The sequence below is a fragment of the Puma concolor genome, chromosome D3 (assembly GCF_028749965.1).
Source record: "Puma concolor isolate L17-30 chromosome D3, mPumCon1.1.hap2, whole genome shotgun sequence".
In the NCBI taxonomy this organism is placed as follows: domain Eukaryota; kingdom Metazoa; phylum Chordata; class Mammalia; order Carnivora; family Felidae; genus Puma; species Puma concolor.
Window position 1 is genome coordinate 30,068,086 of NC_141678.1, and position 70,895 is coordinate 30,138,980.

At 48.3% G+C, this 70,895-nt stretch overlaps 2 protein-coding genes across 3 annotated transcripts; both read left to right on the top strand.

The window, feature by feature from the left end:
• The first annotated feature begins 587 nt into the window (after positions 1-587).
• Positions 588-21,497, top strand: SLC2A11 (solute carrier family 2 member 11). Its single transcript, XM_086682382.1, is given in 13 exon segments — positions 588-1,913; positions 1,916-1,959; positions 4,790-4,888; positions 7,535-7,695; positions 14,790-14,914; positions 15,940-16,066; positions 16,619-16,770; positions 19,515-19,708; positions 19,710-19,907; positions 20,463-20,564; positions 20,647-20,722; positions 20,958-21,085; positions 21,297-21,497. Coding segments are annotated over 13 exon segments (1,866 nt in total). The 5' UTR covers positions 588-1,654.
• Positions 21,498-37,801: 16,304 nt separating this feature from the next.
• Positions 37,802-38,666, top strand: MIF (macrophage migration inhibitory factor). 2 transcript variants are annotated; one of them, XM_025933300.2, is made up of 3 exons: positions 37,802-38,027; positions 38,206-38,378; positions 38,484-38,666. In XM_025933300.2, the coding sequence occupies exons 1-3, from the start codon at positions 37,920-37,922 to the stop codon at positions 38,548-38,550; spliced, it is 348 nt and encodes a 115-aa protein (XP_025789085.1). In that variant the 5' UTR covers positions 37,802-37,919; the 3' UTR covers positions 38,551-38,666. The 2 variants fall into 2 exon arrangements, with proteins under 2 accessions (XP_025789085.1, XP_086538509.1); XM_086682383.1 differs by having other exon boundaries at positions 37,914-38,055.
• The last annotated feature ends 32,229 nt before the right edge of the window (positions 38,667-70,895 follow it).

The following is a 70,895-nucleotide window of genomic DNA, read 5'->3' on the forward strand; positions in this document are numbered from 1 at the left end:
CACCCAGAATGATTTGTTATGTATAGGGTTAGAGGTCCAATTTCATTTTTCCCCATATAATCAACTGTTCCAGGACTATTAGCCCATTGTTTTCCCACTGATTGAGGGGGAGAATAGTTTTTTTTTTTTTAAATAAATCTAAATAAAATGTTAGCAACTGAAACCAACAACATGTTAATAACAATTACAACACTACGAGCAAGTTGTGTTTATCCCAAGAAATCAAGGATGAATTACCTTTAGAAACTATTGATGTAACTGAGCTCATAAACAGAGCAAAGCAGAAAACCCGTATGATCTCAACAGACACAGAAAAAGCATGCAACGGCTAGTATTTTATTTATTGTGTTTTTCCTTAAAAAAACGCATGGTGTGGGGCGCCTGAGTGGCTGGTCAGTTGGGCATCCGACTTCGGCTCAGGTCATGGTCTCACAGTCCATGAGTTCTAGCCCCACGTTGGGCTCTGTGCTGACAGCTCAGAGACTGGAGCCTGCTTCAGATTCTGTCTCCCTCTCTCTCTGACCCTCCCCCGTTAAAAAAAAAACCAAAAAACAAAAAAACGCATGGTGTTTTTAGAAATTTATTAAAAGTTCAGGGCCGCCAAAACCAAACAAAAACCAGGCAGGAGCAGGAGAGATACTGCAGTCTCCATTCCGGTGTAAGTCCTATCACAGCCTTTGCTCTGATGGCTTCCTAAGGCCACTTTCAGGTATGTGTTTCTATGACCACAAATAGCATCTTTGGCAAGTCGGGTTTCGGTTTGGCCTTTATCCAACTCCTGGATTCCATGCAGGGCCTGAGAAGCTGTGAGAAATAAAAAATTAATCAGGCCCGGTGGACCCTGTGGTTCTCCACCTCCAAAAGGGCCAGCCTCTCACGCAATCAACCGGAGACCGGTTCTCTTCTCACCCCGAATCACTGACTGCCAAGATTGACAGATGAGATCGCTCCAGAGACTGGTTGGGTCTGCCCTTCGGTCCCTCCTAATTCTGCCCCTCCTCTGGGGAAAGAGTGGGGACGTCGGTGTGGAATCAAAGGTTGTGCGTGGTGACACGGGCCTCCCCGGGACTGGGGGCTCCCCGGCCACGGTGGTAGGCAGGGGGGCCCGAAAGGGGCAAAAGGAAGGAGGGCCCCGGTGGGTGGGCAGGGGGGCCTGAAAGGGGTAAAATGAAGCGTGACAGAGGGGCCAAGCGGGCCAGCGGCGAAGGTCGGAGGGGGAACGAGGCAGGAACCGGCAGAGATTCACTCCGCGGGAGGCCGCGGGCGAGAGGACGAGAGGCCAGGGCCAGGATCGCGAGAGAATCTGGAGCGCTCCGGTGACCTCGGACCAGAGCTCCCTTCTGGTTTGTGGAGATGAGCCCCAGGCTTGGCCGACCAAGGAGTGTGTGGTTTTTCCGCCTCAAAGCTACGGAAATGGAGGGAGGGAGTATGAACCGGAGCGGCGCTTACGGCCTCAGAGCCAGGTGACCTGCAGGAAACACCTCACACTCCTTAACCTCCCTGTGCGCCTACGCAGGTGTCTCGGGCGCGCGCCTCGGACAGAGGTACACTTTGCGCCAGCCTTCCGCTTACCAGGGCGCCCTCAACGCCCACTGCGCTTGCGCATCCGCTTCTGCCTCGAAGATAGCACACGCTGCTTCAACGCCTAAGGCGCATGCGCCATGGCTTTGTGCTCTCCTTCCGAGAGCCTGCTGAAATGACTGCACCGCCCTCCTCTCGGCGGGCGTGAGCTTCCACTCCGCTCGCCTGTGGCAGCGGCCGTCCTGAGCCGAGAAGCTGGCTAGCTCAGGCCCCTGTTGCTGCGAATGCTGGAGAGATGTGTACGTGCTTGATGCCCGCCTGAGATTGGGAAAGATCTGAATTCCGAAACACGCCCGGCCCAGGTATTTCAGACCAGGGATTGCAGACCTGCGTGAATGCACAGACGCAGCCACTCTGGAAGGCTTAACGGAGGTGTCAGTGTACAAAAATAGCTGGTGCTTATTTGTCAGTGGAGTTAGGTGCTGGACTCAGACGAACAGGAGGTCGCTCGCAGGGATGGCCTGGGGGTCAGTGCAAGGTTGCATGGGGTCATGTGTCTACAGGACCTGTGGCCCCGCAGGATCCCACCCTAGCAGCCCTCCCCATGCCCGTGCTGTTCTGGAGTCTTTGGGCGGGTCAGCTCTTGAGTATTGCAGCCCTGGCCGCTTTGCCGGCTTCTGCGACTGTTTACCATTCTCGCCTCATTCCCCAGCCTTCACATCCTCCATGCTCCCTCTAAACCCTGTCCTGATGTCCTTCACAGAGAAATGGGAGCAGCCAGAAGAGAATGACTATACCATTCAACCTCCCATCTCTGAGTGCCTCTTCCCCTTCCCCCAATCCCTCTGCCAGCCTGCGCTGATTTCCTTCAGATATCTGCATGGCACATTCCCCTGTCTCTTTCAAGTCTTTGCGCAGATGTCACCTTCTCAGGGCCTATTTCCTGACCACCCTCTCCAAACACTCCCTCTCACCCTTCCTTGCTTCATGTCTCTATAACACCAGCTGACAGACTATGTATTTTCCTTGTTCATTTGGTTATTGCCCATCTTCCCCAGCTGCAAGGATAGCTCTGTGAGGTCACAGATTTTTGTCTCCTGTTCTGCTGGTTATATCCATAGCAACTAGAAGAGTTGATTTATTGCCCACATTAGGGAGGCAAGAGATGTTTGTTCACTGAATTGATAATCACCACCATAGCTAATGTCTGAATGTTTTTCATGATCAGGCACAGGACTAGGCAATCTCCATGCATGATCTTAGTGAATTAAATAATTTCCTGCTATCTTGGAGACCTGCCAGCATATCCTGCCTGCCACATGGACTCAATTGTTATCAGGCTCTGTGTCTCATTTATTTATTTGTTTGTTTGTTTATTTAATTTTAGAGAGAGAGCGTGATCCAGGGAGAGGGGCAGAGGGAAAAAGAGAGAGAGAGAGAGAGAGAGAGAATCCCAAGTAGGCTCCACACCCAGCACAGAACCTGGTGCAGGGCTTGATCCCACAGCCCTGGGATCACAACCTGAGCTGAAATCAAGAGTTGCATGCTCAACCAATTGAGCCACCCAGGTGCCCCTGCCCAACCTCTTTTTTTTTTTTTTTTTTTTTAAGTAATCTCTGCACTCAACACGGGGATCAAACCCATGACCCCAAGATCAAGAGTCACATACTCTTCTGACTGAGCCAGCCAGGGGCTCCAGGCTCTGGGTCTCTTGCTGCTTTCTGCAGATCTTCTGTCTCAGTGGAACGCTCACCTCCATGCAGCCCACATGGAGCTTTGATGTGACTCCAATGAGACCAGAGTCCTGGGTCCTTACCTGGTTTCCTCCTGTGGCTTTCAGCTTGGAAGGAAGTTACTTAGGACTTATTATAGGAACTTTTGGCAGGCCCTGTGATGGACCTGTCTCCAGAACTGTGGCGAGATCCTTGGCAGGATCCTGCCCCCCAGAGCCTCTTTCTCAGCCTGCCCAGTGCCAGCACAATATCTCACCAAATGGAGAATGCACATCAGTCTTTTGCCCAGCTGTATCTGCCCCCCCCCCCCCCCCCAGCATAATTTCTAGCTGGGACAGGCACTTGGTATTTGACAAAATGAATAGTCTTCAGGTTCAGGAAATTCTTCATAAAATCTTCAGCCAGACATCCTTCCACTATGAACTTGTGTGTAAGTATTTTAAAAACCATAAATTTGACTCACAGGACTTCAGGTTTGCAGGATGATTTGCTAGAACAAGAAAGGCAGTATGATAGTTACTGGGAAAAGACCAACACTTTGATTTTTGTGTAGTCAGCTACTTTGTGAACACCCAGGAAAGTATCTGAGAGGAGCAATTCAATGCTCTGCCTTTGGGTCAGTGGAGAACATTCAGCATATACTGAATTTTCAGAAAATTTAACAAGCATGTTATTTTGTAATTAAAAATTATAACAGGGAAAATATTAAGATTATGAGTCCCTAAAAAATATACTGACCTAACGTGATGGGACCTCAGGGCACTGAGTTCTTGTGGCTGGGTACTTTGGAGAGTTCTCTCTCCATCTCTAAGGGTATTGCACAGGGATGAAAACTGTTCTTTATTGTACCAAGTATGTGTGGCGCACATATACCCTGGCTGTCCCCCAACCTGGAGGTAGGCATTATCATCTCCAGGTCCAGTAAAGAAGTGACTCAGGACAAGGGAGTAAGGGCAGAACTGGCATTGGGACCCAAGCACTGTCACTGGCTGCAGCCACTCTCTACTTCTTCCTGTGCCTCCCAAGTCCCCACATGTGTAGGTCCATGTGACCCCTTCTGTTAGCTTTATTGTGGAACTGGCTGGCAGGTAAGAGAAGAAGGCCCAGCCACTCTGTTGGAGTTTTGCTGGGGCTCAGGGGCTCCAGTCCTGTTTGGTGCAGAGCTTCACTGTCCTGGGGCCCCAGCTCAGGGCACTGTGCTCCTGAACCACAGCAGGCCTGCCCAGGGACAGCCTGGCAGGGAGGACCAGAGAAATGTTGTCCATTTGGGGAAAATGCTCATGGGGGAGAGGGTGGAGGGTGAGGTGCCAGCAAGGACCTGGACTCAGAACAGAAGGCTGGGCTTCCTGTGCTGCCTGCCAGCAATGTGACCTAGGTAACTCCTCTCCTCCTCTGTGCCTCAGTTGCCTCATCTGTAAAGTGGAAGCATTGCTGCCTGGTTCAAATAGATTGCAATGCTGTGATTGGTAGGTTCCAGTCCTGGGAGGAGATGGAGGCTGCCAAAGGTCACTCTGTGTCCTCCCCTCTCTCCTCAGATTCAGGGCAGTGTCCTGCTCCTGACCATCTGTGCGGCTGGCATTGGTGGGACTTTTCAATTTGGCTACAACCTCTCCATCATCAGTGCCCCGATGTTGGTATGTATCCTCTGTGCTCACCGTCACCGTCCCAGTGGGTGCTGGGTGAGGGCTAACAGCTGCCCACTGTGGGGCTTCGGGCCAGCATCCACTTGGTGGCACTTTCTCCCATGTGTCCACTTTCACTGGGATGTCCCATTGGTCCTGTGGATTCAAATTCAAACCCACCTCTACATCCTCTCTTGAACCTGCACGTCCTCCTGGGTCCCTGATGTCAGCAGATAACTCTACTGTCTGCCCAGTGACTGGGGGTCAGCCTTGACTCTTGCCCCCTCCCCCTCAAACACTGAGTCCTTGCTCATTACCTCTAGCTAGCCATTTCTCCCCGTGTCTCTGCCATGACTCCAGTTCAGATCCCATCTTTCCTGCCTGGATTGCTGGCTTAGCCTCCTCATTGGCATCTCTGCCTTCAGCCTCTCAAGTTTGATCAAGCCACTTCCCTGCCCAGAAACATTCTGTGCCTATAGGAATCAGGACAGACTCATCCACCTGAAGTTCAAGGCCTCCTTGATCAGAACCTGCCCGCCTGTCTTCCACCTTTATTCCCTGAACCCCACTAGCAAAGCAGGTTAAATGCTGTTCCTCAAATGCACACAGCCCCCTCTTTAAGCCTCCTTTGTTTGGGAAGCCCTCTCCACTGCATCTGCAGAAGCCCCACAAGAACCATCCAAACATCCTGCCTTCCTTCAATAGTCTCTGGCTGGAAGTCACCCCTCCATCCCCAGCCCTTTGTGCTGACTGTCACCACTCAGGTTGCATGTCAGCTGTTTGCAACCTCCTGCTGGTTTGCTCTGAGTGAAGCACCTGATGCTGACCTGACCAATGTTGATGTTCAGTGGTGCCCATGGAAAAGGTGAATCTTCCAGCCCATTGATAAAAACTGGCCTGTAACTTAAATCAGAAGGGTGAGTGTCCTGTCCCATAGCTGGGAAGGTTGTGGGGCTGCACACTGTAGGTGCAGGGGAAAGAGCTGCAGGAAGCAGGTCCCAGGACAGAAGTGCAGCTGTCTTCTCCCTGCCTGTCCTGTTCCCTCTACCCTCCTCATTCAGTGACAAGAGGGCAACTGTACCAGACTGACTTCCTGCCAGTTGGAAACCCCCAAAGGAAAGTCCTCCCTAGTAGTTCCAGCTGAAAGGTCTGGGAAGAGTCCGATTGGCTGATTTGGATCATATTCAGGCCAGCCAATCATGTGATCAAGAGGTGGAGCCCTCCCATTGGCCAGTCTGAATCAGGTGACCACCTTTGGACAGGACAGGCTGTAACTGGGGATGGGAGAGAAGTCCCCAAAGGAAGAGAGGATAGCCTAGCAGAAGCCAGGGTGGGACCACATTCTGGGCAGAAACAGTGATAGCAGCCCAATGCCTTAAAGAAAGGATGAAATGCAGGGCTTAGAAAGGGAGGTCCGAGCTAGCTGTATTTGCTTGTTTATTTGTTCATTCAACACACATGTGAGTGCCCACTTCACAGTACACTTACAGGCTGGAGAAGGATCCACCTGCAACAGGCACTCTTGGGCTTTATCTCCCATGGGCCATCCCCAGCCTCCCAAAATAGGACTTTCTTGGCCTCAGAGGCTCCTCCTAATCCCCTGGATGGTCATTCTTGAGGAGTTTCCGCCAAGGGACAGGGAGGCTTGCCCTGGTCCTATCTCCCCTGGACAGTCTTTCCCCCAGAGGGAGCTGGTGGGTGCTAGGCTTGACAGCCATTACCCTGAGCTGGCCTGAGCAGAGGAGAGCTGGCCCGACCCTTAAACTCACTGTCCTCCTCAGGTCCTCCCTCACATCCTGTTGGGAGGCCTGAGATCAGCCAGACACTGACATTTCATCTCTAAGCAAGTGAAGTATGCCCGGGTCTTGCCCAAGTGCAATCCTTCCTAACCATTTGGCCTCCATTCACTTCCCTGAAACTGCAGCTCTGGGGGTGGGGCCCTGGGGTGTCCTAACTACCTGGCTTCAGCCCTGACCTGTGGCTGAGGCCGTGGGCAAGTCCTTCCACTTTCCCAGGCCTAGTGCCAGTCTAAACAGTGAACACAGTAATGTGTATCTAACAGAGTACTTCTAAGGGCTGTGAAAATTGGGGTCCCAAGGAAATGAGTGGCACACTCCAGATAAACCAAGCAGGTTTAGATACCACAAGGGATGATTTACAAAGGTTGAGTGGGGCAGAGACAACACACAAGACCAGGGAGAGCCCAGTAATGCCAGAGTCATTACTACTCCTACCCCCAAAGGGACTCGTGGAAGGAGTCTGGAAACTGGAAAGAAAGAGCCATATGGAGTAGGACCCCTTGAGAGGAGCAGTGACCTTTGGTTGAGTGTCACAGCCAGCCTGGGGTGACCTGGGAACAAACACCCCTTCTGCCTCTCTCTGATGCCCTGCTGGTGCTCACCATTGGCCAAGTCCAAGTCCAACAGAAAGCCAGTCAGCAAGGAGCCCACGGATGCAGGTGGATTCTTGGACCAAAAGCAGGAGGACAAGGGGTGAAGTGGACTCTGAAGGGCAAACAGAGACTGTTCCTGCCCCCTGGCTGGGGAGCAGTATTGCTCACAACTTGGTGCCTGCTCTGCAGAGGCAGAGCCCTGTGGAGGGGAAGGCCTATTGTATCCAGCCTGTCCCTGGGAAGTTGACCGGTATCTCTGTCCACAGCCCATCCAGGAATTCATCAATGAGACATGGCAGGTGCGTACTGGCCAGCCACTGCCCGACCACCTAGTTCTGCTTGTGTGGTCCCTCATCGTGTCTCTGTACCCCCTGGGGGGCCTCTTTGGAGCACTGCTTGCTGGGCCCCTGGCCATCATATTGGGAAGGTAAGGGCTTTCTGGGTACACCCCAAATGCCCTTTGATGATTGGTACCCCAGTCTGTAAGCTGAGGAATGTGGGAGAAGGAAGATGCCCTGTAGGCCCAGGCCTAGGTCAGCTCCCCAGCCTCCTACCCTACCTGTAGTTTCACCACAAGAGTCACATTTCCAAGTGGATTTGGTAGAGGGAAGAGCCCTGTGTCCTGAGGGAGGGAGGACTCCTTGTTTCCAGTTCCATTTCTCCAGCAAGTGATATTGGACCGGAAACAAGTATTTCCTCTTCAGGCCTCATTCCCCTCTCTGTATCCAACTGATGCAGTCTTGCATCAAGTTGCAAGACGGGTGCAAACAAGACGGGCTCATAATGAATGAATAAATTAATGGAAGAAAGAAAGAAAGAAAGAAAGAAAGAAAGAAAGAAAGAAAGAAAGAAAGAAAGAAAGAAAGGAAAAAGAGGTGCCTGGCTGACTCAGTTGGTAGAGCATGCGACTCTTGATCTCAGGGTTGTGAGTTTGAGCCCCACATTGGGTGTGGAGCCTACTTAAAAAAATTTGTTTAGGGCTCCCTGGGTGGCTCAGTCAGTTAAGAGTCTGACTTCAGCTCAGGTCATGATCTCACGGTTTGTGAGTTTGAGCCCTACATCAGGCTTCTCTGCCATCAGTGCAGAGCCCACTTTGGATCCTCTGTCTCCCTCTCTATGCCCCTCCCCTGCTTGCACTTTCTCTCTCATTCTCTCCCTCTCACTCAAAAATAAATAAACATTAAAAAAAATTTTTTTAAGTTTTTATTTATTTAAGCAATCTTTATACCCAGTGTGGGACTTGAACTCACGACCCTGAGATCAAGAGTTACACGCTTTTCTGACTGAGCCAGCCAGGTGCCCCTTGAATAAAAAAATTTTTAGAGGGAGACAAACCATAAGAGACTCTCAAATACAAAGAACAAACTGAGCATTGCTGGAGGGTAGGGTAGGAGGATGGGCTAAATGGGTGATGGGCATTAAGGAGGACACTTGTTGGGATGAGCACTGGGTGTTATACATAAGTGATGAATCACTAAATTCTACTCCTGAAACCATTATTTTTATTTTATTTTATTAATCTTTTTTAAATGTTTATTCATTTTAGAGGGAGAGAGAGAGAGAACATGAGCAGGGAAGGGGCAGAGGGAGAGGGAGACATAGAATCCGAAGCAGGCTCCAGGCTCTGAGCTGTCGGCACAGAGCCGGATGTGGGGCTTGAACTCACAAACAGCGAGATCATGACCTGAGCTAAAGTCAGATGCTTAACTGACTGAGCCACCAGGAGCCTCTCCTGAAATCATTATTTACACTATATAACTATATATTAACTACATATATAACTGTATATATTAACTATATATATAGTTATTAACTATTATATATATAGTAACTGTATATATAATATATATACTAACTATATATATATAACTATATATATTAACTATATAACTATATATTAACTAACTTGGATTTAAATAAAATAAAAATAAATGAAAATTTTTAGAAGTCTACTTAGAGAGAGAGAGAGAGAGAGAGAGAGAGAGAGAGAGAGAGGCTTGGACTGACTTGATGAAAAATTGTAATAACTGGAAAGATACTGGAGTAGCTCATAGAATGAAAGGAAACACTCAGAAGCCAGGTCTTAAGAAGAACAGGACCTGAGATGGTGCTGAGGATCTCAACAGCCAGAGCATTGGACCATCCTTCTGGGAAAGATGCCTTCAGTGCATTAGCTCCAATGACATACACATTCTGTCTCCACTGTCTTCATTCAAGATTCAAATCCAGAAAGACAGATTATTATTGACCCACCGTGGGTCACATATCTACACCAGTGAAGCAGTGGGAGAGAAGCATTGTGGGGCAGAAAAAAACAAATGGCTACCAGAGTCCACCAGTTTGCTGGCCGCCCCGCATGTATAGACCCCTTTGTCCCCTGTATTCAGCTCCATGCGTGCCCTCCTAATGTTCCTCACCCATCTCATCATGTACACCAGCAAATGTATTCACCTCTCCCTGAGTGAGACCACTTAGAGCCTTGTCTTGTCACACCACAAGGGCCAGTATCAGGAAAGCATTCTTTCTGAGTCCAGGATTTCCACGTAATGACCATTCTGCCAGCCCTGCCATTACTTCTCAATGTTCTGCAATCTACACAATTCATGGCAAATTAACCTGTCATCAAGATATCCCACAGAAGGAGGAAAGGATAAAGAGTAGGGGAAACACTTATTAAGGAACAAAAAAGTAGTGGGTGAGTTTATTTTGAAGCACATGATGCAGAAAGCCTGGTAGTGCAGGTAGAATTCTACTCTGTGGTTTTGGAACTGGTTCCAGGCTTTGCTTGCATTGGTGACTTCATCCTCCAGTTTTCTACTCTTGTCTTGAGCCAGTACGTCCACTGGTTGAGGCTCTTTGCCTGTCAGGGTGACCCAAATCTTTATTCTTGAGTGGGCTTGGTGGTCCTAACAGCGTGGAATGTCCAGCAGGTTATTACCCTAAGAGGTCATCTGCTTCTGGATGGTGGGACTCACAATGCAGTAATGAGTTCCATGGCACCAGCCCTTCTTCTTTCATTGATGTAACTACCTTTCTTGGATGCAGATTACATCCATGTTTGTGTATTTAACAGGTGTATCTGTTAGGATGCCTTCAACTGCAAGTAACAGAAAATCAGGACTTAGTTGGCTGAAACAATAGGAGGTCCTTTGTCTCACACAAGAAGTGTATAGGTGGGTGACTTCAGCGCTACCTCAGTGCCCTGGATGTGCTCCTCTGAGAGCACTTTGTCTGCCGGCTCCACTGTGTGTTGGCTTTGTCCTCGGGCTTACAGCTAGAAAACTACAAGTGCCTCTCTCAGAGGCAACATTATCTAGCAGAAAGGGGATTTCTGCCTAGCTGAAGTTTTTTTTTTTTAATTTTTTTTAACATTTATTTTATTTTTGAGACAGAGAGAGACAGAGCATGAACGGGGGAGGGTCAGAGAGAGGGGGACACAGAATCTGAAACAGGCTCCAGGCTCTGAGCTGTCAGCACAGAGCCCGACTCAGGGCTTGAACTCACGGACCGCGAGATCATGACCTGAGCTGAAGTCGGCCGCTTAACCAACTGAGCCACCCAGGCACCCCTGTCTAGCTGATGTTTTAAATCCAGAAGAGAAAAAGCTTTTCTTTTTTTTTAAAAAATTTTTTAAGTGTTTTTATTTTTGAGAGAGAGAGAGAGAGAGAGAGAGCGCGAGCACGAGCAGGGGAAGGACAGAGAGAGAGGGAGACACAGAATCCAAAGCAGGTTCCAGGCTCCAAGCTGGCAGCACAGAGCCTGACATGGGGCTTGAGCCCACGAGCCGTGAGATCATGACCTGAGCCAAAGTTGGATGCTTAACTGACTGAGTCACCCAGGTGCCCCAGAAAAAACTTTTCAAAAAAGGTGCCATGTCTCATTGCCCAGTACCAGGCCACTAGCACAGAGAACAAGATCACCAAGGCTAGGTTAGATTGTTGAGTTCACACCTGAACCTTAAAGGGTAGGGGCACATTCCCAAACAAATTTAGGCTCTTCCTGCAAAATAGAAGAAATTAGCTATTATCTGATCATTGTTGCCCAAATATCTAATGATACTTGGTACAGTGTCCTTATGTGATGGCACTGGCAGAAGCTTGAAGGGAAGGAATTAAAAATTCAAATTCAGCACACGTACCTGTTTCATTTATAACAACTTGCTGTCCTATCCCCAGGGCAAGGATCCAGTGCAGTTCATCTTCCACCCAGTGGCAGACTGAAGTCCTGACATGTGTTGCCATTTCTGGGAGTCAGGGTTGGGTGTGTAGGGTGGCAAGGTGGTTAGTCTGGAGATAGGAGACCCCTATCATTGAGTCCATATGCATTTTCCTTTTTTTTTTAAGTTTATTCATTTATTTTGAGAGAGAGAAAGAGAGAGAGAGAATGAGCATGGAGGGGCAGAGAGAGAGAAAGGGGGAGAGAGAATCCCAAGCAGGCTTCATGCTCTCTGTGCAGAGCCTGACACGGGGCTTGAATCCATGAAACGTGAGATCATAACCTGAGCCGAAATCGAGAGTTGGATGCTTAACCAACTCAGCCACCTAGGTGTCCACCATGTGCATTTTCTATCCTTGTGACTCTACCTGATTTATGAGGCAATGGAGTGACCACTGGGTGGGCTGAGGAAGGCTGCTGCATGCTATCCCAGAGGGGTTCATTCTGTCTGCTTGGTTTTTAAGAGCCTTTTCTTCAGTGGAAGGGAGATTCTGGTGAGTGGAAACAGGGACATGTATAGGTTCAAGTTTGGGGCTAATTCTGAGAGATCCATCTGTTTAACCTTCCAACACCTTCTTGAAACCAGTCCTCAAATCCTGCTTCATCTAAGACTTTGACTATCTGACCAAATGCTTTGGAAAAGGGGACAAAATTCCGTGCTCAAGATTCTGTCTACAGGAAGGGCTTCACTTTTCCAGTATCTTTTAGGGCCACATCTGAGAGTGCTTTAATGCCATAGCCCTACATTTCTGGTTAGAACTAATGCGCAGAGCCATCTACAAACCAGGGTTAAGCTTTGTTTTGTTTGTTTCAAACTGAAGACAAGAGGGGCACCTGGGTGACTCAGTCAGTGGAGTGTTTGACTCTTGATATTGGCTCAGGTCATGATCTCATGGTAGGGGAATCAAACTCCACGTTGGGCTCTACACTGAACGTGGAGCCAGCTTGAGATTCTCTATCCCCCTCTCTCTGCCCCTACCCTGCTCTCTGTCAAAAATAAAAAAACTTTATTTGTGTGTGTGTGTGTGTCCCAATAAAACTTTATTTGGAAAAACGGGGCAAGCTGGATTTGATCCGTTGGCTATAGCTTGCCACCCTCTATTTTTGGGGATAGAAATATTTATTTATTTATTTATTTATTTATTTATTTATTTAATTTATTTTTTTTTCAATATATGAAGTTTATTGTCAAATTGGTTTCCATACAACACCCAGTGCTCATCCCAAAAGGTGCCCTCCTCAATACCCATCACCCACCCTCCCCTCCCTCCCACCCCCATCAACCCTCAGTTTGTTCTCAGTTTTTAAGAGTCTCTTATGGTTTGGCTCCCTCCCTCTCTTTTTTTTTCTTCCTTCCCCTCCCCCATGGTCTTCTGTTAAGTTTCTCAGGATCCACATAAGAGAAAAATAAACTTTAAAACAAAAAAAACTGAAGAAAAGAAAGAGGCCCTGGTGTGCCTTGGGAGAAGGGTGGCAGTGTGGTCGTGTAGGCGTGCTGACATGAGTAACCTGCTCATCAGAACCTTTGGGGCCACATGGGGCATCACTTAAATAGCAATTGAATGCTACTGGGCACACTCAACGTTAGCATAGGTGTGTCATATGGCACCCAGTGCATGATGGGTACATGGCCACTAGGGGTCCTACAGCCTTGTGTTTATTCCCCGCTAAGGCCTACTGACAAGGCCAGAGTTATTTCTAATTAAGAGGATGGCAATTCACTGAAGTAGAGTGGCTGTACTCCAAAACTCTAGGTCTTGCATTGTGATTGTTCTTTTAGACAACTGCCACAGTCACATGGAGAATTACAGGGTCTCCTAGGTCTAAAGGGGCGAGTGGCAGAGCTCTATGCACTTAGTTTGGACTCCCTAGAGAATATTCTTCTTGCTTAGCTCTGCTGGAAGCTGCTAGGTTTTCAAATCAACTGATAATATGTGCTAAATCACAACAGCCTGTGTGGTGCAGGCTCCCTCCAAAATGGGAAGAAATCCTCTGAGATTTGCCCATCCTTAGAGGGAGGGCAGAGAGTTCTCATGCACTTTGGAGGAAATATAATGACATATCTTAGCCTGTTGAACCTCAGCAGTTCATTGATGCAGCGGCCCCTTCGTTTTTCAGTTTCTACTCTTTGTCATGCTTGTACCTTACAAGACCTCTAGTGTACTATTATAGTGCCTTTCTCCATGTCCTTTCGGTATAAAGTCGTCAAAGAAGTGGGCCAGCAGGGTGCCCTGTGGGATGTGTAGCTCCCGGTGGAAGGGATTCTGGCCCAGAGCTGGAGAGCTGCTCTAGCCTCAGGCAGGTCAGCAAAGGTATATTACTGCCCCTACTAGGTGAAAGCTGCATGTTTCTGGTGCTGTCTGTGTATTGAAATGGAGCAAAATGCATTTACTAAGTAAATACCCCACAGTTGAAGTACTTTATTAATTCACACCACCGAAGAAGCCACCATATATGGTTTTCTTTTCTTTTCTTTTTTTTCATATATGGTTTTCAACTGGAGTTACTGCTGGATCAGGTTTGTTATAATGGATGTCATTCTCCATTCTCTTGACTCAGCAGATCTATGCTTTAACATTCACATTCTGTCACCAGTGTGCTTTTGACTTTGGGCAGAATACTGGCCTCCACTAGGTTCCAGTTTCCCTGTCGGTATAGTAAGCTGTATGATCTACAGTGAGCTTAAGTCACTGTGTGACAGCACTTCCATGCTCAATATCAGGAATCTCAGAGCCGATGCCTCCTCACTGACATTTCTATTGCCTGCTCCCTGGTTTGCAGTCTGTCCCACTGAGTGAGGCCTGGGCCATCAAGCCATCCTAAAAGTTCTTTTCAGAACTTTATGACTCTATAATACATGGAAGAAAATGTGAGGGGACTGTACTTGGCTTTCCATGCATCCCTTCCCTTACTCTGAAAGTCCCTGCTCTTCTTCTCTATGGTTTAATTGTGTCTAAGAAATCAGATGTTAGGCCCCTCATTTTACAAAGGAGTAGGAAGAAAGCAATGCTTAATCTGAAGAGATAAAGCCGTAAGATGCAAATTTTGCACACTGTGGTGCAGGCAGAAAGGAGAGGGACTTCAGGTATCTTGGGAGATGGGTGTGACAATATGCCCCAGGTAGTCTGTAGGCACAATGGCTAATGGACATTTCCCTTCATGTAGCTTAGACTCCTTGACACGGCTCACACATGGTCACACACAGGTCTGATCAGGGCTGGCTGGGGCTGCAAAGAGGGATCCCCAGGGAGAGTTCTGCTAGACTGAACATGAGCCTCTCTTACCTGTATTCTACTTTCCCCCCAGGAAGAAGTCCCTCCTGTTGAATAATATCTTTGTGGTGGCCACAGTGACCCTGTTTGGCTTCAGCCACAGACCAGGCTCCTTTGAGATGGTCATGCTGGGAAGGCTGCTCTTGGGAGTCAGTGCAGGTATGGGGGGAGGGCAGCCCATCCTGCCTCTCTCTTCCTGCTCATTCGTGTATTCCATTTATTCATTCATCTGTTCTCTTTATTTCTTTCATCCATTCATGTATTCTCTTTCTTCACATTTTTTTCAACATTTATGTATTTTTTGGGACAGAGAGAGACAGAGCATGAACGGGGGAGGGGCAGAGAGAGAGGGAGACACAGAATCGGAAACAGGCTCCAGGCTCTGAGCCATCAGCCCAGAGCCCGACGCGGGGCTCGAACTCACGGACCGCGAGATCGTGACCTGGCTGAAGTCGGACGCTTAACCGACTGCGCCACCCAGGCGCCCCCTTCACATTTTTTTAAATGTTTATTTATTTTTGAGAGAGAGAGAAACAGAGAGACAGAGCACAAGCAGGGGAGGAGCAGAGAGAGAGGGAGACACCGAATCCGAAGCAGGCTCCAGGCTCTGAGCTGTCAGTACAGAGCCCAATGTGGGGCTCAAACTCACGAGCTATGAGATCATGACCTGAGTCGAAGTTAGATGCTTAACTGACTGAGCCACCCAGGCTCCCCATTCACATTTTTCATTCAAGCCCACCTCTTCTTTTGCAAAATGATTAAATATGGTTTCTCTTAAAAAGGCTCATATAAGTAGACACTTAAAGTGGATATAGAAACATGAAAAAGTTTCTAAAACTCACACAGGGTGTGAGTACAAACATACCCAAACCTATGCTGACAGAGTTCCCATATTTGAGCCATACTTTAAGCCATGAGCTTCCTGGCAGCCAAGGTACAAAGGATGCATTCTTGGGTTTTCATTACAGAGGCAGAGTAGGCTGTTAGGGACTCCTCAGTTTCTGGGGTTTGTCATGTGAGGAAGCAGAGTTTTGAGCACATCCACCTGGGTGTTTAGGGATACCCATCAACAAATCCCCTCTTGACTCAATACTGTTTATATGGCCAGGTGTCTATGTCTATATTAGTTATCTATTCCTATGAAAGAAAATACTCTGAAACTTACTGGTTGTGCACACATCTAGGTGTGAGCATGAATGTCCAGCCCATGTACCTAGGGGAAAGCGCCCCCAAGGAGCTCCGAGGAGCTGTGGCCATGACCTCAGTCATCTTCACTGCCCTAGGGATTGTGATAGGCCAGGTGGTTGGACTCAGATAAGCAACCTGCCTCCATGTGCACTGAGTGGTTTGAGGGGTGCCAGTAAAAGCCCTTCGCCTAACTTTCTCCTCTATCCATTAAGTATTAAGGCATTGCTTCTTTGTATTAAGAAATCTTTGTATTGAAATCCTGTCTACACCTATCTGGCCAATACATAAAACAGGTGTTAGTCAACCACACTTCAGTGTAAATCACCATTTTGCATCCTCTCCAGATCAGGGAGCAAAGAACAGATCTTAAAAAGGGAGAGGGTGAAGATTTGGGCTTTTAAAGGGGAACGTGTCCTGGTCATCCCAGAAAAGAGGGGAGAGGGCAGATCCCAGAGCCCTGGGAAGAGGAGTTGCTACAGATAAGGTGGAGCCAACACCTGGAGGGAGGGATCTTGGTGTCCAGACCCAGAACTGGTTTGAGGAAACAGAGAGCAATGCAGATCCTCTGCCTTCAGGAGGGCAAGCAGGGGCCAGGTGGGTGGGTCTGGGGAGTAGGGGGCAAGTGGCCAGGGCTCTGGCAAGAAAGTACCTGGCCCAGCCTCTCTTTTGCCTCCCCAGGGAACTCCTGGGGGACCCACAGGCCTGGCACCTGCTGCTGGCCAGCTGCCTGGTGCCTGGGGTGCTCCAGCTTGCCTTCCTCCCTCTGCTCCCTGAGAGCTTGCGCTACCTCCTCATTGACCGTGGAGACATGGAGGCCTGCCTGGCAGGTGAGTCCTTGTGTTCCCAGACCACCCTTGACAAATGGGCACATCTGTCCAGAGCATGTGAGTCTCCATTTCTTGGGTTTCATTTATCAGGAAAAAGCTGTCCCTCCTTTTTTGACAACCATTCATCTCTTCAAAACTATTTACCAAGGGGTTGTCCTGAGTGCCAAGGCAGTGGGATAGAGCAGACCTGAACCCTGCCATCCAGGAACTGTAGGATGGTGCCAATAAAGATCCCCCCGCCCCCGCCCCGCCATATATGTAAGATGAAACATGTTAAGACCTCACAGACCCAAGGCCAACTGGGTGCTGATGGGCTTATTCATTAGCTATGGCCATGATAGTGATGCCCAAGGAACAATACCAAATCTCTGGCTTAAAACAATAATCATTTACTGCATCCTCCACCCACTTACTTGCTGGGCTGGCTGCATGACTGCTGATCTCAGCTGGGCCAGCTCATGGTGTCTGGGAATCAGCTGGAGGTCAGCCAGTCCAGGCTGGTCTGGGCTGGAGTAGTTTAGCTCTGCTGCACATGACTTTCCTCTCACTCTTAGTACCAACAAGCTAGCCCAGGAATGTTCTTATTACAGCGACAGCAGAGGCACAAGAAAGCAGATCCAATTGCACAAACACTTTTCAAACCCATGGTCCACCCCCCACCCCATGCGCATTAACATCCCATTGGCCAAAGAGAGTCCTGTCCCTGAACCCAAAGTCAAGGGATGGGAAAATCAATGGCATATCCTCTCCCATGGCAAGGGGTATAGATTTGGAGAAGGGTGAAGACCAGGGCCCACTCAGGCACCCTCTCAGCTTGCCGTTGTGGCCACAGCTATTATTGATATCCCTCCCCTGTGCAAAACATGCTCAATGTCATCCAGGACCCCACAGTCTCATCCAATCATGGTGTCAGTCTTGAAGTCCAGGATCTTAAGATCACATCAAATCTATATGTGCCTTCTCTTGATCCAGACACCTAGGCACTAAAAACACAAGTCTGCCCCTCTGAACTCAGCACACAATATGAAAGTAGGACAGTGTAACCAGAACTAACCCTCATTCCAAAGACAAGAAGTCAAGGAAGCAGGATGCAGTCACCAATCCTTAATGCCGATGCGCTCTTAAGAAAACGCTGCCAGATCTCCCTGCTTTGGGGGTAGGGAATGTTTCATGATCAAGTCCTGGCTCTGGCCCCTAGGAGGGGCTCCCCAGGTCATGGTTTCCCCAGGTTCTTGCTTCTTCCCTCTCAGATATACTTCCTAGTCACCTTCTGAAGAGGGCATTGCAAATGTACCCACAGGAAGTTGGGCACATTCAATTTGTCTTGGTCCCTTTCTCTCCAGGCTGGCAGAGCGTTTGTAAATATAATTTTCTTGAAACCGATGTGATTTTTCTATGTATTTGATCGATGTGCCAAAAAGCCATACCCACAAGTCTTTCTGAGGCATGCTTCTCTCTTGAGACTCACTTACTGGAATTTGGGGCATGTCGGGAGGCTGGGGACCAACATCCTTAAGCCTTCTAAATGCCTCTTTTTCCATTGCAGTGAGTCACTGCATTAAGCCACACCCTTAATTTGATTGTTGCCCTGCGTCCATGACTCACTGGCAGTGCTCTGGATTTGATCTTTGCTTTCAGGCTGTCACTTAATGTGAGCCTCTTTTTGCTAACTGGAGAGGCTGGAGATAAGCAACAGGTTTATTTTGTTTGTTTGTTTTTTTATTAAACCAACCTAGTGAGTTCTGGAACTAAATCTTTTTCCCTCTGAAGGTTTTTTGAGCTCATGTTTCAATATAGTAAGCTTAGAATACTCAGCTAACAGCAACCAGTTCATGTTTTCAACATATAGAGGTTTCTTCACTCCAGTCCAGAAGTTCATTAGGTCTGTTTGTTTGTGTTTCTTTATTTTCTTCCACACTACTGCCCTGAATACCCAGGCTTCCATTTTTCCAGCCTCCTCACCATCTTCTGCCTGGTCTTGGAATCGATGCCATAGATCACAGGTCTAGTATGGTAGCACCTACTCCTGGTACCAGTTAATTCATTAGTTTTGTATTGCTGCCTAATAATCACATTCATGGCAAACCAAAGAAGCAATTACTTAGCTCAAGTGTCTGTGAGTTCTCTGGGGTTGGCTGATATAGGCTGTGCCTAGCTGGTGGCTCTGCTGGTCTTCGTCACTCATTCAGGTCAGCTGGGCACTGGCAAAGTTAGGACAGTCTCAGCTGGGCCATTTCTGCTCCTCCTGGGACCAGTGGGCTAGCCCCATCTCATGTCTTTATGGTGATGGGAGAAAAGCAAGTAGAAATGAGCAAGGTCTCTTAAGGCTTGGGCAGAAATTTGCATATCCTCCTTACAACCTCATTCTATTGGCCAGAGTGAGTCACATGGCACAGCGCAGTGCCAAGGAGCAGGATGCATACTTGCCCCTTTTGTGGGGGCAGCTACAAAAATCACCTAGCAGAGAGCATAGATACAGGGAAGCGTGGAGAACTGGGGACATTGCATAATTGTCATCTGCCACAATTGTGTCCCCTCTGATGTATCCACAGAACCCCCAGCTCCTAAAGCCTTTTCTGGTTCTTGATGCCCTGAAATGACAGGGACAGGAAGATCATCCCCATCTGATCAGGGGGACCCAGAGAGAGAGTGAACGGAGCTGGGGTGGGAGCTCACTGCAGGGCACCAAGCAGAGGTTGGGGGAAATGAGGCCCAGCGCCCTCTGCCCTTGCATCCTGCTCTAGCGCTGCAGCGGCTACGGGGCACCACGGAGGTGGCGGAGGAGTTGGCTGAGCTGGAAGAGGAGCGTATCTTCTGCCAGGGCCGACGCGCCCTGCGCCCATGGGAGTTGTTCCAGGATCGCGGGCTGCGGAGACAGGTGACAAGCCTCATGGTCCTGGGCAGTGCCTTGGAGCTTTGCGGAACCAACTCGGTGAGGCTCCCCGCAGCATCCTTCAACTGGTTGGGGGTGGGAGGGCTGCAGACCACAGGCAGCTGGCAGCCCACCCCTCTGCCCCCCTGTCCAGGTGTACGCCTACGCCTCCTCCGTGTTCCGGCAGGCCGGGATCCCCGAGGGGAAAGTCCAGTATGCTATCGTGGGGACTGGGAGCTGCGAGCTGCTCGTGGCCTGCGTCAGTGTGAGTTTATCTGAGTTTGTTGTGGGCTCAGGGGTTGACCCTCCACCAGCCCTGTGGGGGTGGGGGTGCATCGGGTGCTGACACCTGGAGGAGTGTCTTCTATCAAGTCCTCTACCTTGGGCCCTTTCCCACTCCAGTTCACTATGCTCAAATGGGGCAAGTCAGCAGCATTTGAAGTTTATTTATTTATTTATTTATTTATTTATTTATTTATTTATTTATTTATTTTGAGAGAGAGCACGAATAAGGGAGGGGCAGAGAGAGAGAGGAGAGAGAGAGGGTGAGAGAGAATCCCAAGCATCACAGAGCTGTCAGCACAGAGCTCAATGTGGGGCTGGAACCTGCAAACCTTGAGATCATGACCTGAGCCGAAACCAAGAGTGGGTGCTTAACCCACTCAGGTCCCCCCTAATAATGTCTTAATCTCCTGAAGCAATCAACTGCTCCTAATTGCTCCCTCACACACACCTGGAGCTGCCCACTGCTGGCCTTTAAACCAAAGGAAGCATGCTTCCAGCGCACAGGTCAGTTACTGAGAGCTCCTTTCCTTTGCAGTGTGCAGTGATCGAGATGGTGGGCCGCCGGAACCTGCCGATAGCGGGGTATGGTCTGATGGCCTGCTGGGGAAGTATCTTTACAGTGGCCCTGTGCCTGCAGGTAGTGGGGCTGGGCATGAGGGTTGTGGCTTGGGGCAGCCTGGTCTCCACCTCACTCCACCCCCTCTGCCCCTTTGCTGCAGAGCCCCCTCCCCTGGATGCCCTACCTGGCCATGTTCTGCGTCTTTGCCCTCATCCTCAGCTTTGGCCTTGGCCCTGGTGAGTGGGCCCAAGGAGCTCTGCACTTTGGGCTTTGCCAAAGGAACACGAATGTCTTCACGAATGACAAGTGGCTATAAATGCAATGTCACCCGCATGCCCTGCCACCCAGCCCCCCTGTACTGGGGCTTCTGGGAGGGAATGGCTGGAGAAGAGGACAAGGGGCCCCCACTCCTATGTCGGGGACAAGGTGGCAGCCCTGGCTGGCAGCCCCTGTCCCTGCTCTTCCTTCTAGCCGGAGTGACAGGGATTCTGGCCATGGAGCTCTTTGACCAGAAGGCCCGGCCTGCTGCCTCTATGGTCTGCCGGGTGCTCATGTGGACCATGCTCTTCCTGGTCGGGCTGGGGTTTCCCTTCATCATGGTAGGCACCCTCCCCACCCTTCCCTTGCCTTAGGTTTTCCCCTGTGTCTGCAGGAGAGCCCCAGTGGGAAGTCTCCATCCTGGGAGCCTGAGGCTGGAGGGGATGGGACTCAAAAAGAGGGACAAATCCCTCATCATGACCTGTCATGTGGCCTTATGTCTGGTCCTGAACAGGGCACACACCAGGTCTCAGAGACTCTTTTCACTCACAGGGGGGCTTGTCCCACTTTCTTTATGTGCCTTTCCTGGGTGTTTGTGTCTGTGGGACCATCTGTACTGGCTTCTTCCTTCCCAAGACCAAAGGCAAGACCTTCCTGGAGATCTCTGAGGAACTTCACAGACTCAACTTCCCTAGGCAGAGCTAGGGCCCTGAGTGGCTGGGCCCGGCAGTCATCCAGGCCACAGAGCTGTAGTTCTGTAGGTGTGGTGGGCCCCAGATCCAGCGGCAGCTCTCTTCTTTGCTTCCTGCCCAGGGTCCCAGCCCTCTGCGTTCCCTCCTTCCTGCATTCATTTGTTTAATGAGTGCCCATGTAGCACCTACTGCATGCAGGCTTGGTGCTAGGTGCTTAGCAATCCGTGGTGAGCCAGAGAGATGGGATCAGGACCTACTGGTGCTCCCCATCTAGAGGCAGTTAACTAACAGGCAACCAATCAAAACATTATTGCAAACTTGGAGAAATGCAGTAGGAGAAAATACAGATTATGAAGTGAGTGCATACTAGGGAGCCTGGCCTATCTGAGGAGGGTGGTCAGAAAAGAATTTTCTGGGGGTACTTGGCTGACTTGGTCAGTAGAGCATGCAATTCTTAATCTTGGGGTTGGAAGTTTGAGCCCCATGTCAGGTGTAGAGATTACTTAAAAATAAAATCTAAAAAAAAAATTTTTTTTTTCTGAGGAACTGATTTTTTTAAAAAAATCAACGTTGATGGGGCACCTGGGTGGCTCCGTCAGTTAAGCGTCCGACTTCGGCTCAGGTCATGATCTCACATTTTGTGGGTTTGAGCCCCGTGTTGGGCTCTGTGCTGACAGCTCAGAGCCTGGAGCCTGCTTCGGATTCTGTGTCTCCCAGTCTCTCTGCCCTTCCCCCACTCATGCTTTGTCTCTGTCTCTCAAAAATGAATCATGTTAAAAAAAATCAACCTTAAGGTGTAATTTACATGCAGTAAAATGAATCTATATTGAGTATACACTTAATGAGTTTTGGCAGATGTATGTGCCCAAGAAACCACCACCACAATCAAAGTAGAACCTTTACATCATCCCAAAGTCTCCCTCATGCCCCTTTGCAACCAGTAAGCCATCCCACCTGCAGGCCCAGGCCATGATAGGTCACATTGCCTTTTTTGGAGTTTGATATAATTCCACACCATATGTATGCATTTGTGTCCGGTTTTGCTCCAAATAAAGTTTTGGGGATTCACACATGTTGTCACATCATTAGTACATATTCTTTTGTGTTGCTGAGCAATATTCTACTGTATGGATGTATCATAATTTGTTTACCATTTACCTGTCGATGGACATTTTGGGTTGTTTTTGACTCTTGGCCATTCATGAATAAAACTTCTATTAACATTCCTGCACAAGTTGTGTAGACAAATGTTTCATTTCTTTTGGGTAAGTGAATTACTGAGTTTAGTAGCAAATGTATGTTTAGGGGCCCCTGGCTGGCTCAGTCGTTACAGCATGATCTCAGGGTTGTGAGTTTGAGCCCCATATTGGGTGTAGAGGTTACTTAAAAAAAACCCATAGTAAATGTATGTTTAACTATGGGAGGAAAACAAACAAAACAAAACAAAAACTATAGAATAAATTGTCCAAAGTGATTGTATTGTTTTACATCCCCACTAGTGATGTAGAAGAGTTGTGGATGCTCCAGACCCTCACCAACACTTGGTATTGTCTGTCTTCTTAATTTAGGCATGCTGCAGGTGGTACAATGGTGTCTCCTTGTGGTTTAATGGTGGCATTTCCCTGATGACTAATGATTATAATGCTCATCATAATAATGTTGAGTACCTTTTCATGTACTCAATATAGCCATTCATGTATCTTCCCTTGTGAAGAATCTGTTCAAATCTTTTGTCCACTATTAACAACAATAACAACAACAAAACAAAGTTAGGGGCATCTGGATGGCTCAGTCGGTTGAGCATCTGACTCGTGATCCCAGGGTGGTGGGATACAGCCCTGAGTCAGGCTCTTTGCTGAGCGTGGAGTGTGCTTAGAATTCTCTCTCCACCCCCTGCCCCCGTCTCTACCCCTCATCCACTCGTGCTCTTTCTCTCTCTAAAAAAAAAAAAAGTTAAAATTTATCAAAACTTATGCATGCAAACACTTAAAGACCATACATGGTACCATTTGCAGTAGAGAGATATGTAAATAAACATAAAGGTGCAGTATTAAATCATAACTGCATAACATTAACTGTATCACTGTAATGAAAAAAACCTAAAAAATAAAAAGAGCACAACCTCTTTATCTCCTCTTGAGATACAGATGTCCAGTGTGTATGAAGATGAGCCCAGTACTGGAGATGGTGTTTAGCTCTCCTGTTTGTTCCACTAAATTCCAAGGGAGGAGGAGGCTAAATAGGATCTAGACTGTTTCCATCTGTTAGTATTCAGCTTATCAAATCTACAGCCTAGTACTCCTTGAGCAGGACTGCCCCAATAAGGCTGGATGTGTAACAGTCAAAGACGGAGGTGGGAAATATGGAGGATTCAACGTGTACATGCAGTTTAGGCCAACGTCCCCATATGCTCTTTAAAATTCCACTATTTGGGGGCGCCTGGGTGGCGCAGTCGGTTAAGCGTCCGACTTCAGCCAGGTCACGATCTCGCGGTCCGGGAGTTCGAGCCCCGCGTCAGGCTCTGGGCTGATGGCTCAGAGCCTGGAGCCTGTTTCCGATTCTGTGTCTCCCTCTCTCTCTGCCCCTGCCCCGTTCATGCTCTGTCTCTCTCTGTCCCAAAAATAAACGTTAAAAAAAAAAAAAAATTAAAAAAAAAAAATAAATAAAAAAATAAAATTCCACTATTTGAAGGCACCTGGGTGGCTCAGTTGGTTAAACATCCAACTCTTGGTTTCTGCTCAGGTCATGATCTCACGGTTTGTGAGTTCACGCCCATGTCAGGCTCTGCACCGAGAGCATGGAGACTGCTTGGGATTCTCTCTCTCTCTCTCTCTGCCCCTCCTCTTGCTCACCCTCTCTCTCTCTCTCAAAATAAATAAACTTTTAAAAATATATATAAAAAAATAGGGGCATCTGGGTGGCTCAGTTGATTAAGCCACCGAGTCTGGGTTTCGGCTCAGGTCATGATCTCACAGTTTGTGAGTTTGAACCCCATGTCTGACTGTGCTATCAGTGCAGAGGCTGCTTGGGATTTTCTATCCCTTTCTGCCCCTCCCCCCTGCTCGTGCTCTCTCTCCCAAAATAAATAAAAAAAAAAATAAGTAAAATAAAATAAAATAAAATAATAAAACAGAATAAAATTCCATTACTTGGTCAGAGTGGGGAGTGGTTTCAGGGTGATGACCCATCTTTGCTCCACCGCTCCTCTGATTTTCCTCTGTTGCTGTTGAAGGAGAGTAGGTTCAGATCATCCAGTACTTGTACCTTTCGGTCTTGGGCCTTTCAGAGTTCACCACAGACATAGGTAACCTCACAGCATCAAGCCCATTTACCAACCCCTCACACCAGTGTCCACCCCACCTAGTGATGAGTCCTCTGGTAACTTTAATACATGTGAGCCCACAGCAACCAGGATTCTTTAAGATATGGAGGGCAGGGGCAGTTGGGTGGCTCAGTGGGTTAAGTGTTCAACTTCGGCTCAGGTCATGGTCTCATGGTTCGTGAGTTCCAACCCCACATCGGGCTCTCTGCTGTCAGCAGAGTCTGCTTCGGATCCTCTGTTCCCTTCTCTCCACCACTCCCCTGCTCACGCTCTCTCTCAAAAATAAACAAACATTAAAAATATTAATTAAAAAAAAGAAAGAAATGGTGGGCAACTATTTCAGGGTTTAGTTCCCATTTGAGGATGTTCTTCATTCCTGCCTCTAGGTGACAGCTTCTTAGAAATGTCATTGTCATCTCACCTGCCCTGCTCTGGATCTTCTCTAACTTTCCTTCTTGTCTCAGCAATTTCTCCTCCTCGGCCAATTTCTTGGTCTCAGGGGATGCATTTACCGCCAGACCTGGAGACAGTAGTCAATTCCCGCCCAAAGATTTCTTCACCAAGTCCAGGTCACTAGTACTCCAAGTCCTCCCACTGACTGTGTGAGGATTAGCTCCAGGGTGTTCTCTCTACCAGCTCGTAGATGCAGTGTCACCAGTGCAGGCACAGCTTCCGGCCCTCTCCGTCCCGTGGCACCTTCCACCAGCACTCCATGATGACGGTGTTCTGTGACAGAGGCTGAAGTCACACTCCTGCTGGCGGTTGCTCCCCACTGCCCCTTCACAGCAGAGCTCTCCCTGAGGCTGCCACCATGTTCCCAGAGCAGAGGGAAAGCCTGTCCACTGATTTTTTAATAAAGGTTTTATTTTATTATTTTTTAAAGTTTATTTATTTATTTTGAGAGAGGGAGGGAGAGAATGTAAGTGGGGGGGAGCAGAGAGAGAGGGAGACACAGAATCCCACACTGACAGTATGGAGCTCCATGCGGGGCCCCATGCGGGGCTTGATGGGGGGCTTGAACTCACCAACCATGAAATCATGACCTGAGCCCAAGTCAGACGCTTACTGGACTGAGACACCCAGGTGCCCCAAAGACTTTATTGTTTTTAGGGGGTGCCTGGGTGGCACAGTCAGTAGAGCATGTAACTCTTAATCTTGGGGCTGTGGGTTTGAGCCCCACACTGGGTATGGAAATTACTTACTTTTTTTTTAAAATTTTTTTAGCGTTTATTTATTATTGAGAGACAGAGAGAGAGAGAGAGAGAGAGAGAGAGAGAGAGAGAGACAGAACATGAGCAGGGGAGGGGCAGAGAGAAGGAGACACAGAATCTGAAGCAGGTTCCAGGCTTTGAGGTGGCAGCACAGAGCCCAACGCGGGGCTCGAACTCACAAACTGCGAGATCATGACCTGAGCTGAAGTCAGACACTCAACTGACTGAGCCACCCAGGCGCCCCTTACTTTTTTTTTTTTAAATATTAAAAAATACTAGAGGGACCTCTCTCTCAACAATAAATAAACTTAAAACATCTTTAAAAAGATTTTAAAAAATAGTTTATTTTTCTTAGAGAAGTTTTCATTTCACAGTGAAATTTAGAGAAAAATATAGACACTTCCCAAATACCCCCTACCCCCACATATGCATAGCCTCATTTATTATCAACATCCCCCACCAGAGTGGTACATGTGTTATAATCCATGAACCTACGTGGACACATCATTAGCACCCAGCAGCCATGTTGTGTGCTACATTTTATAGGTTTGGACAAATGTATAGTGACACGCACCCATCACTGTAGTATATACAGAGTATTTTCACCATCCTAAAAGTGCTCTTCTCTACCTAGTCATCCCTCCCTTTCCACTGATCCTTAGCACCCAATGAGGGAGGTTTTACTGTCTTCATAATTTTACCTTTTCCAGAACGTCCTATAGTTGGAATTGCACAGTATGTAGCCTTTTCAGATTGGCTTCTTTCACTTAGTAATATGCATTTAAGTTTCCCCCAAGTCTTTGCGTGGCTTTATAGCCCATTTCTTTTTAGCACAGAATAACATTTCATTGTCTGGATGAACCACAGTCTATTTATCCATTCACCTCCCGAAGGACATCTTGGTGGCTTCTAAGTTTTGGTAATTATGAATAAAGCTAGTATACACATCCACGTGCAGGTTTTTGTGTCAAAATACATTTTCAACCCCTTTGGGCAAATACCAAGAAGCATGATTGCTCAAGGACAGGATAAGAGTATGCTTTGTTTTAGGGGTGCCTGGGTGGCTCAGTCGGTTAAGCATCCGACTTCGGCTCAGGTCATGATCTCGCGGTCCGTGAGTTCAAGCCCCGCATCGGGCTCTGTGCTGACAGCTCAGAGCCCGGAGCCTGTTTCAGATTCTGTGTCTCCCTTTCTCTCTGACCCTCCCCTGTTCATGCTGTCTCTCCTGTCTCAAAAATAAAATAAACATTAAAAAAAAATTTAAAAAAAAAGAGTATGCTTTGTTTTGTAAGAAACTGCCAAACTATCTTCCAAATTGCCTGTAGCATTTTGCGTTCTCAGTAGCAGTGAATGAGTGTTTCTATTGCTCTACATCCTCTTCAGCATTTGGTGTTGTCAGTGTTTTGGATGTTGGCAATTTAACAACTGCTAGTGATATCTCATTGTTGTTTTATTTTATTTTATTTTTTAATGTTCATTTATTTTTGAGAGACAGAGAGAGACAGAGCGCGAGCAGGAGAGGGGCAGAGGGAGAGGGAGACATGGAATCTGAAGCAGGTTCCAGGCCCTGAGCTGCCAGCACAGAGCCCGACTCAGGGCTCAAACCCACAAACTGTGAGATCATGACCTGGGCCGAAGTTGGATGTTCAACTGACTGAGCCACCCAGGCTCCCAATATGTCATTGTTGTTTTAATTTGCATTTCTCGGATGACATATGATGTGGAGCATCTCTTCATATGCTTATTTGACATGTGTAGATCTTCTGGTGAGGTGTCTGTTAAGGTCTTTGGCCCATTTTAAAAATCAAGTTGTTCATTTTCTTATTACTGAGTTTTAAGAGTTCTGTGTATATTTTGGTTAACAGCCCTTTATCAAATATGTCTTTTGCAAATATTTCCTCCCAGTCTGTGGCTTGTTTTTTCATTCTCTTGACAGTGTCTTTCACAGAGCAGAAATTTTTACTTTTAAGGAAGTCCAGCTTATCAGTTCTTTCTTCCATGGATCGTGCCTTTGGTGTCATATCTGAAGAGGCATCACCAAACCCATGGTTGATCATCTAGATTTTCCCCTAGTGTTCACCATTTTTTATTGGGTTGTTTGCATTAGTTTTGAGTTGAGGACATTCTTCATACATTCTAGATGCAATTACTTTATCAGATATATGTATTGCCAATATTTTCTTGCAGTCTGTAACTTACCTTTTTAATGATATTTTTAATAAAATTTTTATGTTTATTTTTTTTTTTCAGAGAGAGAGAGAGAGAGAGAGAGAGCGCCGGGAGGAGCAGAGAGAGAGAGGGAGAGAGAAATCCCAAGCAGGCTCTGCACTGATAGCACAGATAGGCCGCACTGATAGCGAGAACTCATGAACTGCCAGATCAGGACCCATGCTGAAACCACGAGTTAGACGCCCAACCGGCTGAGCCACCCAGGCACCCCACATTTTTAATTTCTTAATAGTGCCTAGGAGCAGAAATTTTTATTTTGATAAAGTCCAATTTATCAGTTTTATCTCATATGATTAATGCAGTTTGTGTCCTAAGACGTCTTTGTCTATCATTGCAAAGATTTTCCTCTAAATGTTTGGTAGTTTTAACTTTTACTTTTATATTTATGTTGATCTTTTTTTTTTAACAGTTAAAAAATTTTTTTTAATGTTTATCTATTTTTGAGGGAGTAGGGAGGGGCAGAGAGAGGGGGGAAACAGGGAATCCCAAAGCAGGATCCATGCTGTCAGTGCAAAGCCCCACGCTGGGCTGGAACCCACTAACTGAACCATGAGATCATGACCTGAGCCAAAGTTGGACACTCAAGCAACTGAGCCACCTAGGCGCCCCATTGATGATCAATTTTGAGTTAATTTTTGTTTATGGTATGAGATAAGGGTTGAATCTGTGGCCTCAGCCATCTTCCCAACCCTGGGGATCCTGATGGGACGGGTCAGACTTGGACAACTTGGATGCCAACCTGCATGGAGGGTTTGGGGACACCAGTAAGTCTTTCTGTCCTCAAATGATTTTTCAAATCCCGTGGCCTGAAATCTGCCAGTTTGGGCCAAGGCTATTATTAGCCTTCCCATTTGAGTGTGAACTGCCTGGTGAGACTCCATAGGGCAGGGGGCAGAGCGAAGGCTGCACAGAGTAGGGGGTGATGGTGATGGAGGGATTGTGGGAGGGTGTCAGCCTCAGAGCCTTGTTTTTCTCAAGACAGGGAGGGGCAGGGCCTAGGCCCCTGGGGAAACAGTGAGGGCATTATGAGACAGGAGAAACTTCCTGCTCCTCTTCTGGGCTGACATCCTGATCCAGAGCTGGTTAGGAAGAAGCACAGGACAATGCGGACCCTCTGTAGGCCTGCAGGCAAGAGAACAAGGGGTAAGGGAAGGGTTCTAGCAAGGATGCATCTGACGTGGACTCTCCTCTGCCTCCCCAGGGAGCTCCTGGGAAACCCACGCAGGCCTGGGCCTTGCTGCCTGCCAGCTGCCTGGTGCCTGAGCTGCTCCAGCTTGTCTCACTGCCCCTGTTTCCTGAGAGCCTCTGCTACCTCCTCCCTGACTGCAGAGACGGGGAGGCCTGCCTGGTGGGTGAGTCCCTGACCTTGGGCCCTCAGACCACCCTTGATGGAGAGGTCCCACCAGCCAGCCCCTTCCCATCCCTGTCTACTGATATCTATCAGTCCCCAACCCCCCTGAAATGCTCTCCTCCATAGACAAAGGCCCCCCAGCTCTGACTCACCTGCCCAGACCCCAGACAGTGTGGCTTCTCCCATCTTCCAGAGCACCAGCTTAGCTCCCTCTCCTGACTCACACACCTTCTCCCTGGCTTGCTAGTTACCCGGGCTTTGAGTCTCAGCTTCTGGGGCCCAGCCTCTCCCTGCTGGGCCAGCAAACCTGGCTACCAGTTCTCATGCCCTGCTCTCAAGGGTCAGGGCCACATGGCTTCCAAAGGGCTGCAGTTGATTCTCCTGCCTTCATCCTCATCCACTCCTCTCTGGACCCTGACACTCTGGTTCCCTCTTATTGGGACACAGGTTGTCCTCTCCATGCCTCAGCTGAATCATCCATTGATTACATTGATTCCTTCAGTTTATCCAGTTTATTCTCTTAGGGCCTGTTGTATCCCGAGGTGTCCACCACTGTGCCTGTCCTCAGGCTGCACCAGGGTTGGGAAGAAGCGGTGACCTTCACCTTGAAGAAAGTCAAACAGTCTCACAACCACAGCATCAACAACACCATTCTGAGCCAACATCTATGGAGGCTTTTCCACTTATTGAGACTATTTTGAGTGCTTCACAAGCATTGGCACCTCTAACCTGAGCAAATGCCCCCAGAAATAAGTGCTTTTATTATCCCTGTTTTACACAGGAGCAGGAGAGGCACATGAAGGCAGTGGCTTATCCAAGGAGCAAGGTCACACCACCAGGTGGTAGGCCAGGACTGAACCTGGGTGGTCATGACCACTGCAGTACACTGCCTCCAGGCCCTGGCTCTTCTGCTATCTGATCCCATTCTGTGGGGGAGGTCCAAAGGCCATCTGAAGGGTCCATGGTGACACTATGGGTTAGTGGTGGACCTGGGGCTTGAGCCAGTGCTGAGGGTAGATCCAGGGCTGGTGGCAGGGCATGGAGGCCAAGGCCAAAGGGCCACAGCTAAGGCTCTGCAGAGGCAGGAGGGAAGAGAGTCCACAGTTTGGCCCTTCCTACAGACCCTGCAGGAGGTCAGAGTCCCTGTGCTGCTGGTTCCCTGGCTCCATTCTACAGGCAGCAGGAAATCAAAGGTTAGGGAGAACCAGACACTCAAAGAAGGACAAGGATGCTGAGGGGGAGCCCAGGTCTCATCCCTGTGGCTCCAGCAGTGGAGCCACATTCCAGGGGTGGATGCCAACTTTTTGTGCATGTGTGCGCGCACACACACATACTCGGCTTTCTTTGGAGGCAGACCATGAAAATGTGTCCATGGTGTCCCAGGGTGATGAGGCCTAGGGATGGGTAGGTTTCCAGCTAGAGGTGTCAGGAAGACTTCATGAGGGCCATAGATGCTACTGAATGGAGATGGGAAAGCCCTGGGACAGAGCGGATGTGTGGGCGGGGAAGCCCAGCATCCATGGGGCAGAAGAGCTCTAAGGTGAAGTGGGGGGGGGGGGGGGCTGAAGGCCAGGTGGGGAATTTATCCTGTAATTATAGGGAGCCAGACCCTCCCATGGTCTCTTCCCATGACACTCCAGTGACCAGTGACCTCATACTCTCTAAGGTGCCCTGCCACCAGGGTGCATGCTTATGTGTCCTCTGGGAAATAAGGATTTCCAAGAAGTCCAGGACACTACCTTTGGGACAGGCTGCTGTGAGCTCTCGTGGATGTGAGTCTGAGCGGGACTATGCAGCAGCAGGAGCAGAACAGTGCCTGGGGGCCTTCTGAGCAGCCTGGCCTTGGCTTTGAAGGATCCTGTGAGGACAGGGGTGGGTTGGGACAGGACTTGGACACCAGGGAAGGAGAGCACAGTCACCCTCTTGGCTTGCATGTCCACCATTGGGGTTGAGGTCTATTAGCTCATTTCCTGCTCCAGGACACTTGGGTACAATATGGTAAGTTCAGGCATTCACTGAGCACCTACTATAAGCCAGGGACTTTGCACTTTGTCCTTTTAGCCTCTTTAATCTTCACACAAGCCTATGGGAAAGGAGTCACCACCTCACCCCCAATTCTGACACTGAGGCTCAGAGAGTTGAAGTGACTTCACCCAGATCACCTTCTCTGGACCGTGTCTCAGGGTACTGTGGGGAGAACTGGCTGTGACTGCTGGCTCCCCACCACACCTGGACCCTTTCTTTGCCATGTGGTGGTCTCCTGGCAGACACCCCCCTCTGCAATCCCATACCTTCAGGTACAGCTGACCCCCATGTCTCTTTCCACTGTGACCAGAAGCAGGAATGAGGTGGGGAGGAATCATCTTCGCTTGTCTTTGTTCACTGAATGTATTCACCACATGTAAACCACAATGTGTTCAGTGAACAAGGGCATGGGACTGATGAGTTCAGGGACTGTCGAGGGCTCAGGGCTGGCTGGGTTTTTGCTGTAGGGGTGATGAGCCTTGCGTGACCAGGAGAGAGATGCTGAGGGAAATGAGGCTCGTGGGAGGCTGTGGAAGGGTGGACTGCCCCGGGACATGGGCTGCTGGCAGGGGAGAGGCAGCAAGGGGAAGAGCAGGTAGCCCCACAGTGGGGTGCCAGCAGGCCTCTGTCCTCCCTATGCCCTCTTTCCAGCTCAGGTAACTCAGATCCTGCCCACAGAAATGCTCCCTGCTTTTAGAGTCTGCTGAGTGCTTGCGTGGGCCATATTCCCCCTTACCCAGCTGGCGTGTCCCTACATTGGGAGGTTTTCTTCCCTGCTGCTTCGTGCCTGGCAGTCCTTACCCACCAGACGGTTCTAGGTCGTTTTCCTGTAAGCATCTTCGCCGTAAGCAATTCACCACATAACTAATTGGCTGTGAAACAATTTTGCTGTAAAAGATACAAAAAAAAAAAAAAAAAAAAAAACAAAAAAACAAAAACTGGTTGGGCTCTTTGGTTTTATCAACTGGTTGACGGTTTGGTTTTGTTTCTCCATTGACACAGTGTTCCCATTTGTATATTATATGAATCTTAGCCTTCATAATGGTCTATACAGGGGTGCAGAGTATTGACTGCATTTCCCATAGAACTATGGAAGGTCTATGAATGGATATGTGACAAAATACCAAGAACAAATAACAATGTACAAGTTTTCACAAAGAAAAAACCCACTAAAACTGAACTAAAATAAAAATAGAACTATCCAGTAGTCACACTATTGGATACTTACCCCCCAAATATAAAAACATTCATTCAAAGGGACACATACACCCCTATGTTTATAGCAGCATTATCTACAATACCAAATTATGGAAGCAGCCCCAGTGTCCATCGATTGATTAATGGATAATGGATAAAGATGTGATATACACCCTATGTATATGTATATACGATCTCATGGTTCTTCAAGCCCTGCATAGGGCTCTCTGCTGTCAGCACAGAACCTGCCACTGATCCTGTCTCCCTCTCTCACCACCCCTCCCCACTCATGCTCTCTCCTTGTCTCTCAAAAATACACCTGTAAAAGCAAACAAACAGGGGCGCCTGGGTGGCTCAGTCAGTTGCATATCTGACTTTGGCTCAGATCATGATCTCCCAGTTCGTGGGTTCGAGCCCCTCATCCAGGTCTGTGCTGATAGCTTGGAGCCTGGAGCCTGTTTCAGATTCTGCATCTCTCTTTCTTCTGCCTCTCCCCAGCTCATTCTCTGTCTCTCTCTCAGAAATAAATAAACATTAAAAGATTAAAAAAAAGTAAAAACAAAATAAAAACGAACAAAATGCACCCTAGTGTTTAGAAACAGATATCTCTCTTAATGAAGGACGAAAGTTTAGTGAAAAAAGAAAAACTGTGATGCCTAATGAGTGAATAAAAAAAAAATGTGCAATACTATGAATGAAAGATCTTGAAAGCATACATAGATACAATCCACAAAATAAAATCAGTTATTTGCATAGAATCTACACACGTTTTAAATGTATTCAAATATATTAGGGGCACCTGGGAGGCTCAGTTGGTTGCACGTCCAACTCCAGCGCAGGTCATGATCTCACAGTTTGTGAGTTCAAGCCCCTTATAGGGCTCTTTGCTGTCCGCTCAGAGCCCACTTCAGATCCTCTGTCCCCATCTTTGCCCCTCCTGCACGTGCATACTCTATCTCTGTCTCTCAAAAATGAGTAAACATTAAAAAAAAATAAATGTATCCAAAAATTTTGTATTTCTCAGCCAAGTAGTTTTATTATTCAGTTTTCATGTTTCATTAATTATGTCCTTTTTAATGAATGTCCCTCTTTTATTTTTCTTGATTTTATCTTTTATGGCAACACTGCCTTGTGACCGGTCACTGATGTGGCAAAAACGTTTGCCATGAAAATGCCTGCAGCAAAAACACTTGCAGTAAGAATGCCTGGACATGGCACTCAGGAAGTCCTCTGCAGGAGCCAGGACTTGCACTGGGGCTGCAAATGACACAAACCCTGATAAGCAGTGCTTTGAGCAGAGAGGGGTTTATTTTTCAGAGCCCCAGGCTCCTCTGGGCTGCCACTCCTGGCTCTTTGGCCTGTGTTTTTCCAGCTCATGGTTGCCTAACAGTTGCTGCATATCTGGGGGTCATGTCCAAGTTTGGGGAGTGGGCAGGAGGAAAAGGGAAGGGTGGCACCTCTGTTAGCAATCACCTGCTTCCCCATAAACCCCACACATGGCATGAGCTTCACGTGGCCATGCCTGGTTGTCAGGGGCCCTGGGGTAGCGAGTGTTCTAATCAAACAGAACTGAGATTCGGTCAGTGAGGAGGAAAGGGGAGATGATCCTAGGCAGCTCAGCAGCCTGCCGACACCTCCCAGTGCATGTGTCCCTGCTGTTCAGCAAATAATTATCAAGCCCCTATCAATGCCAAGTGTATTACCTTTCTATTGCTCCTAGAACAAATCAACACACATTTGTCAGCTTAAAACAACATAGATTTATTATCTCACACTTTCTGTGGGTCAGAAGTCCAGCATCAAGTGACTGGGTCTTTTGCTTAGGGTCTTGTACGGCCAAAGTCAAGGTGTCCCTAGGTCAACTAGAGAAGAACCCACTTCTCCCAAGTCCATTCAGGTTGTTAGCAGAATCCAGTTCCTTGTGGTTGTATGACTGAGGCTCCTAGCCTCCTTCATCTTCAGAGCCAGTAATGGCGCATCAAGTCCTTCTCCTGCTTTTGAGTCTGACTTCCCCTTCTGCCGCATCTCACTGAGTCTAGCTGGAAAAAATTATCTGCTTTTAAGGGCTCGTGTGATTACATTGGGCCAACCCAGATAATCCATAATGACCCCCCAATTTGAAGGTCCGCAATTCTTTTTAATTTTTTTTTCAACGTTTTTATTTATTTTTGGGACAGAGAGAGACAGAGCATGAACGGGGGAGGGGCAGAGAGAGAGGGAGACACAGAATCGGAAACAGGCTCCAGGCTCTGAGCCATCCGCCCAGAGCCCGACGCGGGGCTCGAACTCACGGACCGCGAGATCGTGACCTGGCTGAAGTCGGACGCTTAACCGACTGCGCCACCCAGGCGCCCCTGAAGGTCCGCAATTCTAATCACATCTGTGTGGTGCCTTCTGCCGTGTAACATAACATTCACAGATTCCAGGGGTTAGATCATGGACATCTTTGGAGGCCCTCTGCCTACCACTGAGGTAATAATGGGTCAAGGAGGTGGGCAAACAGCGATGGCCAAAAAGAGACAGTCCAGTCCCCTCTCTCATGGAGCTTACCACCTAGCAAGGAAACATTAATGCACAAATAGGAATAAGGTCATGGCCTCAAAGGAAGGAGAGGTGCTGAGCATGTTACAGGACCACATTAAAGCCAGGGGTTCTGGGACTTTCCCAAGGAACTGAGGTAGATGAGGTAAAGTGCATGCAAACCACATTTCAGGACCAATGCCAGAGCCAAGAGTCAGGAGCATGGTCCCTAAGGACAGTGCACAGACTCAGGGACCAAGGGGGAGGGGTGCAAACTGTGGGGCAGGGCATTGTGACATGCCGGGGCATTGTGACAGTACTACCTCTAATATCAGCGGGGACTATCACCAGTATTTAGGCCGCTTGGTCCTCAGAACACTCCTCTGTAAGGTGGACACTACTATCTTCAAATTAACAGGTGGGGGAACAAACTGAATCTCAGAGAGGGGGTGAGTCAAGTGTCCAAGCTAGTAAGGGGTGGGCCTGTGAATGATATCACCTCCCCAGATGCCCTTCTAGAAAGATGGCACTGACTGCTACTGGGAAAGGGAAGGGTAATTAGTAAATAGGCTGTCCTGATTAGGAAAGACTGCCCTATGCTACAGTAAACCTCAAAATCGCAGTGGCTCACCTACAGGGGCATTGCTGGTGTTTGCTGGTGTGGATCCATCTTGTCACACTTCCACCATCTCAGAGAACCGGGTGCAGGTGCAGGCTCTTGAATATTCTTCCTGGAGTCACTTACGTAACTTCTGTTTGCATTTCATTGGGCAAGGTAAGTCATGTGGCCAGGTCCGCTGGCAGGGGGCAGGGAAATAGACTCCTCTCCCAGGAAGAACAGTCCACCATGGCGTTATCACAGGGTACATGCTAGGCCAAAGGTGAAGCCAGCTAGTTTAAACTAAGGTGGTGGTGGTGGTGATGGGCTGGGTGGAGACAGGGAAGGATAAGGGTGACAGTGGAGGGAAGTACATTTCACTGGCAGGCCAACAGGTGTGGGAGGAATAGTCATGCACTTGGATTTGGACACAGGAAGCAGAAGGTGCTGAATTGGCTACTGAGCTCGGAAGGGGGGTAGCTGTCGACATGGTGTGGAGTGCATCAGTCCATCAGTGGTAAGGAGGCCTGTGCATAGGGTGTGAGAGTGAGGAAGCAGCCTGGGGCCTAGGTGGAGGAACAAACACTTGCAGGGTATTGCACAACTGGGCCATGGGACCTACTTGAATGGATACTGGCTGGTCCCACAGGCACAAGTGTCCTTGCTGTAGCATATCAAGGCCAGTGTGTGCTGTGCCACCTTAACTGGATAGCACCTGCCAGATGCCAAAGACAGGACCTTCCTGGAGAGCTCTGAGGACTTGGCCAAACACAGTGTGCCCCTTAGAGCACCTGAGAGAGATCTGTTCCCCAGCACAGCACCCTGACCAGAGGGGGCTCTTTAGAGTGGAAGTGGGGTGGCCACGTAGCCACAAGCCCTTCTTCCCAGGGATGGCAAGGCCTGCAGGCCTGGCCAGGGTCCCAATCCAGCCACTGCCCTATCCTCTTCCTGCCGTGTCATGACTGTCTTCATTCACCCATTCGTTCATTCAACCAGTATTCAGTCTGTGTCTCTTGTATGCTTGCTACCCACTAGATGCCCCCTGAGCTTACCATTGGTGGAAGGGATGGAAAGAATTCACCAAGACTCTCAGGGAGGGCATTCCTAGAGGACCTAACTATGGTGGGGCTTCCCCCGAGGAGCTAAAGTTCCCAGACCTGCAGAGAAGTTGCCCAGGGGAGCAGGGGCTCCGAGACAGAGCTGTTAACTGCTTGGCCTATGGAGCCCTGCCTGAGCCTCATCTCTTATTCCCTGCCCCTCCCCCTGGCACCTCCCAGCATGCTCACTTACGTTAAAGAGCAAGGGTGCAGGGAAGGCACCTGGATGCTGCCCCTGACTCTATTCTGGCTGCCCCCTTCTACCTGCAGCAATGCCTACCTTTCCCCATCACTCTCACACAGACACACACACACACACAGGCCCAGGACTACAGCCTTGGGGAACATGTAGCCCTGGAAACTCAGGGCACACAAAGGTTCGGTGCGTGTGGTGGAATGGGCTGGGACTTCATCTACTTTGCTGGCTGTGAGCTCCTGGCGGGTGGCAAGGGGCCACGTGCTCAGTTAACTGCTGCATCTCGAACTCCTGGCACACACACGTCGCTGAATAAACGTCAGTGACTAAAGTAAAGGACTAGCGAAGAAACGAAGGATAGGAATATTTCTGGCCGCCGCGTGAAGAACGGCTTTGAGAGGGTGAGTGGGACCAAGAAGCCAGCAACCCAAGTTCCGCCAAGACAGGGTCTCCGCCAGCCTGGACTTCACCAGTCAGGAGAGAGCTGTGGCCGCACAGGGGCGGGGCCTCCGCTTCCGAACACTGAAGGGCCCCACCAGCCGGGAGGGCCCTACAGCCGCACGTAGGCGGGGCGTCCGGAGGCGGGGCGTCCGCCGGCTGTGGCGTCACAGGAGGCGGGGCCTCAGCTTCCTGTTGGGCGGCACCAGGCGGCGGTCACGTAGCTCAGGTTACCGTGCTGCAGCCTTTCGCGCGTTGGTGGGTTTCTGTGCACCCGTCCCCGCCGTTCTTTCGCCAGCATGCCGATGTTCGTGGTGAACACCAATGTCCCCCGCGCTTCCGTGCCGGACGGGCTCCTTTCCGAGCTCACTCAGCAGCTGGCGCAGGCCACCGGCAAGCCGGCCCAGGTTTGCCAGGAGAGAACAGGGAGAAGGGGTGCGGGCCGGACGAGGTGGTCCCGGGCTTGGGGGCGAGGAGGGGGCGACTCCAGGCCGAGGCTCTGGGCAGGGAAGGGATGGAATGGGTGGCCGCCCGGGCCCAGGCGAGGGCTCGCGGGCCAGCTGACCGCACCCCGTCTCCCCATAGTACATCGCGGTGCACGTGGTCCCTGACCAGCTCATGGTCTTCGGCGGCTCCAGCGAGCCGTGCGCGCTCTGCAGCTTGCACAGCATCGGCAAGATCGGCGGCGCGCAGAACCGTTCCTACAGCAAGCTGCTGTGTGGCCTGCTGGCCGAGCGCCTGCGCGTCAGCCCTGATAGGTGCGTGGGGCTGTGGAGGCGCCGAGGGGCGGTGGGGGCGCCGAGGGGCGCAGCCCAAGGCCCGTGACAACGCAGCCCGCTGAATCTGGCTTCCACGCCCCGCAGGATCTACATCAACTACTACGACATGAACGCGGCCAACGTGGGCTGGAACAACTCCACCTTCGCTTGAGGGCCGCGCTGGCCCTACCCGCCTGCACCAAGGCCCTGCTGCCCGCAGTATTGTGCCCGCTTCGCCCCCAGCGACCCCCACCTCCAGGTCCGGAGAAATAAACGGTTTGGAGGCTGCTGCTGCTTCGGGCTTCCTTGGCTTGCGGAGGAGTGGGTGCAGGGCCGGGACAGTGACTGGGGAACCGAGGGCGGGAGGGGTGCCCTCCCGGAACCTACTCTTAGAGTCCTTTTGCCTAGTCTTGGCTGTCCTGTGCCCCCAGCAGAAGCCTCAGCCTTGATTGGCATCCTGCCCGGGGCCACAGACCCAGGAATCAGACTCAAATCGGAGCCTCCCATTCAACGTTTGCCGTTTGCAGCTTGGCCCTCCCAGGGCAGGTTCACGATTGTGCCCTTGGCGGGAACCCAGAGTTGAATCCATTCCCACGTGCGGGGGCGGGGCCACCACGTAGGCTAAGTCTGCCTGGGCTCAGGCTGGCTGGGCTCAGGCTGGCTGGGGTCGGGTCAGGGGGAGAAGGGGAGGGAGAGATCGGGATCAAAATCTGATTTGCTTTAGAGGTTGGAGAGTCAGCTGGGTCTGGGCTTTTCTCCCAGCCCCACCTTCCTCCATCTACCAGATGGGCAAAGGGTACCCTGGGAAAAGGAAGCCTTCACTTCCCTGTTCCCCAGGATCAAACCCTGCCCTAGTTCCCTAGTTTCTTGACCTGGAAAGTCCTGTTGTTCTGGAACTTTTGGACAGCTTTCAGGTGGGAGTGGGGAGGTACACAAGAGGCAGAGTTTTTGGTTATATTGCCCTGACGTCCCTCAAATCTGTGTCTAGCCTCTGCTCTCCTTAGGCACCCAGGTCTCCACCACAACAGTTTCTGGACACAACACAGGGCCTGTAGTTTTGAAGCCATTCATGTTTTATGGAATAGTGCCTCTGGAAAGCCTTCAGGTGTTTAGTGCACCTTGCAGGGACACTGAAGGTCCTGGCCCTCGGGGCACTGTCAACAATAAAATCAGTATCAAGGCCCAGTGTGCTGGAGTCTAACTGATCCAAGGCCCCTCCCGTCAAGTGCAGGGGCTCCCTTGTGGAGATGATAAGACAGTGGGCAATTTCTGCACCCATATTGGGCCATAGGGGCCTCAGCTGCCATGTTGCTTGCTCAGAGCAGGTGCCCTTGGGCTAGAATGCCTTTCTAGCCCACGGTGTGAGAGGCTCCATAGCCCCTACAGCATCTCCACCTAAGTGAGACCCAGCCACTAGCACTAGGAATTCCTATGCCTGGAACTGGCCCTAGTCAGCCAGGGCCAGCACTTGTGTGTTGACTAAAGCAAAGGGCCAGCCCGTACTGCCTGACCTGTGGGAGAAGTCAAGTGCATTTTACCTGCTTGCACAGGGAGGGGACTCCACTGGATGCCTAATGGCTCTGTGCCTTTGAGACCCCCTTGCTCTTGTTCAGTCTCTCTAGGCAAGATCACCTTAGATGGAAGGTTTTTTGTTTCTTTAAACATGTAATTTAAGTGAATTTGCTTTTGAAAGCTGAGGGGCTATAGGGAACAGCATTGTCACCTGGACCAAGCCTTTGGAGGGAGTGAGGAACAATCCTGCCTTTGAGCCACAGGCAGTGACAAGGGCTGTGTGTGTACAGAGGGGGGTCTGCTGTGTCCATGAGCTCCTTCCCTGAGATGGCTCTCAGTGGTCCAGCCAATGTGGTACCTCTGTGGTGTCACCGTGAACACCTGGCAGGCAGGGGCAGGAAAGTCCTGGTTCCCAGCCCAGGCTTAAAGCCGAGGACAAGTCCCATGTGCCCTCTGATTGTGGCAAATGCAGAACAACCCAGGCCCCAAGGCTATGGAGTGCAGTCAGCTGGCACTTTCCACATGGATCTGCATCCTCCCTTCCTCTCCCATCACAGAATGGTTGGCCTCTTGTCCTCTGGGGCAGCCCACCCTTGCTTGCCATCTTGCTAATCAAGATACCTGAGGACTGCTTTGCATCTTAGTCTAGGTCCTTAGTCTAGGTACCGCCCTGGGGTAGGGGCGGGTACTGTTCCCTTCAGCCCTAGGCAGCAAGGATTTACTTCCAGAAGTACAGGAGTGATGGTTGGGGTCACATTTTGAAAGAGGAAGTATTCAGCTCAAAGGGAAGCTGGAAGGGTGTTGCCCATCTTGGTGGGAGTGAGATGCTCCTCTTCCACAAAAATCTCTTGAGTGTCTTGCTCCAGCTCCCTCAATGAAAGGGCGTGGAACCCCACATCTGTGTCTGTCCTGGGGGTGGGGATGGTGGTGTGGCTCCAGCTAAAGCCAGAAGGTCTCATCTGCCTCCCTTATGAGCTGGGGCCTCCCTCATGGATCTGAGCAACTACTGCTCCCACCCAGGCCCTGGCCTTTGTCACGACCCCTCAGCTCCTGTGTGACCCCCGTCCCTGAGTTCCCAGCACAGAATATCTCTTCTGCTTCTGGGTGTGCTCAGATCTGCTCTTAGAGTCTAGCTCTCAGATCCCACACCATACATGGTCAGGAGAGGGCAAGGGCACAGGTCTCCACGAGCATCTAGTCCACCTCCCTCATTTTACAGATGAGGGCAGACCCTAGCTTCCTTGGGTGTGCCAGTGCTGGGCCAGCCATCTCCCAGGAGTCAGCCACACATTCACTCCCAGTTAGGGCTTACCTTGTGGCTTCACATGACAATGGGGGTCTCCCAAGACCAGAGAGGGAGACAAGATAGGCTGGGCTCCTGCTGTGTCTAGGGAGGCTGGAGGCCCCACAGGAGAACAGAGTACAGCCTGCACGGCCCGGCCCCCATCCCCCCCCCCCCCCCAACAAGAAACCTGGAAGTGTCAGGCTCTGAGGCCAGCTGGGGGATCAAGGTGGTGGCTCCTCGGGAAAGGGGAGTGTCTGTGAGTCAGGGACCCACTTCCAAGTCCCCTGGAACGTGTAATGCCCTGTACACCAAGGAGGCCTGCTGTATCTCACTCAAGCCGCATCCTGTCTCCCCCGCCCCCCCCCCCCCCGCCCAAATGCTGCCGTGGTCAGCCCCATTTAGCCCAAAACAAGGGCTCCACTGCCCATTGAGCAGCCTGTCCCTTCCTCAACCCTACAAACCCTAGTGGCTGCCCCAGGGAGCCTTGAAAAGAGCTGCAGAAACTCATTTCCAAATAATGCCTCCAAGTGAGTTGTAAAACAGATGGGGGAGGGGACATAGACTTCCACCTACTCTCCATCATCGCTCCAGTGCTACCATGTCATCTGCCAATAAAGACCTGACTGTCCTCACAGCTCACCTCATGGGTGCTGTTCCTTCTGCAGGGAATGCTTATCTCCCATCTGCCCACTTTGAGCCCCACACTATGCCCTTCTGGGAAACCTTCCATGAAGCTACCCAGTGCAGGACTATGCCAAGGCCTCTCTGCTTTGGTCCAGGCCTTGTGAGCTGGGGTTTCTCTTCCTGTATCCCCCAGCAACCTGTGAGCATTGAGAGGTGGCTGCACCCAGCTCTGTGGCCTTTGGGCCCAGGGCTGCATGCAGGAGCCTCACAGCTGGTCTATTCTGGAGAGGCCAGTGGCGCAGGCTTTTCCCCAGGCCTCCCACCTTGTCACCCCTCACATGCAGGGACCCACTGCTCCTTCAGCCTCAGCTGAGACCCCTGCCTCAGGGCCTTCCTCTCCCTGCCTCCCCTCAATCCTCCGCTGCTTCTGGGAGCCCGATCACACAATCACACAGAGGTTGTTACAGTCAAGCGCCTTCCCTGCTCCCCTCCAGGCCGCATCCCCATCTGTGAAATGAAAGGAGTCACCTGATGTCCCTACATATTCCTTCAACCTTGGAGCATCTCAGTGCATAGACTTGGGCATGATTAATGTGGATCACGTTGCCAAGGGAGGGGAAGGACTGAGCAGGTAGCCTATGCCTGTACTTTGGTCTTGATAAAAATTATGAAGCCCCTTCCCTGGGTGGGCAAAGGAAAGACTAGGGGGTGTGGGCAAGTTCTCCACCCAGAGCCTGGCGGTGCTGGCGGTGAACGAGGGAGGAGGGCCTGAAGCTGGGCACACATCCCCTACAGGAATACAGCTGAAACATTCACTGTGGACCCCAGCCCACACCTCAGGGCCCACCGACCACTGGAGCTCGTGCCACAGGGCTACCCCACTGCTTTAAAGCAGTAGATAGAAATAGTGCAATTTTCTGGGGGAGGTCGTCTGACCCCCAGAGATGAGGAGGTTTCCAAAGTTTCTGGGCCACTATCTTCCTTGACTCCTTGCCCCACTAGGCAACTATGTTGGCCCCCCAAAACTGTTTCTGTGAAGCTTTATCTTGCCAGCCCAGCTCCCCTTCTCAGCTGAGCATTTGCCAAACTGGGTTCCAGCCCTCCTGCCTTCCAGTGAGAATTCCAGAACTAGGGTGTAGGGGGAGTTGAGGGAGGCACAATGCAAACCCACCAGCCACTGGCCCAGATTTTTCCTCCTTATTAAGTGAGCACATCTCTGCTGTGTTTGAAGCCCACATAAGAGAGACAAAAGTTGTCAGTTTTTTGAAATTGGCTCTGTTCCCTCTCTCCTGGAGCCTCAGTTCCCATCTGAGAACAGTGGGATCTGGACTCCACATTCCCATAAGTCTGCCCTGAAAACATCCAGACAGGGCTCCAAATCCCCAAGCTACAGGTGAGAAGTCTCATACCCCTTGTCCCCCCATGACTGCATCCCCCTGCAACATGGTTTCTTGTGTACCTGATTTGATTCTCATTTTAATCGGTGATATATTCACACGGCTCCAATTCAGAGCATTCCAAGGATCCCCAGAGAGAAGGCTCCTTCCCACCACCTCCCTCCACAGGATTATCCTCTCAAATCCCCCCAGAGATAATTTATGCGTATACAAGCAAATATGCATAATATCCCTCCGAATGATAGCATATTCTATACAAGTTTGGCACTATGCCTTTTTTTCCCCCATTTAAAAGTTGATCTTACTACTTGAACAATCTCTAGTATTCCCTTGTTAGGACCAGCCACAATTCCATTCAGCCACTTCCTGTCCTGAACGTTTAGGCTGTTTCCAGACTTCCATTCTTAGCTCTGCTATATTAAATTCCACACATGTGTAAGTATATCTATCTGTAGGATAGGTATCTGGAAGTAGAATCATTTGGTCAAAGGTTTAATATGTTTTAATATGGTCTGATGTCCAGCTTAGAGGTGGGGTTTATGGCACTACCCAGCTGGACAAGGGAGGCCCTCCCAATCCAAGTTTTGATTTTTGGCTGTCTGATGGGGAAAGTGCTTTTCTCTCCAGCCAAACGGTTTTAATTTGCCTCTTACTATGAAGTTGAGCATCTTTTCACAGGGTCAATGGCCATTCCCTTTTCCTTTCCTGGGAACTAAGTCAAGTCCTCAAGCCCATTTTCCCACTGGATGTTTTTCTTGTTTTAAAGCTCTTTGTATATATTAGAGAAATTAACCCATTGTTATGAGTTGCAAATATTTTTCCCAGTTTGTCATCTGGATTTTGACTTTGTAGATAGACTCAGGACACACACTTCTTATCAACCTCGTCGTGGGATTTGCGTCATTCTTAGGTTTTCCCCACTCCATGATTATCAAACTGTTTCCCCCAGTTTCTTTCAAGATGTCATGTAATTTTGTTTTGACATTTGCATTTTTGCTTCTTCTGGAATCTCCCCTGTGTCAGGTCTGAGGTATGTTTCCATCCATTTTTTTAATCCATTTTTTTTAAAGTAGGCTCCGTGCCCAGTGTGGGGCTTGAACTCATGACCCTAACATTGAGAGTTACATGCCCTGAGCCAGCCAGGCACCCCTAATCCATTTTTATTGTGGACACCACCCAGCTGTCTGTCCCATCATCATCTGTTAAATTATCCAACTGACCCCACTGATAAATGCCAATTTATTCCCAGTGAAATCCCCTTTGTACTTGGGTACAAAAACTCTCGATTCTGTCCCCCTGATGGGTCTGCTGGATTTCATTTATAACAGACAAGAGCTTGGGGGCACTTGGGGGCAGTCTGCAAACAAAGGGGAAACTTGTCCTGACCCTACCAGGGCCCTCCCTCCTCCAGTTGCTCCCTACTGCCCTCAGTTTCCCCCACAGCCTGCCTTCCCACCTGCCAAATGTCCACCTTTCTGGTCTTGCTGTCCTGGTGGGACTTTGTCCATCGTGTCCACTAGACAGCCTGCAAGAGTGCCAGGACCTCAGATGTCAAGAGACCATGTGGACGAAGTGTTCTCACACCACATTGATGCTGTCAGCAATACACAAAGAAGCTGCAACAAATTCCAAAGTTTTCAACTTGGCTTATGAATGAGGAACTCTTGCTGGTGCTAGGTTTCTCCTCCCTTCTGCCAGCAGGAGAGGCAATGTCCATCTGCAACTGTAACATGTGATCCTCAAAGATGGTATGAATTTCAAGGAATGCTGGACCAACTTGAAGAAAGGGCGAAAAAAAACCAATGTGACATCAGGGCCTCCACACAGAATAAAATTGGGTGGAACTCTGTCAGAACCTTCCAGTTTTTCTTTAGGACAACACTTGACTTTTCAGGTGGTGAGTGTCCTCTTTTGCTCTCTGATAATTCAGAGGATAATATTCTTGTTTATAAAATAAGGCCATTTCCTTTTTGTTCAGAGAGAAATGAAAAGACCCTTTGGGTTTAATTCCTTTAGACTCTTTTTAAAATTCTGGTGAATACCCATACTTTAACAGTGGGTCTGGAGGGAAAAGGAACCAGGAGCCAGACCCCTCCCAGTGACCGCACAGCTTTGGAGAAGGATGTGAATGAATCCCACAGCCAGAAGGTGGGGCTGATGATGCTCAGGTGACATTGCTCCTGAGCGAGCTGTTTGGGGAGCCAGACTGAAGAGAAAAAAACAAGACGAAGCAGTGAGATAAGAGGTGGAAGAATCTTCCCCTCGACCTTCTCCATTCAGACTGTAACAGACAACCTCTAGCCTTCTCCGACAACACACAAACAGGGTGATAATGCTTTATAGCAAAAGGTGAGTGGCTCTGAGCCTTTGAACCCCATCCATCCACAGGGCTCCTCCTCTCACAGCAAAGTATGGATGAGGGCTGTGTGCTAGGAAAGGTTCTGGAAAGGAGCCCTGATCCTTGGAAAGGAATGAATCCTTCAGTGATGGGGTGATTCCTTAGTTGCTGCCAGTCAAAACAAAACACGGCTACAAGGCAGAGAAGAGAGTTCAGTCCTTATTACAGTCTCTCTATTGCCATTTCAAAGTGTAGAGAAGGACCACCTGTGTGTGGACATTAAGGATGCTGGTACTCATGATTAGATGAAAAGCCAAAGAAGGACATGAAGGGTGTGAATTTATACAAGTTTAACATTTGAGCCCATGGGGAGTCGCTGTAATAGTGTATTTACCAAATCTCAAGACAAGGAATATTTAGAATGCACGCACTGAGTATGGATGCAGAAACAGACATTTTTCAGAATAAGATATGACTTTACATCCATATAGAATATGACTTCATACATACAAAGAAGAGAAGATGGTTTGGGGGCAGGGTAAAGGAAACATGCAACCAATTAGCAGATAAGTTGCCCTGTACCTAGGAATAGATCCAAGATGTGCAGAATTCTAGAAAAGTAACACATGGGGCCAGGGGAGGCACTAAAGAACTAAATAAATGGACAGACCATTTATTGTAATGATGCAACTTCTCCCCAGTCCAGGTTATGATTCAACACCATCCCAATAGAAATTCCAACATTTTAATGGAATTTGAGAACCCAATTCTACCATTCACATGAGAATCCAAAGGACCAACAGAAGCCAAAACATTTTCTTAAAGAAAACAGGGTGGGGGGCGCCTGGGTGGCGCAGTCGGTTAAGCGTCCGACTTCAGCCAGGTCACGATCTCGCGGTCCGTGAGTTCGAGCCCCGCATCGGGCTCTGGGCTGATGGCTCAGAGCCTGGAGCCTGTTTCTGATTCTGTGTCTCCCTCTCTCTCTGCCCCTCCCCCGTTCATGCTCTGTCTCTCTCTGTCCCAAAAAAATAAATAAACGTTAAAAAAAAAAATTAAAAAAAAAAAAAAGAAAAAAAAGAAAACAGGGTGGGAGGGCTTGCTTTCCCCATGTCGGGATTTGTTATTAAGTTCCATAATCAAGGCAAAATGAAAGCAGCATGGGGTAGACAACAGAAGGATGGAAAGAAGAGAAATCCCAGAAACAGCTCTCCACACACATACGGACATGGTATGTGATCCAGGCAGCATTGAAATCTATGTGAAAGGGAGCACTGTTCAGTTACAGGTGCTGGGCCATAATGACTACCATACCGCATGGGCAGAAATATCAAACTGGCCCCTATTTCACATCCACACAAAAATCAGTTCTCCATAAAGCTCTTAAAAGAGAATATCATCTTAATGTTTTTTTTAATGTTTATGTATTTGAGAGAGAGAGAGAGAGAGAGAGAGAGAGAGAGAGAGATCATGAACAGGGAAGGGGCAGAGAGAGAAACACAGAATCCAAAGCAGGCTCCAGGCTCTGAGCTATCAGCACAGAGCCCAACACAGGGCTCGAACCCACGAACTGTGAGATCATGACCTGAGCAAAAGTTAGATACTTAACTGGCTGAGCCACTCAGGTGCCCTTCATCTTAATGATTTCTTAAATGAGATACACAAAGCACATATGACTAAGGAAAATATGGACACATTTGACCTTATATTAGTAAAACACCATAGACAGAATGGAAACCCACACCAGCTTTTGCAACTCATATGCTTGACAAAGGGCTCGTATCCAGAACATATTTTTTAAACCCCTACAATAGACAACCCAATAAAAATTACCATAGGACTTTAGAAGTCACTTCACAAAGCAGACTCAAATGCAAAAGGTGCTCAACCTTAGTAGAAAACAGGGACATGCGATTAAAGCCACCCCAAGATACCACGAACCACCCATCATGTTGGCTATAATTAACACAACCACAATCCCACTCCTAGGTATCTATACTCTAAAGAAACTTCTATCTGGAAAACAACCTGGATGTCCACCAAGAATAGAATGGATAAATAAATTGTGGTATATTTATGGTGCAGATTACTATGCAGCAGTGAAATGAAAAAGCTGTAGATACTCCATTGATGAATCTCACCAGCATAGAATGTTGAGCACAAAGTGCAATACACAGATGATAAATATTCATTTATTTAAAGTTCAAAAACAGAGAATGCCGAACTGAATTGTTAGAGGTCCGTGCCTAGCTGGTAAAACTGTGATGGAGGTCGGGAGACTGTTCCCCTCACACTCTGGACAGTGGGCTCCCTGGTGATGGAGGAGGGCAGAGACTGGGGTAGGTTCATGGGAAGTGATGGGGTCCTGCAGTGGTATTTTTTTGCTCCCTGTTCTCACAAGTGTCTGTGTTACATTTGTTAAACTGTTATGCATTTTTCTGTGTGTATGTTGTACTTCAATGATTGCATGTACATAGCGGAACAAAGGGAAGACCATACAGTGGTGCTGCCCAACAACCGTATCGCTCTGGGACCTTGCCCCCACCAAGGGCCTTGCTGAGGGCTGTCCCCACTTCGCTGCCCTCTCCCCGCCCCACCCCCAGCCTCCCTGAATGTCCTACTACTGGTGTTCCTGCTAGGGTTGGGAGGCCCTTCCCCCCTCATCTCCTCACATTTACCTGTGAGGTTTATACTCTTATAGAAACCCTCCAGGACCCCCCTCTGCATCCCTGAACTGCTTGGCTTGACCCTCCTGGGCCTGCTCTGCAGTGTGTTGCTGCCTGCCCTCCGGCACATACCACAACCCCCACAACCATGGCAGAGGCCTTGAAATCGGACTTGGAAGAAGGTGTTGTTCCGTTTAAGTCCCCTCAAACCTGACATCTTATTCACTGGCTTTGAGCTTTGAGTCCACACCAGTGAAGGCTTTGAGGTTGCCTGGTATGTTCGTGGGGGCTTCATGAGGACCACACTGGCTTCTGGCCTTGGTTGTTCCCCACAGTGTTTTGGTGCTGTAAGCAGTCCAGGGAGTGGCTTTTAACTCCTGGTGAGAGTCTCTGCTGCACAAGCAGTATCTGTCAGGGTTTGGCCTCAGCAGCCCAGGGCAGTGCTTTGTGGGGGGGTGGGGTGAGGGAGTCACAGGTTCACAGCTATGCTTTTTATTTTTTTTTTTTATTTTATTTTTTTCAACGTTTATTTATTTTTGGGACAGAGAGAGACAGAGCATGAACGGGGGAGGGGCAGAGAGAGAGGGAGACATAGAATCGGAAACAGGCTCCAGGCTCTGAGCCATCAGCCCAGAGCCTGACGCGGGGCTTGAACTCACGGACCGCGAGATCGTGACCTGGCTGAAGTCGGACGCTTAACTGACTGCGCCACCCAGGCGCCCACAGCTATGCTTTTTAATGAGTGAGGACTTAGCAAGCCTCAGCTGTTGGGGATTGGTGAGCAGAGGTAGGCCTCAAGAGAACCTTGGCCTATTACGAACAGTGGGGCAGAGACGGCTCCAGTGGGCTTGCTGAGGGAGGGGGAGGTGGGGGTAGGTCATGTGTAGGCATTTTCAGCTGCAAAGGCACAATGGGCTGCAGTGCAACTGGGTGGGAATCTTGGGCCACCCAAAGGGAGGCGATAACCGATGAGTTCCTGCTAGACAGGGGCTGTGGAGAGTCGCTCCTGCACCCTCCAAATACATCTGAGGCTCTCGAGGTTTAGTCCCTTGGAATTAGAGGAGAATGAAGCCCGATGCACCCACAGAAGGGTGGTAGTTTGTTAACGGACAATAGCATGCAAAGGAATCAGGGCCTTTCAGAGACCATGCCACACTCTTACTTTCAGAACAGAAGCAGTGGAAAATGAGAGAGAGAGACCAGCTGTGAGGAGGAATGAATGTCTTTAGAGTATGAGGTGTCAGGAGATAGGCAAGCTCCCTGCTGGAAAGGGAGGGCGGAGGTTTGGGGAAGACACAAGACACCCCCCCCCCCACACACACCCTGCCTGGGAACCAGGTGACCCAGAACAATCTTGAGGGGTTGGCCACACCACGGACAGGACTCTGGAAGATCCAGAAGCCATCCCATGAGCCTGGCAGCTCTGAAGAGGCCATAGAGGATCTGAGCAAATTCAAGAACCAAAGACCAGCATCGAATACTGAGATTTGGCATCCATTTTGGGTGGGCAACCCCCATTCCCTTAGGGAGAATGTTCTAGAATGTATGGAGTAGGCTCAAGGAAGGCTCTGCCGAACCCTCCCTACCAGAGGAAGGCTGACCCAGGCATCTGAGGCGACCTGCTGGCAGAGTGGCCACCGGCCAGCATTCCCCAGGTAGAGCCATAGGATTGTTTCAATAGTAGATTCTTGTGACAAACTTGAGATTGACTTGTTTTTCTTTCTATTGCTATGGGAGACCCCAAGAGACAAAATCTAGAGGAATGTGTCAGAAAAGTAAAATTTTGGGTCAGAGAGCAAAAAGCAAAAGGAGGGAAGGTACTGGAAGCCAACAAAAACAGGTAGCCCTCTGTGTGAAGAAAAGGGATTTTAAACCAGTGTCAGGAGCCAACACAGCACAATTGCTAGGGGTTCAGCTGAGCCATCCTGGAGTCACCGGCCAGAAACAGTGTGAGGAAGCAACACTGTGGAAACAGATGTTGGCCCACTGGACACTGTGTGGCAGAAAAAATGCTGCTCAAGGCCAGGAGCATCCCAAATGGAGGACAGCTTGTGTCCTGAGAACCAATGGGACAGAGTGGCTGCTCCCTGGCCCTCAGTTCTGGAACCTGCTCCAGGTAGGACCTGCTGACATGGGCTGGGAGCTGAACACTGGGCAGAGCCCGGACTTGGACACCATGTCACTAGGCAGAGCCCAGCACTGGGCCCACAGAGGAAAATGGAAATGACAAGGTTTCAAGCATTCTGGAAGAAAGAAGATATAAATAAGACCCAGTGGAGTGGCACAGATGGCTCAGAGAGAAGGAGAGTGGAAGTTGTTCCCTGCCCCACCCAACATGGTTGACTGGGCTAAAGCTAACTCTCCATGGGTCAAACTCCCAGGACATGGCATCTGGGCTATCACTCTATTTCCTATCCACTTTCCATTAGCTGCCAGGGCATTTTTACCAGGATCTTGAGGTAGTGGGAAGAGGTGCCTACACAGGGCTGAGCACTGGATTCTGGGGGCAGCCAGTGGCCTGCAGACTGCCCTAGGGATTTCCCTGTGGCAGGCAGGGCTATGAGGATGTCACCTCCTGCTTCATCCTGGTTAACTCAGGAGTTTTAAAAAGCAAAGCACATGAGAGGCTAATTAAAATGCTGAGGTGTGGAGAAGGACCCTACTTCTGGAGCCACCCAGCCCTCCTTTGCCTGCTGGGTGGGTGAGTGGATGGACAAGGAGCCTTGGCCAATTAACACCACTGGGCTTTGACAGACAGCTAGGCTCACGGTGAATGCTTCAGGCTTTAATCCTTTTACCTTATTAAGACTTTCAGTTTTTCTTTCTTTCTTTCTTTCAATTATTTAAAAATATTTTTTAATATTTATTTTTGAGAGAGAGAGCAGTGTAAGCAGTGTAAGTTTTGAGAGAGTGTAAGCAGGAGAGGGGCAGAGAGAGAGAGAGAGAGAGAGGAAGACACAGAATCTGAAGCAGGCTCCAGGCTCTGAGTTGTCAGCACAAAGCCCGAGGTGGAGCTTGAACCCACGAACCATTAGATCATGACCTGAGTCAAAGTCTGCTGCTTAACCGACTGAGCCACCCAGGTGCCCTTTGATTTTTTTAAATGTTTATTTTTGAGAAAGAGAGAGCCAGAGCATGAGTGGGGGAGGGGCAGAGAGAGCCAGAGACACAATCCAAAGCAGGCTCCAGGCTCTGAGCTGTCAGCACGGAGACCGACTGGGGGCTCAAACTCATGAACAGCGAGATCATGACCTGAGTCAAAGTCGGACGCTTAACTGACTGAGCCACCCAGGTGCCCCCAGTTTTTATTTCTTTGAACTTGAACTGAAAAGGGCAAGGGAATTTAGTGTTTTTATTTGAATGAATTTCACCCTAGGAAATTCATAATGAGAGAGGGCAGCTTTCTTTTTTTTAAATGTTTATTTCTGAGAGAGAGAGGATGAGCAGGGGAGGGGCAGAGAGAGGGAGACACAGAATCTGAAGCAGGCTCCAGGCTGTCAGCACAGATCCTGTCATGGGGTTCGAACTTGTGAACCGTGAGATCATGACCTGAGCTGAAGTTGGACGCTTAACTGACTGAGCCACCCAGGCGCCCCCGAGAGAGGGCATTTCTATGTTGACCTATCTTTGTCATTTTATCTTCTTGCAGAATCTCTGAGCCAAATTTGGACTTTGACATTGGACCTAATTTAGGATGGGAAAGAGTAGGGAGAGAATTCTTAGTTTGGGGTCCAATGTGCCCTTGGGAGTTCAATAACACTGGTTTCTCACCCATCCCAAGGCCTAGGATGGTGAATCTAAACCCCCAAACTGAGAGTTGGCTGAATGGGTCATGGCCTCCCCCTCCCTGGGGGACCTTTTCACTCCCTGCCCAGCCTCACCCTCCACTCTGCTCAGCAAGTAGCAGCAATATCACAGACCCATGAGTTTAGGAAAAGAAAGTGGACAAGTTCTTTGGGTCCTCTCTTGGGTTCTGGCCTGCCTTGCCATGTGGGTGCCTGGCAGTGCCCACTCTATGATTGGGGATGAAGCAGAGCAAACTGCCAGCTTGTGAAGGTTCCTCTCCATCACCCCAGAAGCCCAATAGGCTGCTGAGCAGCGGCTCCCCCACTTGACTGGATGCATCCCCACAGTCCCTGTCTGGCTTCCTCCTCATCCTCAATGCTGCAGTCAGCATCTGCTTTGCTCCCCCAAACTCTATCAGCCCAATCCCCAGAACCCAATACCCATTTTCTTGGCTGGAAATGAATCCCAAACTATCATTTCAGGTAAGCTTTTTTGTTTTTTTAAAGGGCTCACTCTGAACACACTGGAAGAGGCAGAATATGTTCAGATAATGGAGGCAGTGGGGACGTGGAAGGGGGACAAGAAGAGCTAGCCCCAGGTATCATCCAGAGGAAAATCAACCACAGAAATGCTGCACGGGCCTAGGCTGCTTTAGAACCACCCTGCAGCTGGGTCCTTGGGCAGTGGCAACACCTGAATCTGTGGGCCTGGGCTTGGAGCCTGAAGTGAAGCTCCAGCTTTGCAGTCCTCTGCTGAATTGGTCCCCTTGGCTCCTTGATGCCTGGCCCAGCCCTGCCTATGCCCTCCCTGTCACTGCCTCTGCTGACGACGGTTCTCCTGCATGCACTTTTTGGGCGGAGGGTTTGTTATCCTGGTCCCCTGCCTCCCCTGGTCCCTTTCCCTGCAGCCCCTTGGAGAAGCAATTTGGGCTACCCCCAGCAGCTGGGGTCTGGCTAGAGAAAAACAGCAACTCCTCAGTTTTCCAGGCTTCTTCAACAATGGGTCTTGGCCAGTCAGGGCTCAGGCCCTGGAGCACCCACATACTAAGCTCAGAGTTTCTGACTCCTCAGCCAGTGCTCTCTCTGGTGGCACCCACCTGCACCAGAGTGTGGAAAATTGTCAAGCAGGGCCACTCTGCCTAAGGCAGGGTCAGCTTTGAGTAAAGGCTAGGGCAATTTTCCCAAAGAGGCAAGGCCCAGGCCTGGGTCCAGAGCCTCTGAGTCTACTTTCCACCTTTGGCCCAAAGGATTACGAGAGGATCCTATGTGAGTACTCTTTCCCAATTTCCCAAGCAATTTCCCCAGACATTACCTCGTGTTATCCTCACAACAACCCTGTGAGGTAGGTATTAGCAGCTCTACTTTAAAGGGGAAACGGGGGCCCAGAGAGGTCAAGTAGGAGGCTTCCCTCAGTGTCACACAGCAAGTTAGTGGGCAATATGGGCCTCCAGCACAGCAACAGCAGGGAGAGCCCTCCCTCCCCTCGGCAGCTCTGCACCCTCCTCCCACGGCCCTCCCTTGCAAGCCACCGAAAGCCTTTCCCCATCCCCCCCCCTTTTTTTTTCCAATTCCTCTTCTATGCTTTTTCTCTCTCGTTTCTCCTCCCCTGCTGGTATTTTTCATACTTGTGGATGTCTTATGCATGGGTTTTATATGGTTCTATTCAACAGTCCTGTTTTAGGACAGGCAGGGAAGACAGGAGCTGGCATGGGGTTCTGAAAGGACTGTCTGGGACCCTAATTGGCTTTTCTGGCCTCCACCCTTTTCCCTTTCAGGAAGAGCACCTGTAGTTCAAAGGTCAGCTTGACCATTTCCTCATGTGCAAGACAGGGCAGAATGGGCTCAGCAGGGAGAACCCTGCTCAGAGCAAAGAACCCTCTTCCTGTCCAGAGGAGGATACTTTGGAGGGGGGGTTGGGGGGGGGAGGAGGTCAAATCCCAGGAGCCTCCCTGGTGTGTGTGAGGCCCTTGTGGGGGAGGGGTAGCTTGTATGTCAACAAAATTAGTCAAAGTTGAGAGTAAACCAGGATTGTTCAGAGTCTTTTGCTAGCTTCCCATGGGCTAACCTTGAGCCATGCTGCAGTTATTTAGGGCAGAGGTAGTCAACAGTCCGGACATCTGTTTGCGCTGGGAGGGGCCCTAGCAGTACTTCCACAGTTGTGTGTTGGGAAATTTGCAGAAGTTATTTTTACAAGTTGGTTGAGGAGCACTCAGTGTTTCCACTGCAAATTCTGTCACACATATCCTGTGGATATTTTGGATGTGGCTAAGGGGGAAGGTAAAATTGGGGGGAGTCCCTAATGTATGGGGTGAGTGGGATTATTTATGTGCTTTGAAGTCACTTGTGGGTCTACTTAATTATAGCTATTTTAATGCATAAATGGCTTCCAGAGACACTTAACTGCCAAAAGAAAGATGGAATTATCTTTCTATTCACTCTGTAGGAAATATTAGAAAATCATTGTCGCATAAAAAGGTAATCTGCCGTCAAAAAGTATGGGAGTAAGGAACATTTTAAAGGTGAAGGAGTGTCTAGCAGTTAATAAAAATGTCAGGGTATTTTTCTTGACTTTGTGGTGTTTGTGGCATTTGTTTTTAAAATTTGTAATTTCTTGGGGCGCCTGGGTGGCGCAGTCGGTTAAGCGTCCGACTTCAGCCAGGTCACGATCTCGCGGTCCGTGAGTTCGAGCCCCGCGTCGGGCTCTGGGCTGATGGCTCAGAGCCTGGAGCCTGTTTCTGATTCTGTGTCTCCCTCTCTCTCTGCCCCTCCCCCGTTCATGCTCTGTCTCTCTCTGTCCCAAAAAAATAAATAAACGTTAAAAAAAAATTAAAAAAAAATAAAAATAAAAAAAATAAAATAAAATTTGTAATTTCTTTTCTCGATCTAAATAATTGTTTTATATAAAAAAGAATTGCTTATCATTTTGAGTGTGTTGCCAATTGGTTTTCTGTTCAGCCTCCTTTTCCAACCACCTCTTCACTTAGGACTCACTGTCCCCCAGTACTTATTCGTTACTCTTTTATCAGCAAGTAATGGGGCCCCAAACTTTCTCCATGGCTCTGTTCTCATGTCATGCCATCTGCTGCTCTCTAGAACTGAACATCCCACTTAATGCATTTAAACCATGTGACAGGATAGCTTCCTTCTCCTAAGCTTACAGATTCCTACAGATCATCATCCCCAAGTCACACATGAGGAAACTGAGGCCCAGGCCAATGCTAAGGCTGAAGGAGGTGACAGTGTTAAAAAGTGACAGCAATAACATGAAGGATGAGGTCCTGGCAGGTGGTGAAGTCAAGAGAGTTGCAGCGCTTTGTCCCAAGGCCATTCCAGTTGGTGACAAAATAACTGTCTGTAACAGATTCCTAGCCAGGGCTCCTCCCCCACAGCAGGGGCCTCCTTCAGGAGCCAGAAACGCTTTGGTTTATGTGGTTTCATTCACAGGCCATCTTAGCTCTATTTAAGCAGAAAAGCTGAAATGACTTGCCCAAGATCACTCAGCCAGTAAGTGACAGATCCAGGTTTCAAATCCAGGTCTCTGGACTCAGCAGGGCCAGGAAGAGTGAGGGCAAACAGACTGGCAGTCAATCAAGCTGGCCTGGCGCTCCCAGCAAGTGGGGGCAGTGAGGAGAACAGCAGGAGCAGGTCACAGCTTGAGCAGGTTGGCTCCAGCCCCTTCTTTTCCCAGTGGCTCCCCAAGCCAAGTAGATGGAGGTTTCTGGTACCACACCCTTGCATTTGATGACCCCCCTGACCCATTAAAAGCACTTTCAGTATCTCACTAGGTCTCTATAACAACCTCAGGAGGGGGCAGAGCTGAGATTATTTTACAGATGACAAAGCAGCCTCAGAAAACTTTGGGAGCTCAATAACCTCCCCATCAGGATATTCCCTGGTGTACTCAGAAGTAATGTGACCTACAGGCACAGGGGCCATTCACCTAATATCATAGCTGATTCCATAGGGAAACACCTGCCATCATGCTCCCTGAGGGAGGTGGGCTGAGGCCCCAAGGCACCCTGGCAAAGGATGAACAAAGCATGAACAAATGACGGGCACAGGGGGAGGTCAAGCCCAAGAAGTGGGTCCCCTGTGAAGTCTTATTGACAAGAGTTACCAAGAGAGGTCTTCTCCTGACCCCCTAGTCTTGGTCCACTTGATCCACCACACTCAGAATCCATGAAATGGGAAGGTGTGTTCATGACACAGATTTCTCTTAAAATCAGTGTCTAGTTCTCACCAGGCTGGGTCCACATGGTGTTTTCTCCCTCATCTCCCACTGACATCCCTTCCTTACATTGCCACTGTTCATCTGACCCTTCCTCTTTCCTCTCCTAAGGGAAGTCTCCCAAAGGTAAAGGTAAGTCTGGGGGTGGTTAAGAAGGAGCTTTAGGCACCAGAAAGAGCTGTGGTCCAACTTTCAACTACATGTAAAAGCAACCTATGAGGTCTCTTCCTGTTCCAGAACTCGGCTCTTGATTCAGGTCAAAAGAGGTTTTAAAAATTTTCTCCCATATGCCCCTCCCTCCTTTCCCTGACCGTTCTTTCCCTACCCAACTTGTACATAAAAATATGGACCCTCGAAAAATTAGTCGGAGTCTATTATGGTTTGTTCAATGATCGGGTTTATAAGGCTAGGGAATGATGCCATACACTCATCTTTGCCAGGGGACTGCCCCAGCTCTGTCTCTTCCGTCGTTGAGTACCCCTCTCCTCAAGCCTTCCTGTCCTCCCTTCTCCTTCCTTCCCTCCTGCACCCTGCACAGTTCCTTCCACTAGACCCTCGATCTGAAACTCTGGACTCCCAGCTGAAGGGCTGGAGGGGCTCTCTTCCCTCGCCCAGTGGGCACATCGGGGGTCATCTACCCCTGTCTTCTGCCCAGGATCTGAAACAATCTGGGGCCGCCTTCCCTTCCTGCCTCGGAAACCCCCCGGCACTTTGCAAGCTCCTCACTCCCGGCTGGTTTGCCCGCCCTTTCCCTTCAGTCTCAGTGGCCGCCTGGCAATAACGGAGCCACTCGGTGCCCTCAGAAGGCCCTGAACACAATGGTGGCTCCGATCACCGGGGCATAACTGACCGTGCGCGCGCCCCGCAGCCTGTAGCCTCTGGTGCCGGTTGCCAAGGCAACCCGCCCACTACCGCCCCAAGCTCCCAGCGTGCTCCGCTCACCAAGCAGCATACCAGAACCGCTACGGCCGGCTTACTGAGCAAGCCCAGGTAGCTCCCAGAGTGCGCCACGCGGGGGCGGGGCTCGAGCGGGACCGGCGTGGTCCGCTTGCCCATCAGACCCGCGGGCGGGGTGTTCCCGAAGAACCCCCGTCCAGTGGGCAAACGTGGTGGGGGGAATAGAATGCTCCGCCGAGGGCCAGCATGAGGCATGCATCCAAGAGGAAGTTTATCTGGCTTTATTTTTACCTTTGTAATGACCTTTTTGTTAGCATCATGATTTAAATTTGTTATAAAGAATAATGTGCAAGTGCTGGTGGCTGGGTGCCCCCGCTTGGGTCAGGCTGAAATGAACTCCCCCCCCACCCCCCCACCCCCCCGTCCCCCTCCACCACCAGCCCTTACACTTCAGCCTCTAAGGAGGAAACCATGCTGGGGAATCTGGTGATTTATAGTTGTGTATGTGTTTACTAGAAGGAGTTCAGATCATGCCACCCCAGAACATGCCACTCTGACATGTTGACTAGTTTGAATTAGACACTCAAAAAACTTAAATGCAAAAAAGTTGATGTGATGTGGGCGGGGAGGGAATGGTCAAGAAAGAATTCTTGAGAGGTTTCAGTGCAAAAAAGTGTTTTAATTAAAGCACAGCTGACAGGGCCCATGGGCGGAAAGAGATGCACTGGGAAAGTAAGGAGCGATTGATTAGATATTTTTAAGTTGGACGGGGTGAGTAGAGATAGTGGAAGTTTCCAAAAAGATATTCATGTATTAAAACTTGGCAGGATCCTAGAGGTCTGGCTATTGTCAAGCTAGGGGTTGCTTTTTGCCTCTAGCAAAGCATTAACATTAAGTCAGTTTTGAGTTCCTAAAGGAATATATCACACTTTGCAGGTCTCATGGTCTCACATATTTATTGATGGGCTGTAAACTGTAAGGAAATTTAATTTTATCTACATATCTTTTGCCTTTGTTCTCATCAGAAACCACTCTTTCCTTTTTCTTAGAAGTTACTGGAGGGGGGCATCTGTGTCGTTAAGTTGGCGAGCTTCCTACTTTTGATGTCAGGTCATGATCTCACGTGAGAGATCTGCATCTGGCTCTGTACTGACAGTGTGGGGCCTGCTAGGGATTCTCTCTCTCCCTCTCTCCCTTTCTCCTCTCCCCAACCCCCTGCTCTTGTGCGCGCGCTCTCTCTCTCTCTCTCAAAAAAAAAAAAAAAAAGTTACCAGTGGGAGTGTCTGCATTGCGTGAATGGAGTCTGGGTTCTTGGATTCCCCACAAAAGATTTACAGAAAGATTTACACGAGGATCTGCATTCAGATAAAGACAGCCAGAAGGAAAGTAGCAAGCAGAAAGCAGTTTATTAAGGACAGTGCATTCTCAAGAGGGAAGAGTGGTCAGTCCCAGAGATGGCAGTGCACCGGGGTTAGGGCTGCCTTTTCTTTTCATGTTTGTGTAAGTTATGAGTCATAGTTAGGGTGATCTCCCGCTGAAGTTGTTTCTAATCATTGAAGGGACTCTTCCTACCAGTCAGAAGGGGGAGTTTTGGGCCCTACAAGTTTCTTGCTGGAACTGTCATGGAACTATTACTCCCATATTGGGGGGTGGATGTCAAAACCACAATGTAAATATATTATAGTGAAGCCATAGGTTACCCTGGGGCAGAAGTTGAAGAAGAGGGCTCATATTCTGCACCAGTGGCTCTTGGTCTGTCAGTCTCCAGGTGTCTAATGCGTCACCTATTTATCAGAAGCCTTATTTCCTCCAGTTTTGTCTAACTCTATCAAAAGCAGGAGATGAAATTCCATGCAGAAGATACCTTCCCTAAGTTAGAAGGAAGTAACATTCTTATCATGGATAAATTGAGACCAAGAGAATTCTGTACAAATAAACCTTATTAAAATTGTTACCTTCCTGGGGCACCTGGGTGGCTCAGTCGGTCAAGTGTCCGACTTCGGCTCAGGTCATGATCTCACAGTTTGTGAGTTCAAACCCCTTATTGGGCTCTGTGCTGATAGCTCAGGGCCTGGAGCCTGCTTCGGATTCTGTGTTTCCCTCTCTCTCTGCTCCTCCCCTCCTTCTCAAAAATGAATAAACATTAAAAATTTTTTTTAATTTAAAATAAAAAATAGCTTCCTTTCCTGTTTCTTATTCTCCCCTTGATCTCGGTTGTAATACACCCAATTGGCAGCTTGTAAGAGCTCCTCCAGTGTCCCTTCCTGGTCAACAGCCAATTTCTGCAGCTTCCTCTGAATATCTGGGGCCAATTTGTCCTTTAAAATCATCTCAGCCTCAGGGGTTTCAGGGGAGATAGCCATATACTTAATGAGATCCTCCCTCAACCTCTCTGGGAAAGGCCACCAGGCTCTCATTCTGAGTTTGTAAAATGGTGGCTAATTTAGTATAATTTAAAGGCTTAACTTTGGACTTCCTTTTTAATCCTTCTAAAATACAGGCTTGCAAATGGAGCCATACTACTCCCCAATGGGGTGGTCATACCCCAATTAGGATCTTGGGGTGGAACTCCCTGGGTCCCAGTAGGGGACCGCCAGTCTCATGATAATAAGTTGCTTGTCCCCATGTCTCTCGGCTGCTGCCAGAACTCTACATTTTTCTGTTTCATTAAGAGTCTGATTCAACAAAAGCATTAAGTCTTTCCAGGTCAATTCAAAAACGCAGGTAATATTTTGAAAAGTCTCTATGTATTTATCTGGATCGTGAGAAAATTTACCTAGACATCCTTTTATTTGTCTTAACTCTTGCAATGAAAAGGGCATTTGCATTCTCGCCATAGCGATGCCTCTTTGTGCTCCCCTTCCTGGTGCTCAAGCTTCCTGTAGGGGACACATGCTTGTCATGTCTCCAGGAGGGCCTGGATAAGGTAGACAGTAGGGAGCAGAAGTGCACGTGTTTAAGTCTGGATATATAGATCGAGAACCTGAGGAGGAGGGGGTTGAGGTGGGAGGCTTTCCTTCCTCGTTCTCTAGGTCTGCTTTGGGTACAGGCAAGGGGCCTTGAATTATTTCCCCTCCTGACTGATTCCAAGCAGCTGGACCTTGGAAAGGGCTGCCAATAAGCCAGGGTCAACCTTGCATTGCATACACATATGCCGATTTCCTCTTAAGGCCCAGAAACATTGCACATAGGGGACCTCACCTCACTTTCCTTCACATTTACAGAGTAAGTCCAATTGTAAGGTAGTATTGCAATTGGCACTTTCCTCTGGCTTCCAGGTTTACTTCTCCAATTTGTATTGGGGCCCAGCCTTGGTGGAAAAGAAAATGAATTGGTTTTTTCTTCAGGGTTTGCAGATCAAACTCCTCCCAACTTCTGAGGCATCTGGTTGGCTCAGTAGGTTAAGCGTCAGACTCTCGGTTTTGGCTCAGGTCATGATCTCGGGGTTCATGGGACTGAGCCCCACATCGGGCTCTGTGCTGACAGTGCAGATCCTGTTTGGGATTCTCTCTCACCCTCTCCTTCTCTCTCTGCCCTCCTCCCACTCATGCTTACATACTCTTTCTCAAAATAAATGGACTAAAAAAAAATAAAATTAAAAATCCTCCCAATTTTTCAGAATGCATCCCAAAGGAGCACTGACTTTGACTGGGGAATTATCCATCTATAGGAAAAAGAGGAAAAGGTGTCCCTTATCTTGACTTTCTACAGCTGGCCAGGAGAAGCCTCATTTCCTGGCCCCAAGAGTTGGCCAGAAGCTTCATCTCCTGGCCAGGTGTTTTGGCTGACTATGTGACTGGCAGCCAAAAGCCCTGTTGATCTCTTAAGATGCTGGGAGTAGTCACTCTTACCCAGGCTTGGCTCTACCGCTGAGAGCTGACCTTGTTTTCCCTGATTTCTTCTACCCCTCAATTTCCTGCCTGCAGGACTTTGGGGGGATCGACTGTGGCCAAACAAGACTCCCCTGGTTGTAGAAGGATCACTAATTTTATTTTGGCCTAACAGTCATCAGCATAAAGATAATAATAAAATCGCTCCTCTTTACAAATATATTTTAAAAGGCTGGTGAAAACCATTCTTTTAAGGATAAAATTGGCCACTGGTGCAGGGGTTAAAAGGGCCAAAATCGAGGTCTATTCCCCTGCCTTTTTCAGTAATGTGCATATAGATATGTTGCAGCCATATGTTGCCACCCCTCCTCAAAAATAAATAAACATTAAAAAAAAGCCCATCATATACCAAGGTCACCATCCCTCATAAGGCATAGGCACCCATTCCTTTGCTAAACAGGAACAACATTCGTGTGGGTTGTTTGGAGGCAGGCAGCAAGGGCATCGACACTGTTTTCCCAGCCTTTGGATCAAAGGAGGGGCAATTTCAATCAGAGCTTGAGCAAAACAACTCAAAAGGGTGTGTGCTATCATGCCCTTTTGGTTAAAATCACAGTCCTTTCCATTTTCTGGGCAGACAAAAGAGAAAAAAACAACAACTTTGTTTACATTTTGTTTATCAAGAGTAAACCAACAATCCAAGTAAACTTTTCATTTTTACAGAGAGTAAAGCAGAATTTTAATCTTATACCAGTGTACTTTTAAAATTAATTTATTTTGGAGTCACTTGGGTGGTTAAGTGTCTGACTCTTGGTTTTGGCTTGGATCTTGATCTCTTGGTTCATCAGTTTGAGCTCCTCATCTGACTCTGCTGTGCTGGTAGCACAGAGCTTGCTTGTAGTTCTCTCTCTCCCCTTCTCTCTGCACCTTCCCCACTCATACTCTCTCTGTCTCAAATTAAATAAATAAACTTTTTAAAATAAATAAATAAAATTAATTTATTTAAAATTTTTTTTTCAATGTTTTTAATTTATTTTTGGGACAGAGAGAGACAGAGCATGAACGGGAGAGGGGCAGAGAGAGAGGGAGACACAGAATCGGAAACAGGCTCCAGGCTCCGAGCCATCAGCCCAGAGCCTGACGCGGGGCTCGAACTCACGGACCGCGAGATGGTGACCTGGCTGAAGTCGGACGCTTAACCGACTGCGCCACCCAGGCGCCCCAAAATTAATTTATTTTAAACTTAGTTTTGACTACACATTAAATTTTTTGTTTATTTATTTTTTTAATTAAAAAAACTTTTAATGGTTATTTATTTTTGGAGAGACAGAGCTTGAGTGGGGGACGGCAGAGAGAGAGAAGGAGACACAGAATCCAAAGCAGGCTCCAGGATCTGAGCTGTTAGCACAGAGCCCGCGCGGGGCTCGAACTCACATACTGTGAGATCATGACCTGAACTGAAGTCAGAAGCTTAACTGAGTGAGCCACCCAGGTGCCCCCACATTAAATTTTTCATAGAGCTTTTCCTTTAAAAACCTTTGACAACTTTCTTTTGCTTTTAGATTTTGACCTAAGCCCTTTTCCTCCAAACAATCAGTCTCATTTAGGACAAAATTACTTTCTTTTACCTTCAACAAAAATATATTCCCATTTTTTTTAGATCTTTCTTATCTATCTTCTGCTTTTCTATATACAGAGTTGCTTTCCTTATTTCCATCGTCTTAAGCACATTTAGTAGAATTTTAACTCTTAGAAACTTTAGTGTCCAGTGAAAACTAAATAGTAACTGATTGTGAACTGTTACATCAGAATTTTTTTAGATGGCAAATTTATCAATCAGTTAAGCACAAAGCATGTTTTTAAAAAGATTTAAATATGTTTAGTTTTTCTGAAATAAGAAGCCAAAAGCATAAACTTATGTTTAGTAAGCAATGCCCTAGCATTCCATTGGATTTGGAAAAGGAATAAATGTCCAATGAATTTAATTCAGTTTATCATCCAAGCAAAACTCTAAAGTTTCAGGTTACCAAAGACCCTCAAAGCTATTTTACCAATTACCCATGAAAATTTTGAGACAGAGGCGCCTGGGTGACTCAGTTGGTTAAGCGTCAGACTTTTGATTTCAGCTCAGGTCATGATCTCATAGTTTGTGGGTTTGAGCCCCATGTGGGGCTCTGCACTAACAGTGCAGTCAGTGCAGTGCCTACATGGGGTTCTCTATTTCCCTCTCTTTCTGCCCTTCCCATGCACTTGTTCTCTCTCTCAAAATAAATAAATAAACTTATAAAAAAACGTTGAGACAGCAAAATTAACCAACATTTAAGTCACCTTTTTGCTGACAAATTGCAAGAGAGATAACATGAGCTTGTTTGACCTTCAGTAAACCTAGATAGAAAGTTTTATATTTAATGCTGATAACTCTAAAGCCATGTTTATCTTAATTAAAGCAATAAACTTAAATTAGCTTAAACACCGAATATGTTCCACCTGTGTGCATTTAAAAGTCAATCAATTTGTTCACCATTGTCAATTTTTACCTGGGCACCAGTGAGGAAATCTGAAGTGGGCAGTATAAGTCTAAGGGGGTGTTCTTCACTCCTTGACCACGAGGGGAACAGGAGGGGCCCATGGTGTCAGAGGCATGGAAGATGGTGTAGGAGACAGCTGTGCAGGCTGCGCCCAAGGTGGTGGAGAAGCAGGAGGAGGGGGAGGGAAAGGCAGAAGAGGTGAGGTGTTGCCAAGAAGCCTGGTGGCAGATAAAAGCCCAGAGGTCAGAGAAAGAGGGCTCCCAGTCCTAAAACTTGTCAGCTTGGACAGATGAGTGGATGCAGATTTTTTTCCACCAACAAGTGGAAATGGGGAGTCTCCAGAAAAGAGAGGGAACTTCTTTGAAACAAAAGTTTTGACAGCTGCTTGGAAATATTCCTTAAAGTCCACATCCTGTCCCGAGGTAAACTAACCAGAGACATTTGGCTCTGATTATCATTTTCATCTTGTGGGAGCCTACCAAATGTCTTCTCTCCCCATGCCCCTGTGGGCATCAGCAGCAGGAAGAGGGTAGTAAGCCCAGAAGGTGTTGAAGTAAGTCCTGCTCCCTGCCCCACAAGAGACATTTGAAAATAAAAGGTAAAAAAATGGGGAGCTGGGAGGTGAACTGTGCCAGAGTGTCAGAAATGGAGGCAAGCTGGGGCGCCTGGGTGGCTCAGTGCTTGCCATGGTGATGTGGGAAAAAGGCAAATGAAAAATTAAGTTCCCTTACTGCCTACAGCCCATTGACAAATCCTTGAAACAGGCAGAGTGACCTTCTTCTAAGAGCTCAGCTGCTTCGATGATGACACTTTGCTAGGGGCAAAAGGGAATCTTGGCTTAACATCCTGACCCCCACCCCCCCTCTGCCCAGGATCCTGTGAGTCTCCTTATACACTTAAAAATTCCTTTGCAAACCTCCTTTATCTTTAACCCCCAAGTATATGTTGGTAATTATACTCCAAGCATATGGCCCCTGATATACATCTGAAGGATCTCATGATTGAGGTTTTACTAAATAGTAATAAATGACATTTTCCTGACAACAGCTAGCCCCTCAAGGTCCTGGGAACCTTGCTTCAAAAATTCCTTAGAGACTTATGCTGTCCCTAACTTGCTCCCAACATGAAGGTATATAATCAGTCACTCTTCACAACCTCAATGCAGCTTTTTCTGCCCACAGGCCCTGTCCCCATGCTTTAATAAAATCACCTTTTTGCACCAAAGACATGTCAAGAATTCTTTGTTGGCTGTCAGCTCTGAACCCCACCATCACCCCAAAACCCCATCAATATAGGATAGAAATGAGGGCATTAGCTGCTATTTACCTACAGTTGGAGGATGTTGCGATCCCAACAAGCTCCCAAAGAAACTTTGTAGGATTATTTACCTCAATACCTAGGGTTTATTGTCTCACCACTTCAAAGAATGAAGAGGTAGACACAAAATAAAATGAACAACAGGCAAAAGTTTATAAAAAAGCTAGAATACATGGTGCCTGGGTGACTCATCAGGTTAAGTGTCCGACTTCAGCTCAGGTCATGATATCATGGTTCATGAGTTTGAGCCCCATGTCAGGCTCTGTGAAAACAGCTCAGAACCTGGAGCCTGCTTTGGATTCTGTGTCCCCTCTCTCTCTGTCTCTCTGCCCACTCTCTCTCTCTCAAAAATAAATATTTAAACATTTTTTTTTTAAAGCTAGAATAGCAAAGGTAAGAATAGCACAAAAGCTCTCTTTGCAGAGAGGGGGCATATGAAAGTGAATACCCCTATGAGAAAGCAAATTTATTTTATGGGGTTTTGGTCCATTTCCCCTTTTATTTTCCTTTTATTGGCCTGATAACTCTTGGTGCTGAGTTGTTCAGTCCTGTGGGAAACATGAGGGGGGAGTAGGTAGTGCTTGTTACATTCTTAAGACAAACTTTACGTCTGAGGGAGTTTCTCTCATGGTCAGACATTCCCAGCACTGTTTTTATTTATTTATTTATGTATTTATTTATTTATTTAATATAATTTATTGTCCAATTGGTTTCCATACAACACCCAGTGCTCATCCCAGCGGGTGTCCTCCTCAATGCCTATTTCATTCACAAAAATAAACTCAAAATGGATGAAGGACCTGAATGTGAGACAGGAAACTATAAAAACCCTAGAGGAGAAAGTAGGAAAAAACCTCTCTGACCTCAGCCGCAGCAATTTCTTACTCGACACATCTCCAAAGGCAAGGGAATTTAAAAGCAAAAATGAACTATTGGGACCTCATGAAGATAAAAAGCTTCTGCACCGCAAAGGAAACAACCAGCAAAACTAAAAGGCAACCGACAGAATGGGAAAAGATATTTGCAAATGACATATCGGATAAAAGGCTAGTATCCAAAATCTATAAAGAACTCACCAAACTCCACACCCAGCACTGTTTTAAAATATGTGTTTTTTTTTTTTTTTACACTCAGAGACCTCAAGTCCCAACTTTTCCCTCTCTACCTATTTAACTCTATCTTTCCCTATCATAATATGGGGGGCCCTCTCCTCCTGACGCTGGCAAACTGGGTCTGGGGACCCAGAGGGTGTCCTGCAAGACCAGCCAAGAGGATCTTTGGCTTCATGCAGGATGGAAATCAAACAGGGGCCAGCAGGATGTGAAAGCAGAGTTTACTGAAGATAGCAGATAACAGAGTGAGTGTCCAGGAAATTCAGAAAGGAAGGAGTCTCTCTTATGTTCAGAGTCTGGGGTTTTTACTAGAGATGGTGGTCTGGTGCCTCAGGCCTCTAGGAACCAGTTAGAGAAAAGACGAGAGCCCAAGTGCCATTCCTTGGAGCCAGGAGGGTCTTGGCATTGATGTCTAGCTCAGGTGGTCTGGAATGGGCATATGAGACTTTCTTCCAGTCATTGTCACCTGGTCCCTCCTAAGATGCTATTTATCCTAGAGAGTCATTAATGCCTTGTCCCATAGAGGGAGGATGTAGGTTATTTACAAGGCATGTGTAAAGTGGGGTGGGGGGTGCAGGTTCTAGCAACAGATAGAAGCAGGAAAAAGGAGGAAAAGCAGATTTTTATGGGGTCCTTAATTTTCCCTGTCTCTCTCCCACCTGGAGGAGAGAACAAAAACCAAAGACATCACCCAGGCTGGACTTTGTTTCCCCTTTACTCTATTCCATTTGGCTAATAGCAGCCTGGGAGTGGGGGAAGGGGTTACCCAGTGAGCCTGCTATCCTGGGATTAGATCTATCATCTTCAGATTCCATAGCTAACATTGACCTCTCACCACTGAGAGCAGCTCAGCGGCTGCTTCACACCACGGATGACAGCATAGCCACCCAGGCACTAAATAGTCCTGCCTCCCTCTTCTGCGGAACTTTGCATGAAAACTTTTTCCTTCATGATGAGACCAGATGCTTGGTTGCTGACCTTGTTTTGAAAGTATAGGCAGAACTGGGGTGCTTGGGTGGCTCAGTCGGTTGAGCGACCGACTTTGGCTCAGGTCATGATCTCACGGTTTGTGAGTTCGAGCCCCGCGTCGGGCTCTGTGCTGCCAGCTCAGAGCCTGGAGCCTGCTTCTGATTCTGTGTCTCCCTCTCTCTGACAATCCCCCACTCATGCTCTGTCTCTCTCTGCCTCAGAAATAAATAAACATTAAAAAAATTAAAAAAAAAGTATAGGCAGAACTATAATTGTATTCGTTACATTAGTAACCTCCATCCGTGTTCTGTTTTGTTCTCTACTTAATTATGTTTTATGCATCTCTTAACATCATACACCGATGAGGGAGCCAAAGGCAAGCTGAAGGCAAAGCACAAATTATCACCCCCAAAACTACCCCCCTCCCCAGGTGGGGTATGTGTGACATTCCTCAGGCACTCCTGGCTGCCCATGGACAAAGGAAAGGGAAAAACAAATGGTTAACTGATAGAGATCACAGCCATGCAGAACATAAGTCCCCATCAGTTTGCAACTGTTTTAATCATTTACAAGGAAAAAAGTAATCTCTAGAAACCTATTGACTCAGTTTCCTGGAGCCCTAACATCACCCTCTTCTCCATAGTGATGTGGGGAACAAAGGCAAGAAGAAATTGTAGTTAAATTAAATAAATTTTTTTAAGTTTATTTATGTTGAGAAAGACAGAGACAGTGTGAGCAGAGTAGGGGCAGAGAGAGAAGAAGAGAGAGAAAGAATCCCAAGCAGGTTCCACACTGTCATCACAGACCCAGGGCTCGAATCTGAGCCAAAACTGAGAGTCTGACACTTAACCAACTGAACCACCCAGGCGCCTCCAAATTAAATTTCTTTATAACCTGCTGCCCATTGACAAATACTTGAGGCAGGTGGAGTATAATATTTCTCCAAGAACTCCTATTTTTATTTTTTTCCTTAAGTTTATTTTTTATTTATTTTGAGAGAGAGAGAGACAGAGAGAGAGAGAGAGAGAAAGAGAATCCCAAGCAAGCTCCACACCAGCAGCCGGGAGCCCAATGAGGGGCTCAAACTCACACTGTGAGATCATGACCTGAACCAAAGTGGGTTGCCCAACCTGACTGAGCCACCCAGGTGCCCCAGAACTCCTTACTGTCTTGATGTTAATGCTTTGCTAGAGGCAAAAAACCTTAGCTTCACAGTAACTCCAATGCCATAATATATAATCAGTCACTCCTCAGCCCCAGTGCAACTCTTCCTGCCCATGGGTCCTGTCCCTGTGCTTTAATAAAATCACCTTTTTGCACCAAAGATGTCTCAAGAATTCTTTCCTGGACATCAGCTCGGGAACCCCACCACCATTCCAAAACTGCATAACGCACAATGGATCATTAACTTTGCCTTTTTACCCCTATTTCCTGTTTACCCATTGATTGTTGAAACCTAAGGGGACCAGAAGGTGACATTTGCCTTGAAGTTATCTGATGGACCTGATTGTACCAGGTCCCTAATGGTCCCTCATTGTCCTAAAGAAAGCATACCTCCATATTGTTTCAAGCCTCTCCTCCTTCAAAGTTTCCAGAAACCCCTCACAACTTCTCTCATATATAGGCTGTCCCTGGGCTCAACAGGGCAAGGCAGCTTTGGGAATGATGCCCCATCTTCTCACTGGGCTGCCTTTCTTTTTTTTTTTTTTTTTTTTAATTTTTTTTTTCAACATTTTATTTATTTTTGGGACAGAGAGAGACAGAGCATGAATGGGGGAGGGGCAGAGAGAGAGGGAGACACAGAATCGGAAACAGGCTCCAAGCTCTGAGCCATCAGCCCAGAGCCCGACGCGGGGCTCGAACTCACGGACGGCGAGATCGTGACCTGGCTGAAGTCGGACGCTTAACCGACTGCGCCACCCAGGCGCCCCGGGGCTGCCTTTCTGATAGTAAATCTTTTCTTTGCTTCAGAAAAAAAAATGTTTATCTTGGAGAGAGAGAGAGAGAGACAGGGTATGAGTGGGGGAGGGGCAGAAAGAGAGGGAGACACAGAATCAAAGCAGGCTTCAGGCTCTGAGCTGTCAGCACTATCATGACTTGAGCCAAAGTTGGGCGCTTAACTTGACATCTTACCTCCTCCTCTCCACTCATTCTCAATATCCTGTTGCTAATGTCTCTTGAATATATCTTGATCTATTCCCTTCTTGTCACCACCTTAGTTTAGACTTGAAAGACCACATCAGCCTCTTAAACTAATTTCTTAACTAATCTCATAACCCCCAACTCATGCTCTGCAGAGCAGCAAGTGTGATCTTTCTGAAACACCATTCTGATCACCTTCCCCTCCTAACCTTCAATGGTTCCCCATTCCCTATTCCATTTCCTAGCTATTTCCTTCTTTTTAGGACTTACCTTAGATGTCAGTTTCCTTTCCAGATCCCCAGGATGGACAGGATGGAAGCATTTCCTCCGTGGACCCTCAGCTTTCTGTCCACTTCTGTGATCTCGCTGAGGTGCCAATGCCTGTTTTCCTCTCCCTTCACCCTGCCACTAGACCATGAGCTTTGTGAGCCCAGGGCTATTTCTTTCTTTCTTTTTAAACCTTTTTTTAAAGTTTATTTATTTATTTTGAGAGAAAGAGGGTGTGAGTGGGGAAAGGGCAGAGAGGGGGGAGAGAGAGAGAATCCCAAGCAGGCTCCAAAATGTCAGTGCAGAGCCCGATGCGCAGTCGATCCCACAATCATGAGATCATGACCTGAGCAGAAACCAACTCTTAACTCTTAACTGACTGAGCCACTTAACTCTTAACTGACTGAGCCACCCAGGAACCCCAGGGACTATTTCTTTCAGCTCTGTGCCTGCTTCAGGCCTGACTTACAGTAAGCAGTTGATTGAATGACAGAATGAATGAATGAAGAAGCTAAAATAAGAGACTTTGAGCAACCCCACTGAAAATGAATCAGACTTGAGTGGAAGCTTATAGAGAGAATTGCCAGAAGCAGTTTCCACTTGCAAATGACACGATCTTCTGGGAAACACATTACAAGACAGGCAGTAATGAATGTCTGTGTCAGGCACAAACATGGAGCAAACTCATGAATTGGTTCTCATTAGATTTCCATCAAGTGTGAGATTTGCTAGGTGTTGGTGTTTATCAAGGGCTTTTACCAGGCACTGTGCTAAGGGATTTACAAGTCTTATCTCAGCTCCCCTCAGCCATGGGCTAAAGCATGTTCTATCACCATCTCCCCTTTTCAAATGAAAATGAAGAAGCACAGAGAGGTTAATGAACTTGCCAAAGGTCACTTAGCCAGCGGATTAGGTTAAATAAAACCATTTACTTGAGTGTGGGCTGTATAGTCTTTACCTGATCCCCTGTTATGAAATGTAGGATATGGGAAATTCAAAACAATGGAACCTTTGTAACGAATTTTGGTTCCTTACTGATACAGATTGAGATAAAGCATCACATTTAAATGATTAGCCTAGTCGATACAAGAGTAAACAGGATCCCAGTCAATAAACATATTTTTTTTCTTTCTGAGATTATAATCTTCAATGCATATTTCTTACCAAGACATAAACATTCTATTTCCTGCCACCGGACTCCTTACTAAGAGTGGAGAAGTAAAATTATATATGCGTTTAATGTGGCAAATGAGCACATTCTCTGTTTCTAGTGTAAGATTAATGTTGGTTTCCCTCGTATTAACTAGCATTTACTACGAAACTAGTCACTTCCCCCTCCATCCTACAAACTGTCCAATCCTGGGCCTTCATCTATGTGGCTTGCCTTTCCTGAAAGTCACCTCCTTGTAAATCTGTCATTTAAGGTTAAGTCCGTGCCCCACCTCCTATCTTGCTACATCTTCCCATGACGTGGAGCTCCATGCTCTCTCTGCTCCGTCTTGTAGTGATCAAGAAAGCATCCACCCTTACACATGTTTTTGTTTGGCTTGCATGATTTGGCTTCATAGAATTTGTTTTTTAATCTGAGTTTGTTGCCAACTTTAAAAAATCATGAAACTCTAC

Coding starts and splice junctions, on each gene's coding strand:
- MIF (XM_086682383.1), top strand. CDS start 37,945: ATGTCCCCCGCGCTTCCGTGCCGGACGGGCTCCTTTCCGAGCTCACTC. Junction 38,056..38,205: donor GGAGAGAACAGGGAGAAGGG/GTGCGGGCCGGA, acceptor GTCTCCCCATAG/TACATCGCGGTGCACGTGGT. Junction 38,379..38,483: donor CTGCGCGTCAGCCCTGATAG/GTGCGTGGGGCT, acceptor CACGCCCCGCAG/GATCTACATCAACTACTACG.